General features: G+C 34.5%; 1 protein-coding gene across 1 annotated transcript; it reads right to left on the bottom strand.

The window, feature by feature from the left end:
• Positions 1 to 19,186: 19,186 nt before the first annotated feature.
• Positions 19,187 to 47,658, bottom strand: SLC25A36 (solute carrier family 25 member 36). The gene is made up of 7 exons (XM_015820895.1): positions 47,618 to 47,658; positions 37,437 to 37,598; positions 31,374 to 31,451; positions 28,611 to 28,711; positions 22,671 to 22,737; positions 20,799 to 21,088; positions 19,187 to 19,476 (listed from the first exon to the last, which is right to left on the bottom strand). The coding sequence occupies exons 1-7, from the start codon at positions 47,656 to 47,658 to the stop codon at positions 19,253 to 19,255; spliced, it is 963 nt and encodes a 320-aa protein (XP_015676381.1). The 3' UTR covers positions 19,187 to 19,252.
• Positions 47,659 to 64,482: the final 16,824 nt, after the last annotated feature.

Here is a 64,482-nt window from a genome sequence, read left to right as displayed (position 1 = left end):
ATAATAATAATAATAATAATAATAATAATAATAATAATAATAATAATAATAATAATAATAATAATAATAATAATAATAATAATAATAATAATAATAATAAAAAAGTTGGAAGGGATGTTTGAGGTCATGTAGTCCAATCCTTGCTCAGGCAGGAAACCCTAAACCATTTCAGACAAATGGCTGTCCAATCTCTACTTAAAGACTTCCAGTGTTGGAGCATTCACAGCTTGGTTGTTCCACTAATTAATTGTTCTAACTGTCAGGAAGTTTCTCCTTAGTTCTAGGTTGCTTCTCTCTTTGGTTAGTTTCCATCTATTTTAGAACAGAATAATTCCTAAAAAGAAGTTGCTGCAGCATTTCTTTTTGTTTTGTTTTAGCTTAGAAAAATAGAGAAATAATAGAAACAAAAAGATATGAAAGTGAATGCAATTAGTACAAAGTCAAACAAATTGTATATTATAATGCTTATGATAAGATTACTATAATTGAGAAACTTTCTTTATACTATTACTTAAAAATGTGTGCTTTGCTATTAACTAGCATTTTGGCTTGTTGTTTTTTTGCAGTCAGTATACTGTTATCATTTTTGTAGCATAATTGTAAGCATAAATCTAGAGAAAGAATATTCTCCAAAGAGTACAAAAATCTAACAAATTTGGTTTCATTATACTGCTTTTTTATTTTTATTGTGCTTATTATAGTTTCAATCATTTTTTATTATTTAATAGGCTATTAAGAAGTGCAAAAAGACTCATTCGTAAACTAAATAAAATGCTTTTAGTACTGATAAAAACCAAGACATAATGCCATCTAACTTTTCTCCTCCATATGTTCCATACCTAAATCATAACTGCCCTGCTAAACTCATCCAAGTCTAGTCATCCAGTGCCTAATTCTCTCCTACCTGCCTCCCCTGTCCTAGCTTAACAGGGACAGTTGGGGTGAAAGTCACAGATAACCACAGGCAGCAGACACAGGATGAGCAAATGACAGTGGTGATAAATGCGGCTCCAGCCATGGTGATCAAATTCATTATTCTCCATTGTCACTATGGCACAAAAGTTCTTTGCATAGCATTTCCAATATTTATAGTGCTTCCAGGGCCTTGTTTGTTAGTTTTATTACATGTGTATCACATCTTTTTTTACAGGAGTTTAAGGCATCATAAATAGTTCTCCCTCATCCTATTATTCACAACAGCAGGTTTGGTTAAGAAAAAAACAGAGGGATAGCATCTTGATTACAAGAAGTGGAAGTAACTGCTGTATACTGCACTGCTGGAATATTGCATCCAGTTACGGTCACTATGATACAAAAAAGGTGCTGAGGTCCTAGACAGAGTGCAGACAAGAGTAACCTAGATGATAAGGGGTCTGAAGTCTAAATTATACAACAAATGGTTATGAGAACTAGTAAGTTTAGATTATTGAAGAGAAGGCTCAGGGGAGACATGATAGCAGTCTTCCAATACTTGAAAGGCTGTCACAGGGAAGAAGACATCAATTTATTCTCCATAGCACTGAGGGTAGGACAAGAAACAATGGATGGAAGGTAGTCAGATGGAGATCCAGTCAGGAAGTAAGAAGAAATTTCCTAAAAGTGAGAACAATTAGTCAATGGAACAGCTTGCCTCCTGGAATTGTGGGTGCCCCATCTCTCAAGGTTTTCAAGAAAGGATTGGACAATTATTTGTCTGGGATGGAATAGGCACTCCTGCCCTGGGCAGGGTTGGACTAGACCTCGAAGGTCCCTTCCAGCCCTATGATCCTATGAGAGATTGGTCTCAAATCAAATTTCCATGGCTAGGGATTGAGTAGAAGCTGTGTTTTCCTGTTTCTAGTCCATCACTTTAACCACTATAACACAATGACTGAGGGACACTTCCAGGGGTTTGGGTCCAAATCCTGATGGATATGCTCCTGATACACATGCCAAAAATGAGGGCCAGAAGCCCTGAGGCTGAAGAAGGTAGATTCTAAACCTTTCCAGCAAAGCACTGCAAATAAAAACTCTAGACTATTCATAAGATAACACATTTAATAGAGTTTTATAAATTTTACTCTTTTGTTTTTGTTGCAAATCACTTTTGAAAGAAATATGGAAACACTGTATATAAATATTGCAGAATGCCATGTGCCAAAAGGATAGAAATGATGACCTGAATAAAGAAAGTGGTCATCACTTCAATCAGAGTTACAATCATATTCCATATACTATTCAAATAATCATTGTTATAAATAATTAGCCTACCGCTATTACAATGTTCACAACTCTATCATAGCCCAATTTAGGAATATTATATCAGTGAATTCTAGCTCTCTGTCTCCTTACTATGCATTTGTGTATTATGTAACTGGCATGATTGCACAACTTATATTAGTTGGAAGTAAGTCTAACAGGGCTTAGTGATCTTCAGGTAATAATTTGCTAGTGGAAAAACCTCATGGCACACTAGCAATGAGTCATGCATGGTCCATTAGCATGAAAAGCACCATATCTTATATCACTTGTGAACATATTTGAATATCATATTTGGCTAGCTGGGGCCTGTTAGCATTTTATATTTACTAAATCATTACAGGTAGAGAACCAATGGTAGTAAAACGAATCCATTTCTGTTTGCCTAAGTATGAGACTAATATTTTCCCCTTTTGTCTAGACTAAGAATGTTTTGCTGACTCTGTATTAGAACATTGGATTAAAATAAGTAGTATATTCAAGAATTTTTAAAATACGTTCTTATTAGAAATTCCAGTGAAAGCAATAATATGAAAAGGCTGAATAAAACATAGCTATAGAAATGCATCACAAATTGGTTGGTTTCACAGGATTTTCCAAATCTCAGAATAAATTAATTCAACTTTGATAACAAAGCAAGCTTATCCATAAACTGATTCCTTTTATTTTATAAAATGATAGCTATGATGATTTACTCCAGTGGTGAATATTGTTAAATAGTTTCAGGTACAGAAAAAATGAAACATGCAAGACAACTGTTTTAAACCATTAACTGTTTCACTGTCAATAATTAATTTTTAAAACTCCTCCTCATGGTATTGTGATGATAGGTAATAGATAGATGAAACGCTAGCAAGGGAGATCCACATAGTACACGAATAGACCCTTCTAGCCGAACTCTTCAGCCCTGATTATTGATTATTGATTATATAATACTTTCCCACTGGCATCCTTTATCTGCAGGAAACAAATTAGTTGATCACTTTAATCCCTGCATGTGACAGAGATGAGTGTTTATGGCTTTGACAATTTACAATAAGCTGGGTATAATAATTATTATTAAGGAAGAATTTTGGAGCACCACTTTTGGTTCTAGCAGTTTTGAGGCAGGTGGCCAGAGAACAGCAGATGTATCTCCTTTCTGTCTTATTATAGAACAGAGGTGTCAAACTGCTGGTCTACGGGCCAGATGCCTCATGCCAAAACCGCGCCCACCCCATTGCCGGCAATGGGAAAAAGGTCACTATATTTCACGACACGTCACGTGACGTTGTGAGTTTGACACCCCTGGTATAGAAGAATGAGTTTTATTAAAAGAAAAAAAGTAGAAATGTTTAGATGTTACAAAAACAATAAATGTCCAATATAAAAATCAAAGACAAATCTTAAAATACACATTTTACAAATACTAGAATCCATAAAGCAAATCTGCACATCTCAAAACAAAATCCTTAATTATTTTTACTTTACTTCTGAGAGTTGAAATTTCCCTCCATGTTTCTGGTCTCAACTAATCAATGATTCCTATGTATTACAGTCTTCAATTGAATTTTAAGATAGTTTTCTCTTGCTTCCTGTTGACTTTTAGAGATTTCTGGGTCATGATTTAGCATACTTTATCACCTCCAGCAAACAATGTTCTTAGTTCAGGCCTTAGGCAGTCCATTCCCTTCACCCAGATTCTCTGTCTCCTTTCCATATTTCCATATGGAAGATTTTCTTGACTTCAAGTCAAACCCTCCTTCACATTCTATCCTAGAGAAAATCAGGTTTGTTCCTACTATGGTTCATCCCCTCTGAACATTCATTGTTTCCAGTCTCCATCTTGCTTATATCCTTCAGCAATCTTTCTTTCTTTCTTTCTTTTCTTTTTATTTCCTTACTTCTTTCTTTCTTTCTTTCTTTCTTTCTTTCTTTCTTTCTTTCTTTCTTTCTTTCTTTCTTTCTTTCTTTCTTTCTTTCTTGTTTATGCCATGTAGCATTCAGTGTTGCTGTCCTGGGCCCCTTTAATCCTAGCTTCCTTTTAACCTATGGATGGGATCAAAATAAAGGTTCACTAAGTTAGATGGTGTAAGGTGGAAGNTCTCTCTCTCTCTCTCTCTCTCTCTCTCTCTCTCTCTCTCTCTCTCTCTCCAATCTGTTTTTCTTCCTTTCTTCTTCCAGTGATTTGTCCCAATTTTTTTTCTCCAGTGGGGGTGGGCAAAGAAGAATCAAACTTAGATTTTAAAGTAACTGGAAAACTTATGTAACTTTATGCCCTTAAATCTTACCTTTAATAACCGAATCATCAAAATGAATGGGAATGTTTAAGTTGTCATCTGTAATTTTCTGAAGAAATCCAAATTAAAGAATAGTAACAGAATATCTATAAATGTGCAGTGGAACTCAGTTCATCAGCTTCATTGCAATGGATTTCACATAGAACAAATCAATTCTGTGAAACATATCCTTGCATACTAATTTGCAAATGATGCAAATTAAGTCATTCCTGAACTGACATGATGATAATTGATACAAATAACATACTCTCCAATATAACAGATATTCTTAAGTAAAAGGACATGCCGAAGTAGTTTGTTAAAACAAGATTTCACTTTTGGTGGAAGAAGGGGCTTTTTCCTGCCCAGATGGAATTTAGGTTCTTTGAAATTGTTTTCTGAAAATATAATGTTCAAAAGATTTGAGACTATTGCTGATTATCACTTCAGAGTGGGCTGTAGACTTTACAGATATGAGTAGCATTCAGTCTTGTAGTAGATTTTTTTTCTTTCTTTTTTTGCCTAAGAAATGCAAAGTTCTACATTTTAGAAACCATTATAAATATTGGGCTGATTGTCTCAAGCCCTCAATAACTAGTTGATGTATGATGTAGTTGATGCACGATGCCTTCCATTTGCATTTTAGTTTGTATTATGTTTTCTCTGCTTCAACTTTTACAGGTTCTCATTGAAGAAATATTGGTACAGCCAGAAACGTATACATCATATTATATTTAGTTAATTCACATTCTCTATATAATTCAGGTAATCTGTACCCAACAATAGCAGATATATGTTCTAGCAGCATCTCTTTTCTACCATGTTCCCATGATGAATCTTCATCTCATTCCTACTCTATTCTTGAGGACGATTTAAGTCATCCTTAGCTATTCCAGGATTAAAGTAGTATTTTCTCTTGGAACCACAGTGCACGATCACTTGAGGTTGCTACGTCTTCTCCTTCTTTGGCGCTATCAATTCAAACTCTCCCCATGATTGTCTGCTGGGCCTCCAAGCTATAATCAGTTCTGGTTCTAAAACTGATGAGTAAAACAAGATCTATCAACTGATGGGACCTAACAGGTTTTAATCTTTCTTTGTGGTTCTTTCCATCCTCATATAACTGCTGGCATGATTATGAACTAGAAAGTAACATTTACATTAATAAACACTTTGATACGTTCCTTGCCAACTTAACTTTATTGATGTCATCCATTTGAGATAAATATGATCAGGAAATAAATACCAAAATAATAGAAATCTACTTTACTGATATAGGCTGTAACAACAGAATCTAAATCCTGACAGACTTTTATTTTCCTCCCTCTAATTCCATGATAGTCAAGGTGGACTAATCTTGAGTTCCTTCCTCACACCTTTGTGTTTTTCCAACTGAATTCCTGTTTTTCTAATGCTGCCATGTACCTTCTTCAAGGCTACCTCCATGTTCCTCTATAACTGCTGCTTGTTCTTCTAGGACTGGGTCAGACAGATGGATTTCCAGTCTTAGTAACAAAAATCTCATTCTTTAATTCTGGATAAAACAAAGTAAAACCTTCCATCCTGTCTTCCATACATCAGCAGTTATTTGAGTCCAGTATCTCCATCGTTAGTGAGTCTCCAATAAAATATGAGACTGGTGGTCCCTGGGGCTTCAAATTTTCTTTATTCCTTCTCAGTATAAGGAGGCATGGTAAGATTTATAATAAAAGATAGACTGAAAGTAAAGTGCAAAGTAGTACAAACATTATTTCTGTTTGGCTTCTTGAATTAAGACTAGTGGAAATCTAGCATACTAATCTATTGCTTTGGAACCGTCTATACTGTATTTATGAGTGGGAGGCAAAGTTTTAGTTCTCTGAAAAATATCTAGAAAATAAATCACCTACTAAAAGTTTATGATTTTGCTTTCAATGATATTGCTATGCACAATCTTATTTTCTTTCCCTTAAGTGTATATATCCAGTGTAGGGATTTTAGATTTCCAGAAAACCATAGCCTAAGGCAACTCTGTATATAGGAAGGAAGAGAACTGCAGAAATATGTCTATGTTCCTGAACAATGCTAGAATGGTATCTAAAATTAAAAGCAGTATGTTATCATCTTTATATAGGCCTAAAACCAAAATAATTTGCTTTGTTTATTAGTGGGTTGTATGGGTTGTACCAGCAGATAATGTTTGTAAATTGTGCAAATTTAATTAATTATGGTTTACACAATAAACAATGGTTAAACAATTATTTATGACCACAACTGAAACCAAAATTTCTGTTGTTAAGTGAGACATTTGTTAAATGAGTTTTGCCCCATTTTACAACCTTTCTTGCCACAGTTATTAGGTGAATCACCGCAGTTGATTCTATTGGGGAAAAAAACTGCCTACTGGGATTTGAATCACAAATTGTCTTATTTCCTCCTGCTCTAATGTGCATATTGTAAGCAGAACTGCTAAGTTTATAATTAAGGCAGTCAAGCTAAGAACTCTATCATCAAACGAATTGGGTACCCTATAAGGTTAAGGGAGATGCTGACTCCTTGCATAACCATATGTATTTTATCTCTGTGTTTCCTTTTATCTATTTTATCCTAGAATATGTATTTTATTTTTCTTTCATTTTATTGATAAGGTCATAATACAAATCAATTAATAAACTATTCTATTCCGTACCCATTCCCTATGGCTTCCTAAATGTTCTGTAATACCTCAGCTTCCTTCTGTCATTTCTGAAGGACAAAAATGCACATTGTCAATTTGGGGCTAGTCTGCTGACAAGGCAACCTTTATTCATCTTTTCCTGCCTGGATGAAAAGTAACATTTTTCAACCTTTGATTGTACAAGTAAGGCTGAATGGCTTGTCTCCTCTGTTTCATTTCATTGCAGAGAGATGCCTCTGTTCCAATTAGCTCGCGTGTCTTGTAGAGGACATGCCTCCTCTCTTTTTTTCCAGGGCTATTTCATTCTGTGCTGCTGAGCAGATTCAGCCCTTCTAAAGGGGCCTTCCTTTCTAAAGCCCAAATAAGTGGTCGTTGATCAGAAAGGAATGCTGAAATGCTGAACCATCTCCCAAACACACAAAGTGGTCAAACAGTATGTCTAATTTTTTTTAATACTGGTAGTCCTTATTTAACTATGGTAACTGGGACCAGAATTTCTACAGCATTTCTATACATGTGGTTATAAAGCATGACTTCATTTGGCTGTGCCACTTAGCAATGACAGGTGCAGCAGTCCCCAGTTACTATTAGTAAGCAGCAACCTACGTGATCATGACTTTTGACTTCCTGCTGAATTTCCGCTGTATTTGCTTGTGGGAAGCAGCATAAAGGTTTCCAGTTCACAATCATGTGACTGTTGGATGCTACAATGGTCAGAAATCTGGGTCAGTTGACAAGCACCTGGATTGCTCTAAAGAATACTATGAAGTTCCTCTTATAACTGATGTACTTTCATGTATTATTTTGTAATTTCAGCTCCTACTTATATTCTAGCTCTCTTTCCAATTGTTTCATCACTTCTAGTTTGTTAGAGAAGGATGCCATATGCTAAATAAATAAATGTCAGAAAAGGAAAAGGTTCATCAGGCTCTACATTAAAGAAGGAAATACCTAGGACTAATTGTATCAACTGGATCTCTCAGTAACAGAAATCGGCCAAAACTTTGACAGAAGTAATACTCATGTAAACTGCTTCAGATCATCAGTAAACAATCCATTCACAGCAAGTCACTTTAGCTGGTTCCCATGAACAGTTTGGAAGCTCGTGTAAATTTGTCCCAAACACTGAATTGGGCAGTATATAAATTTAATGATAAAATAAATTTTTTTAAAAAATAATGAACTGAAAATGGGAGAGATTTGAAAACACTTTCTCAGTCCTCACTCAACCTTCTCCAATCTGATCTTAAAATAACTGTTCCATTATCTTACTGGAATAGGAAAACTGAGGTCAGAAGTATTTTAAGGAAATCGGATTGATCAAGGCTTTTAAACTAGGTTGGGAAATATATCAGATCAGAAATTTGAAATAGTACCTGAATTGGGCTTAATCCTACTATGAAACAGTCTCATAGTTGCCATGTATCTATGGGCTTTTCCAATTTCTTCTTATCAGATACCTCCGCTGTGCATCAAATGATGGTCAGCAAGAGAATTAAGTCCTGCCTAGAAACCTAGAGATAAAAATTGGTACTAAACCAGTTGTCAACATAAACCAAATGGCTTTCCCTTTCCATAAATCTGATTAAACATGACCTTGTGAGAATATGCATTTTGTTGTGAAAAGCTTGGCAGTTCTGATTCTCCCAGGATTAAAAGCTACTTAGAATTTATTGTTGGTTCAGAGATTTTTCACAAAAGATAGAAATACCATAACTGCCATAAAAATAACACTCCACATTGTTCACTAATTTTTGTTGATTGTATTTAACACTTATTTTTTTCCCTAGGAGCTTAAGATGATATGAATGGATAGGGAGTTTTATCTAACTTTTCCCACAAGAATAACCCTCTGATGTGTCCTAGGTTGAAAAAAAGGGCCTGTCATTCATATTTTTGTGATATTACAAACCAACTATAGGTAATTTATAATCTCAAATCTAAAAATATAGAATGTATGTATAATATGGATATTAACCACAAAAAAGACTTTATCACATTTCATACTAAACTACAACACATGCACACATAAACACACATACACACTTTTGATTCTGTGAAAAAGTATTTCTTCTGATTATTACAAATTATTACATTGTTATTATAATTGTAAATTATTACATACATTGTGGGTAGTATGCAAAATGCAACATCAATTATCTAAGCACAGCCTAGAAGATGTAGAAAGCTGCCAACAAGAGATGTTCAAACCATTGTTCCATATAATCCAATACAGGTAGCATTTTCTAGGATTTCAGAAAACACTTTTTGCAGGCCATGTACATTTTTTGTAACTATTACTTACTTACTCTTCAAATATTGAAAGTACAGCTTATGTAGAAAACTGGAGAGCAACTATAGGTAGTCCTCAACTTATAGCCACAATTAGAACCAGAATTTCCATTGCTAAGGATTGTTAATTGAATCACACCAGATTTTGTGACCTTTTTTCCATGGTTGGTCAGTGAAGCACTGCTGTTGTTAATTTATTATTTAGCTATAAGATGAATTACATAGTCATGAAGTGATTCTAGCTTGTCCCATTGACCTAGTTTGTTGGATGCCAGCTGGGAAATTTGCAAATGATGATCACATGACCCTGGGACATTGTAACCATTGTAAATACATGCTGGTTGCCAAGCAACTGATTTATGATCCTGTGACCATGGGGATGCTGCAACAGTTGTAAGTGCAATGAAGAGTTGTAAGTCACTTTTTCCAGTGCCATTGTAACTTCAGTTGCTAAATGAATAAGTTATATGTTGAGGACTATCTGCATAGAGAAAACTATTGTCCTTAACAATTTTAAGCTTCCCAGAGCATTTGGGAAACTGGATGTGTATCTTCTAAATGAACAGATAGACAAAAACGCCAGTATTATTTAGATCACCAATCATTGTCTTGTTTTGCTATACTTGAACTTCTATGCAGTTTTTAATGAGTTTTAACATTAAAACATTTATAGCTGCGCTTATTTTATAAACTGTGTAAATAAATTAGATTAATAACTGAGTGGTTCTGTTTAACCAACATAAAACAGCAATGTTTGTCAATGTAGAATTTGATACACTGCCCTTCAGACATACATTGATTTCAGGCCATGAAGCACAGTTGCAAAATTCTAAGACAATTTAATTGGGTATTTAAAGCAAACATGTAAGATGAACCACAGTTAAATAATTCCTGAACAAAATATATCAACAATTTAATTAAAGTAACAATTCAGCTGCTAGAAATTAACATTAGTAAACAATATATACAAATCAGCCAAAATAAAGTACAATAATATCAATAAAAATATTCACTATGAAGACCAGACTAGTAGTTATGCCAAACCTGTTGAATCCAATTATGCATGAAAAGGAAATCATCTCCTTGACTCTTTTAGTTGTATTTGGAAAGTAACCAGGACTGTTGCAGGACATAGCATAGTTTATAACACAGTTCATAGTGACCTTTTTCTAAAGGCACAATTTTTCTGAAAAAAAAATTCAGAAAAAATGTTTTTTTGTTTCTGAAAAAAATATTTATGATCCTACAGTCTTTGCAATAAGGTGCCAAAGACCGACATTGAAATTCACTGAAATTCAGCAAAATTTATAGAGGGAAATTATATATAGTTAACCATTATCCCTGTAACTTCATCATGACAATTCTAGATGTTACACAATGCACTTGTGCCTAACCATAACAGGCTGGCACTCACAATTCCATCAAAAGGAAGGAAGGAAGGAAGGAAGGAAGGAAGGAAGGAAGGAAGGAAGGAAGGAAGGAAGGAAGGAAGGAAGGAATTAATTAATTCCTGGAATCCTCTCACACTTGAATTAGTGGCATAAAGCTTCTGAGAGTAGAAAATAAGAGGAGTTATTTGAACTTTAAAAAGAAAACAAACCAAAATTAGAAAAAAAAACCATCAGGAAAAGCTACAGTTAAGATAAAAGTGATACAAAGTTGTGCATGGCAGCTAGTAAGTATGTTGTATGCAGAAGATCCCCAATTCAATTGACAGCCTGGAGAACATATTGAATTCAGTTGTTAGAAGCTTAGAATGCATAGAAGCCAGTATTTTATACATCTCTACTTTAGGTGACAAATACTTTCCTATACTCAGTCTTCCCATAACCTGTTTGCATCTTGCCAAGAATCATAAAATAGCAATATGGTTCAGTTTTTATACATTTCATATTTATAACTTCAGTATATATTGCAATGTTACTATTTGTCACAGTCTTCTCATTTTCTACAACCTGTTATAGAGAGTAAAAATGCACAAGTCTTACACTCCATTTTTTAAACTTGGCTGATTTTTCCTTATTCAGTTTGTAAGTGATATGATTTTAACTAAACACTGCTTGCATTTCCTTAGCTTTTTGAAAGGAATTACATTGATGGATATTCAAGTACAATATAATAATTTTTATTTTTAACTTTCACTATCTAGATAGGCAGTTGTGTAGGCTTTTTTCCTAGGGAAGTAAATTTTCATGACTATTTTATGCAGCTGTTTTCACAGGTATTGGCTTAAACCACAAATTCATCATTCCCCCAGGTCTCTCTTTTCCAGGCCTATAAAATATGTATAATAATAAAATATTGTAAGGGATTTATTTCCTAGTAGAAATACTTCCAAGCAATTTCAGGGATTGAATTACTCCCAAGTTGCTTAAGGTATTTCTAGTAAGGCAGACACTAGATATGCTTGAAGGTTGGAGAATATGGTTTAAATTATTCCCAACATAAATGATCTATTATGATTACCAAGCAGGCCAAACATGACAGCCATCTAATTATACTGTAGAGGTGGTCTAAAATCATAACTTTCTCCATGGAATGAATTCAAATTTAATTGCCATTTTTGGCAGCACAAAATATGAGACATTTGTAACAAATATTTAATTTTGACATGGGAATGGAAAATAATGATCCAGTGTTCAAGTTTCTAAATTTTATGGAAACAGAATACAGTTTTTTCCTGATTGTGTAATATAAGGTGCTATATAAAAATAATGTAAAATAACGATCCAATTCTATTCTATTCATAGAACACTCCAGATTATCATGTAGAATATCAGACAGTTGGAAGTGAAATGTTCCCAAAACTACCAAATTAATAGTATCTCAGCTAATCTTACAAATGGAAGCTTGCATCTACATCTGCTACCTAGTTTGGTAGATGAAGTATTCTACATGTAGTACTTGATACCTCTTCACGATTAGAAAATTATTTGTATACATTTTAATTAATTTAATTGGATATTCCCAGCAATTATAAAGAAGGAAATGCAAACCATAATGTAGGCTATGATTTCCACACTTAACAAGCATCACTGTAAGAACCTTGTTCATTTTTCTTGCATATGTTCTTGTTTGTTTTTGCTATGACAGAAACAGTTTTAGTACCGTACTCTTGCAACAGTGATTTTCAGCAATTTCTCATCTCACTTGTCAGGAAAAGGATAAAGTGGAGCATGGGAGTCTGCCTTATGCTGAGTCAGACCATTGGCCTTTGTAACTCAACATTGTTTACACTGGCTGGCAGAGCTCTCTGCGATTACAGACTAGAACATCTGCCAGTTTTCTTTATGGAAGGAATTAATCCTGGCATTTTCTGTGCACAAAGGATAAGAACTATCTTGATCTTGGAAAACCTGTTATAAGTTCTTAGTGATTGCCATATATCTAGGAGGCTAGCCCCCATAGGTGTACCTTTTCTGGTGCTTCTGATAGTTGTTACCTATGTGGCTCATAGATATGGCCACCCATCCTTTTTATGCTGGGTAAATCTGAAATCCAGATGTTAGCCTTCGACCTATAGATAAAATCTTGAACTCCTAAAATATTGTTATCAAGCATGGTCTAGATCAACTGCAGTACTTTTAATATGTATGGACTTCAACAAGCTGACAGAGAATTCTGGGAGTTGATGTCCACACATCTTAACATGGCTAAGATTGAGAAATACTGGCTTAGAAGAAACTAAACAAAAGAAACCCACTCTCAAATCAATCAGTTATGACAGAGTTCAAATAGCTACTCACACTGCTGGACCTCTCTTGGTAATACGAGTGCATTTCAGGTGCTTGGCAAATGGTTGGCATTTATACTGGGTTGCAGCATCCTGTGATCATGTGACCCTGATAGAAATGTTTTGCCATTTTCCAGCAAAAAATGACAAAAAGCCCACCCATTGAATATATTGGATTTGCTAAATCACCACATGGTTTACTTAATAATTATGGTGACTTGCTTAGCAATGGTTATAATAACAGTGGGAAATAGAGTCAGGTCACATGGCGACCTGCTTAATAACTGCAACAACTTACAACCAAAATTTCAGACTCAAATGTGGTTATAAGTTGAGAACTACTTGTACCTGTAATTTTGAAGATAGGCCATAGGTTGCTATTTGTCTTGTACTCAGAAACAAGATGTTTCCTAAGGTTGTGCAACTATGTAGTATCACTTAATTTCCCTTGCAGTTAATGAATCTTACTCTCTTAATATACAGTATAAACTGTAGTATCTTCACAATGGAGATTTTCTTTTACAATAAATGAAACTTTATCTCTGAACATCCACTATGCTAAGGTAATATGGTGAGGTCTTCTCAACAATTTTTTGCACAATGGAATTTTGAAAACAAGGCAAATATTTCAGGAGATATTTATTCATAAAGAAACAAGACCTGAAGAAAAATATGTAAAATATACTACCCTAAAAGCATATTATTATTTTTTTATAAAATCTTCTCTTGTCTGTTATGAACTGTATTCAAAAACCAAAGTTTTTTCTCTCACTCTGATAATTTAAATAACCACACCATTTTTTTTACTTGAAACAACCTTTTCTTTGTGTTTTAAAAAAAGCTAATGAAGCCTAATTGGTTTGAATAAACTCTTTTATTTTGAAGTTTTGAGCAGTCCAAACAAAACATTGCCCTGCGGCATAAATACAAAAAGTATTTAAAGCACATATTTGACAGCCAAAAATTAGAAAGAATTAAAACAAAGTTTGTAGGAGTGGTAGAATGTCTGACTTTGTAAACAAGAAGAACTCTAGAAAAACCACTTTCACATATAGAGGGTATGCAAGCTTTCTGTACATAAAATAAAAACAAATCTGAAATTGGACTTCAGGTATTTATCAAAAGATAAACAGTTGAATTCTAAAGTAGCAAACATATATAGGCACACATCATCAGTATTCTGCAGATGGTAGAATTTATAAAACCGGATGAAAACAAAATAATCTCCAGATTACAGGCTGCAGTTATATCATACAGATTTGAAAGAGTTAAAAATGAGATGTCACAATATCTTATATCAGTTCTAAAATTATAGTGTTAGATAGACATAAAACTACATTTCAATGATAAATTAACTTTTAATAAGTGCATTTTATGCTTTTTTGAGAAGAAAGGAAAGCACTGGAAACCTACTAGGTACGAATAAAGCAGATTGCTAAGTACCTCAAATGCAATCCCAAACTTTTTATTGTATGGGGAAATAATAACCTTTTCACATAAAATTTTAGATTGATAACCAGCCCACTGAAAAAAGTCACATTAGCTGTTTTAAGTGTCAAATTTGAGATTTATGTATGCTCAAAGAAAACATTGCTTATAATTCAAAAATAACTTTATGTAAGAAACCTACAAGTTATTCCTTGATTTAATGGTGTTTTACACAGGATAATAAAAATCTGGCAAGTGCAAAATCTACTATGGCTTGTTTCTGTGCTACATAGCAATAGATGTATACAGATACACTTCTGAAACTGGCATTACCATAGCGCCACCTTCTGGTTATATTTGTTTTATTAAGAGAGTTGTATTTATCTATGGCAGCCAAAAATCAGAGGTCTATTAAAACTAGCTCATTTACAGATCACAAAAATGTATGCCTTTTAATGCATTTTGTCAGCTAAAGGTGCTACCAGACATCTTCTGATTTTTTTATTTTACAGTTTGTATCTGTCTTCAGAAGAATATACTTCCAAAGTGTATTGTGCACATTGAAAAATCCTCATTTTTTGAAGTTTTAAATCCATTATTTCATTCCAGAAGATATACAGGAATATAACCACACAATTGAGGATTAAATTATATTCATATTATGTAATTATTTAATCAAATTGTATATGGCTAGAACAAAAGGGGTAATTGTATTAGTTTATCTTATAATTTCAAAGCTGGATACAAAGATCAAAAAGCCATAAAAGACTACATGGAAAATGTATAGTATTTTCTTCAAATTATCAAAAAGATGTTGAGTAATACACTGTTTCTTAATTTTTTGTTTTTTTATTTCAACCCAAGAGTTGACACTGGATATCAACATTCCTTTGGTGGGAGCATAACATCTAGGGAGCTTTTTGCAAGTATTTAATGAGATTTCTGCTTCTTTTTCTTCTTCTTCTAATCCCACCTGAGATCCCTAATCTGAATTCAAGCTGAAGTTAGGATAGTTCATTAAGGCGACTTTGCCCAAAGTCACCACCTTTAATCTTGGAATAAGGGAGTGTTTCTCAATCTCAGCAACTTTTTAAGATGTAAGGACTTCACTGCTCAGAGTTCTCCAACCAGCACGTTGGCGTGGGAATTTTGGGAGTTGAATTTTGACGTATCTTAAAACTGTAGAAGTTGAGAAACACTGGACTAAAATAAACAAGTATTCTACAGATTCATGTTTATTCTACAGATTCATGTACTGTACTAATAAAAAGACTACAAGGAATCGGTATGTAGAAGGAAAAAGTTGCAACTATCAGCACCTTCTTAAATTAAATAGATATTTATTTTCTGGGATTCCATATCTACTGCCTTAAGATGTAAGGAAACAATTGAGTTGTTTAAAGAATTGCTGACAAGCACAATATGCATGCCAATACACATACACTGAATCACGTTTCTCCTTTGAACCTAGATATTCCACAGCTTTATGCCACAGCATATATGAAATGGCAGTGACAGTAAAAATGCTTGGGATGAATTTGTTCATCATATCCCCTAATTCTTAATATAACTATCATAATCAAATGCATCTTTTGAAGACAGATTATAAAATTTTTACCAAAAGAAGTTTATGTAACGTTTCGCATTATACTCAAATAGATACGTTAGTTAAAAGAAACTTTATTCATCTGGCAGTCATGTACCTTAAGCAACTGAAAGTAAACCTTTTAGTGATATTAAGTACAGGATGCTGCATGATCATATACTGAGTATAAAATATACTATTTTATAATGAACAACAGAAATGTGGATTCATAAAGCTGGCATGCTAGAACAGCTTATGATTTTGAAATATTCATTTTAAAAGACCTTGTCAGATGTAGAATTAGTAAGTAATTATGATTTTACCCTACATTTTAAGCTTGACCCAAAGTTCTCTGATTCATTATCTTTGAACAATTGTTGCTGGAATGCTATCACAGGGAGTTAATGGTGATTGCACAATGGGAGGGAGAGGAGCTTAGTTATCTGAATCTACCTTAGTGTAGAAATAGAAAAATATGAAGTTAGTTTTTCTAGAAGTTTTTTCATAACAAAGTAATATTACTCAATTTTATCATTTAAGATAGCAAGCATTTGTAGCCTATTGTTTACTATCAATAAGATCTTTGTCAGTAATATTTATAAGCAAGAAATGTGTTCAAATGAAAAGTTGCTGGGTAATCCGTTGCTTCAAGTAATGATTGTATCCGTTATGTTTACTGAAGTAATACAGGTAATCCTCAACTTATGACCATTCATTTGATGGTTTGAAATTACAATGGTGCTGAAATAATGATTTATAACAGGGGTAGTCAACCTTGGCTCTTTTATGACTCGTGGACTTCAACTCCCAGAATTCCTGAGCCAGCACAGCACAACAAGGTTGACTACCCGATTTATAACATGTCCTTGAAGTTACATCACATCATCCCTGCAGTCATGTGATCATGATCTGAACACCTGATAATAGGCTCACATTTACAACAGATGCAGCATCCTGCAGTCATGTGATGATGATTTGCAACTTCCTAGCAAGCTTCCAACAAGCAAATCAATGGGAGAAACCAGATTTGCTTAATGATTGCATTGGTTAGCAACCAAAATTTCAGCCCCAAATGTAGTCGTAAGCCAAGTACTACATGTATAACAAGATCATTAAATGAAACTGCTTCCTGCTAAAAAGATCCAGCAGATTTATTTGTAACAAGGTACATTTTAATACAATCGTCAAACTAAATATTGCAAGTTTATAGGAAGCATATCTGCTACAGAATATCCAGGGAGAATCCATTTTGACAGTTGGCTATATCCTCACTATCCCTGCATTATCATAAAGTAGCCTGCAATAAGATTAGTTTTGAATAGTTTATAGAAATAAATTTTAAGCTTTCCTCATGCCCCATGTTTCACTTCTTTGCATTATTCAGTAACAAAACATATATAATAACTAACCATGATTTAAGCCAGTTGCCATAAATAAACTTTAAGCTATAATTCTATTAGAAATAACTGACTTAGAAATAAATCTTTCTAAATTCTTTGTAACTTCTGAATAGATAAGAGTAGGATTGCACCATTATAATTATTTAATTTTCTTTAATAATAATAGTAATAATAATAATCAAATGCACTAAAGATACACATTTTTAGAATATTGTCTCTGAACTAAATACCCGCAAATGAATTCACAATTTTCTGGTATCACTAGTTAAATTTCCAAATAAAAAAATATTCAATTAGAAAACAGTAATTCACAGGCAGAAATTTGCTTGGAACAGCAGGGCTGTAGTTAAAAAAATGAATGTAGGATTTTTGTATTAATTATCTAACACTAAAAGAGGTTACTTGTAATACTGTGAATAGTGTTTGCTAAAGACAACATAGTTTCTATGAGTTAGTGAAGAGCAACTCTTAAATTATAGCAAATGATATTGTGTAAATCTTGAAATAAATTTTAAGGACCATACTTTCTGGGGAAAAAAAAACATTCATTTTTCAATTTCTGCAAATGCACCAGAAATTAAGCAAATAATGAAATACAAGGGAATGCCTAAATGCAGAGTATTAAATTATGATTTCGTTAGTTAATTCTATTAGCATTTGATTTTGACATGTTTTTGAAGTCTAGTAAAGTTTGGCATTTAGTTGATGCAGATTTCAGCTCAGGTGAAGTAACTCTTACAAGAATTAAGTTTGCTGAAGTCTGACATAACGCTGAATTACTAACATATTTGTCACTCTACAAGTGTTGGTTGATTCTTGGTTCAAAATAACACAATCTAGAAATACTTTAAGTCCTACTGGGATACATTAGCAGATGTATACAGGAGAACAGAAATAAACCTTTTTCTATTTGTACAGCAAAAAATTCTTCAGGTTATTAAAATATGCACCTGAACCCCAGGGTTAGATGTTAAAATTATTAGAATTTTGTTCTTCCTGCCCTGTCCCCATTTATACAAATGAAGACCACTGTTTTTAGAGGAATGTAGGAATCTACATTTCCTCCTGAGACCCATTGAGGTAGTAAAATGGGAAGCTTAATGTAAATCTTCGCCTTTCATTTTATTTCAATTGCAAAATGGACTTTCAGATACGAGCATGGATCTGTTTTACACTGACATAGCCTTCGAACTGCTGTAGAACATAACTTTACACCTTGCACTAAAAAACCTCCTTGCTCACACCAAGTCCTTGCTGCTTGCTGCATAGAAGTAAAAAAGCTAACATGGTAAGAGGAAATTGCAACTGAAGTATGACATTTTAAAGGCAATCCTTAAGAACAACTTGCAAGAGATACCATATGACAGACATGTCAAACTTGCGATGTAACGTCGCGGAGCTTTTTCCCCATTGCCAGCAATGGGGTGGGTACGGTTTCCTGGCGACGCATCCGACCCGTGGGCCAGCAGTTTGACACCCCTGCCATATGATAAGCCAGCAGAAGTGTGAATGATGCCTATCAACAATCTTCCACTTTGTCCATATCTGCATATAGTTGATATACGGATGATACACCTGGATGATATATATATATATATATATATGTATAGCTGCTGTCTATCATTCAGAATGTCTATGGTCCATTGCAAAACTTTGGTCTTTTCACTTTCCTATCGTCAGATAGTAGTGCTGCTGTCTATTGAGCAAGTAGACTACCACTTCATAGGTAGTCATCATTATAGCTGTGTTCGGTATTTGTCTTATCAAATGTGTGGCTAGGCCACGGTAGAAAGAACTATAGCCTTCTTCTTGCAAAAGCAAGGATAGGGTCTGGAAAAAGGATCGGTACTTTGTTCCTTCTTCTCGTAGTCTTGTTCGTACAACCTCTGCATTAAAGAAAAAGGAGAAAGTCTCATATTTGATAATATATTTTATACAAAAATCTCCAATTCTAAGCAATATTCATAAGCAATCACTATGCAAAGACCAGAAATTTCATTTCTGTTTGATTCAATCCACATTCAACAACGTTTAGCTTCATGGACATTAGTATGCTTTAAATTAGTCAATACTGTTATGTCTCAAGGAGCAAAGCATGTAAGGTAATGACCAACAGATTGTAAATTTGGTCTATCAGGTCCAAAATAATTAAATCTATCTACCACCTTTCTTAGATTGGTTGACAGAAATACAGTACTTCTCTTCTTCATCTAATTACAATACTTTTCTAAGTGATCAGCATAAATACTTTCATCAAATTGTGGGCCAAGTTCCAAATTCTAGTAGTGATGTTAAAAGCCCTGAATAACTTGCAATTAAAATATATCAAGAGTATGTCAAGTAATAGCTTTAGCTATTCTGCCCAGGCTACCTGATCATCCCTTTGAGGTCCTCCTTCAAATGCCTTGTTAAACTTTGATGGATGACTACAAGACAGAGATCATTTTCAGTTTGGCTACCTCTCTTTGAAATGGTCTTCCCAAGAAAAAAAACCTGTTACTTACACTGTCTTCTTCAGAACCAGGTAAAGATATTCTTGTCCTGGCCATATATTTAAATCTATGCACTACACTGGAATAATGACTTTTAACTGTGTTAAGGTATCTTTCTTGGATGATTTATTAATTGTATTTTATTGTTTTGGATTTATAATGTTTTAGAAATGTCAGCGGTGAATATTTTTATTAATAATGTCTGGCTAGCATTTTCATCAGTTTTCTGAAAACTGCATGTTTTTTTTTTCAGGGTTAAACTGGAGAGTCTTTGGTGCTCTCTAAATTTGCTTTATTGCAGACATTTCATCACCCAACCAGCAACATCGCCAGTCTCCCTTCGAGCATTGATGATGCTACCTAGTTGGGCAATGAAATGTCTGCAAAAAACAAACAAGCCTCAGAGAACACCAAATGCCCTACAGTATTTTATTTTATTTAAGTTTTTATTGATTTTTTAATACAATTCAAAAGTACTTATTCAACAAACGTGTTGTCTGAGTATATCATTCATTAATACAAATTGATAAAATAAGTCCAAGTTTGAAAATATTCGGTTTCTTCTTTTTCTTTCAACCTGCATGTTCTTAAAGAAGACGAATGTGGTCATCATTTAACAACCCAAATAACTTTAACGTAATCTATGATTTGTTGCAATATACAGTGATAAATACTATCTTTTTTGTTCACCATCTTTCTAAGCAAATGATCCTTACCATGTGGATAGGCTATAGACGTAGCACAGGTTTTGGAAGTGGCTGCGGCTGCCATCATACTAACAAAATCAGATGCTTTTTTGACAGGCTCATCCTCCTTATCCATCCCAGAAGCAGAATTACATTCCAAGATTTTTTGTTTAATATTCTCATAAATAACAAAATGAATAACAGTCTCTGATATGCCTGCATAAGAGGCAGACATTCCTCGGTAAAAACCTTTAATTCCATCTGACTGATAAACTTTGCGTACACATTCAAACGCATTCATCCGTCTTTCTCCACGATTCCTAAAATGGAAAACAAAACAAAAGTAAAAACTACTTTGAAATCTAAATAGTTTACATTCTACCAAGAATCAGCATGACATACTCCATGCAGCAAAGTGGCCCAAAGCTTTCATAGTTTTCACATTTGCATAGTTTGGTGGAACCATTTATATATTATCAATGATCAAAGAAAAAATACAGCCTTTCACCTACATACAAATAGCCTGACTAAATTAAGCCTGATTAAATTTCAACTAAAACTATAAGCCTCAATTCCTCTCGAGGCCCAGAACTACTGTTTACAGGTAGTCCTTAACTTATGATGTCGTAAAATGAGTTGGTCACATGACAGATCTGATTTTATGACTTTTCTGCAGCGGACATTGAGTGAATGCTATGGTCAATAGCAAACCAAAGATTCACTATTTCAAATTGTTTCAAACCAAAGATTCTCTATGGGTATAATTTTGCAAAACTCTGCAAGTGCCAATTGTCAGCAAAACTTTTGTAAAACTCCATCTTGTGACCACTGGACACTGCAAACGGCTGTAAATGTAGCTATGTTGTCAAGTGCCCAAAGTTCAGTCATGTTTGCATAGATTTTTAACTAATAGAGACATGACATTAATCAAGACTAGCCTTTCAATCTTAGTTCTAGATGTCTGGATGCTCAGACAAATATGTAAGAAAAACTTCTTTTAACTATATTCATTTATTCATGAAATTGTTACAAGCTAAAGCCTTATGACTGATGCATCTGGGATCAAGATTCTTTCATTTAAAAAAGCCTTCTTTAAAGCCAGTTTTTTATTTGTGTGCCTTCAAGTCGGTCTTGGCTCTTAATGATTGTATGGATTAGTTCTTGAAATTGTTGTGACAAGATGTTTGGAACTGGGATATAGAAGGGCTGACCTAAAGTCACTTAGTCAAGACATAAGCAGAAAAGTTGCTATTTCTGCACCTTTTTTGAATTGCAGACTTAAAATTACTGCTCTCAAATGTTTTTTTCTATGCCATTTAAACTGTTAAGAAGGCACTATAACATGTATTATTGATAGGTTCTATGCTCCAAATCATTGCCAATCAACAATTTGCCTTAGGTTTCTTGCTAATTCATGTTCCATAGACCCACAAAATAAAAAATAAGAATTCTGAATTACCTACAACAGCATTTCAATATCTAAAATAAATATGTTTCTCATTAAAAGGATTGAAATATATCTTAAATCATACAGATTATATTTCTAATCCATGGTCTGATGATACCCAGTTACATTTTACAGCTTTAGGTATAAATAGTGTACACTGTACATGCTAGAATCTCTCTGAAATAGAAATCTAAAGTATATACTCAGAACAAATGTTTTTGGGCACATGCAATATATGTATGTATGTGTATGTGTTTTTTTTGAAACACTGAAGTAAAAAACATAGATGTCTCAAGTGTCAGCAAGTTAACAGGCTCATTTAAAAACAGATGTAGGAGGGTAGTTAATGATGGAACTTTATTGGTTCCTTACATTAACTTTTTATAATGTAACTTTTGACCAATTTTATACATACCAATCTACTTATTTTTTCAAGAGATCATTGGAGATTTTACCTTGCATCAAGTTGTAATCGTGTCTTTACTAACCAAATTGGATTAGTTACTGTGATTGCAGTAAAACCTAAACAAACATTTTAAAAAATAAATTACTTTTTCTAACATCATGGCAACAATAGGGTAAACTACAACATATACAGCAAAAAGATTTAAACTGACTTGTACTATGTTAATTGTAAAAATTCAGAAATAAATATCTACAACATTTTATTATTAAAAGTCCATAAGGCCAATAATACTCTTCATGATTTCAAAAATACATTTGTTATTAAAAACTTATTAACCATAGGTACATATAAAACTCAGTTTGTACCATTCTATTCATATAAATTTCATTTGGTACTTTTCCTTCAGTTTGAAACAAGGCCAGCTAACTCTAAATATAATCCATAAAAGTAAATTGCAAATAACATTAAACCATATCAATAAATTATTCTCTGTAAATTTACTTTATACATTGAAAATTCAAGCAGAACATAAAAAGTTGCTAACTAAACAGTCAGTTCTCTTCCTCTATATAAATACTTGACATATTTGATTGAAATAGAAGTTGGATATCATACAATTTATGCCAGCAACTACTATTTAGCATTCAAACTGGGCCATAGAAATTCTCATACATTGAAAAATAAATTATCAGTTACAGGAATGTGAATATATGTATACTGTGACCTATTAAGCGATAACAACTATTCAAAATTCCAGTAAGATGATATTGCTGAGACTACTAGTTAAATGTTTATCTCATCCACTGTAGAATCACAAAACACGGAAAGCAGAAGGCTGAAAGGGCAGTTTTTAATAGCTGTTCAGTTACAAGATTAATATAAAATGCAACTTTTATAAGGTGACACAGAAGGGAGAATAAATTTTACTAGATTCTGACCACCCAGTTGTTGTTATTCTATTGGAAAGAAATGCAAAGCACTATTCTTGCTATCACAAATCCTACTTTCTTCCTAAATTAAAAGGATATATGGATTTTAGAGTCAGTATTTGGGTTATCTTTTTCAAGATTTTCTGCACATTCCAAACCAGAGAATGTAGAAACTTGATTTGCTAATGTCATATGTAAAGCTTCTAGATAATTTCTACAGTTGCTCACAGCATAAAAATTATAAACAGCACAATCCTATATATGTCTATTCAGAAGGAAGTCCTATCCAATCGTGTTAGTATTATTTATAAAATTCCAGTCTTAAAAACTGTAAATAAAATGATCCAATAATTTTGAAATTAATCTATTAAAACAACCATCCAAATTTTTTAATTTCATGGTTGTTTTGAGTGCAAGCATTTAAATTAATTTTATATTTATAAAGCTATCTTAGAATGCTTCAAATAAATCAGTAAAATTCTCTCTCTCCCAGTGTTATAATATTTAAAAAGTTTATTATTCCACCTCTTTCATGAGTCTTTCCTTAAAAAAGTTTGATGCTCTACTGTACTTTCCCCCCCACTTGAGCTCTAAATTAACTTGGATGTTTCTATTCAGCAAACAAAATTATTTTCTTACTATTATGTTTAAACATTAGATTCTAATTTTACAACAATTACTTCTATCTTGGGAAATACACCATAAAACAGCATAATATATTTTAAAGTTAAACTTTATTTCACAATAAAAAGATACTAATTATGTGAAGCTATTCCTATTTAATGTTAAATTTCTCCTAGTCCTTAGTATATTATTCTCTTTTACTGGGTAAAATGGTTGGGTTTCAATATTTTTTTACATAGTCTATTTGTACTCCACACAAAATGCTTTCCTTATGTGCAGAAAATGAATTTAAATCATTTAAAAATAACAAATATATGTAGAATTACAGTTAATTAATTTATGGTTTGAGACTAAAAATCTATAAATCCTAGGAAAAAAGGCTTCCAGATAAAACTTACTTCTGAGCAGATATGCATAGGACTGTACTGTGAACTTATTTAATTCTGAAAACTATTGGCTGAAAACTCTGACTACGGCAAATAGCAAGTACACATCAGAAGATTTTTAGAGGAAAATATACCCCATGTTTCAATTAAAACATCTCAAGATCCCAGGAATTATTTGTGCTGACTTTCTTTGTGAGACAAACTGAATTGATAAATCAATGAATATAAGTAATGCTAAACTCTGTTTTTAAAGGAAAAGAGGCTCTGATCAATGAATTCAATTAACTGCAATGCTATTTAGGTGCAGTTGTGAATAACTACAAAATTTACACAGAAATTTCTGTGTAAATTCTGTATATTATCAAAAAGAGAGCTTACTAAACAAATTAGGTTAATTTTATACCAGTTGACTAAAATGTTTTCCACCTCTCCCCAAACTGAATGAAAGAAACAGCTGAGTGAACATTATATACAACTGGAGTTCAGAAATAAAGGTTCCCCTTACTCTGTTTCTTTAAGTTACAAACCCAAACTCTGGTTCTTACACTACAGGCTGCAAGAGATGCTCAGTTCAGTACTCACGAGATTTAAGTTAGTCCATATTTCTGCAGGAACTGACCTGCGGATGGGGAACATGAGATGACACGATCTCACTCTTTCACGGGAGAAATGTACAGTAAATGCCTAAAATAGACACAGGCTTTTCTGTATCATAACAACAAGCAGTGACCTCATCAGATACATGTGCAAAACTGAATCCCATTGGAAGGGTTTGTAACTTAATAAAAGGTGAGATCTAATTTTTAAAAGTTTAGCAACAGTAAAAAATAAAAAAGAATACAGGCCACAAATATTTTAAAAAAGGGGTTTGTAAAATGCACTGAGTACTGAAATTTTTGCCATCTGCAGCAATTTAACCATTTTATATCATAAAATACTTACCTATAAACTTTAAAGAAACACAAAGTATTGCTTTGGCTTTGTTTTAAAAAAAAATTAAAATGCTAACCTTGTCATCAGAAATAATATAATACTGAGATGTCATTTTGAATATGAAATCATCCCAGAACTTTGCTACTTCAAATCAAGCTAGTTTTAACATTATTAAAAGCGTTAACAAAGAGAAAAAATGAGAAAAATCATAGTCCAACTATTTATCTCCTTTTTCAAAACAGGTGTTTAAACAAATATGAAAGCAGATTTATTGTGAATTTTTTAAATTCAAAACTATAAATTCTGTTGCTGCTATATAAAATACATCAAGAAGATGACTAGTGGGAAAAGCCAATGACTTACAAAACTAGACACATAGTGATATAATATTATAATAATAATTTCTGTTTCATATTAGAATTGGTGTAAGAGAAATATTTTCTCATAAAACAAAAGCTTTAAAGTATACATGTTGTATGTATGGCCAATGCTACCTGGAAAAATCTAAGCCAGCATTTTAAAAATAATTTGCACAGAACTGTATCATACAACAGCTGCAATATCATATTCAACAAATTAGCAAAGGTATTGTATCGATTCAGGAATAGAAAATCTTTTAGTAGAATAGGTATTCACGTGATAATGCTGTTCCTGTTACCCATCCACAGAAAATGTGCATACAGCTGTACTATGGTGGCAGAATGTCATCTGTATTTAGCATATGTCTGTATCTGATAGTGTTATAGTTGGGCTGCTACATAGAAAAGCATATATATGACTAGAGTCATATTTAATAAAATTACAGTGCTTCATCTAGTTTCTGTAATGCGATCAGAATAGATGTTCAAGATTTTTCTGGATTTGTAACATCACATTTGCCTGAACTGAATAGTCAATATACATTTTGCTCACCAAGAATGCACTGATTAATATCCATAACACAATGTCTAACAAAATATTTCTTATTGGATAACCAAATATTAAGACATACTAGCCACTAAACATGTAATTTTTAAGCTTTGATAAATTTATTTAGCTTTTGTAAAAATTACTATCTGTACATTAAACAATATTTCTTTTAAAAAAATACCAAAAAAAGTACACACGATTAAGAAAGTTAAGAAAGAATTCATACTCTGTGAAAGATTTTAAAATATATATTTGTATGCAGAAAGTCTAGTATGGTAATTCTTTCTTCCTTCGTTCCATGCATTCTTATCTGTACTAGTAGCTCTAAGCTAAAATGTATCTTGCAGGCAGAATTGTTAATAGTTTAATTTAATACAATAAGGAAGCATTTTAAAAAGCAAAAATGACAAGGTTAGCATTTTTCTCATATGCTTTTTATATTAGTTATGTGACAATACAGCCAAAATTATATGTCAGTGGTTTTATATGTATTTAAGAATTTTTCATATGCAATCTATGGGATTTCTAACATCCTAAAACTATGCTAGTTCAAAGGGAAAGTAGCTACCTTCAAAGCCAATATGCACAGAACGTTCTTTTTCACCAACAACGTAGTTTAGGTATGTAACTGCAAAGCTGAACGTTATTGCCAGTCAGTTTTTTGTAAGCACATGAACAAGATACTTTCATGTAATAAAACAGAATCACAGAAATTCAAAAGAGGTAGCTTTTTATATTAAAAGTAGAACAAAGCATATTTGTCTCAAAGTGACAGCTATGAAAAACTAAGTAATTAAATAGATTTAAAAGAATTTTCATACAAATAATTCAAATCATAATATCAGAAATACTGCTGGATGGGCAAACTGGATTTGCATGTAGATATGAAATTTGGCAACAAATCAGTTTTCTACATTTTCTATGCATATTTACAACAATCATGACAACCAGGTAATATTTAAGCTAATTGCAAACAACTATTAATGTGTAATAAACAGAAGGTCATTTTCTGTTAAAAATATTACTAATCCATTTTCATCTTCTGCTCTGTTCTTTGTCAAGAGAAATTTAATTTCTTTTTAACTTCTGGGAAAAAAAGAAGACAGGTAACAGTCTCTAAATCAATGTACAGTTTTAAATGAATTCTCAATTGAACTCTTGCCCCTTCCCCATGGATTTCTTTAAAAGAATGTATAACAAAGAGCTACTTAAAATTTAAACTTCTATTCTCCAAAACAATAAGACAGAAGATTAACTATGCTTATTAATCATTTTGTTTCTCCCAAATATGTCAGGACTCTGATATAGATAGAACGTATTTTGTAAGCCATTAATTGAAACACTTATTCTAAAATAATACAATCTTACATTTTCTCATCAGATGCCTCAGAAATCATATGAGGTTTACCACCAGATAACTGTTAGAATTGCAACTCCATGAATTCTATTATTAATTTTGAATAAACATGTAAATAATTATGTTGGAGTATATGTTTTAATCTCCTCCCTTTCCTAAGAAACTTATTCTTATATCCTTCCCCCTGCCACCGCCAAAAGGAAAATTTTTTGCTTGTTTTCTTGCTCCCTTCTTATGAAGGTGTACAAAGAAGATATTGCAAGTGGTTTATCAGAGGAAGAAGTTTCCAACAGAAAGTCTGTCAATGAAGAGGAAAAAAGAGAGGCTCCTTTATTCCATATAAAATTTGCTTAGCTTGATAGAATTATGCACTGATCAAGATTCAAAGGCAAATGGTACACTGGAGCATACTTAAGTGAGCACATGTATCTGTTGGCACCTCTTAAAAAGCATATATATATATATATTCCTGCAATTATGCGGCTACGTTTTTTAAGCCCAGGAAATAATACAACTTTTTTAAAGAGTTAATGGAAATGTGATGCTCCTGCATGCTACGTCACTTTTCCCTTACTCCAAATCACTAAATAGTCCTACAGACTGTGTCTACATGATTCACTAACTTGGAGTTATGAAGAAAATAAAATACTTTCTAACTCAATCTTCTGTTAATGCTTGTAGCAAGCATTCACAAATAATCAGTTGATTTTCATATACAGTATTTTAGTCATTGTATTTTCATTATATTCTGAACTGTCTATTTCCATTACTTCTTTAGGGTTCATTTATTACTGCAGCCATTCCATTAATAGCTTTTCAAGAGATTAAAGCAAGAATTCAAAAATCCTTACCTGCCACTCCAGCTGAGGTCATATGTACTTGAGTAGAATCTGGCTCAAATATGTTATTCATAATTTCTTTGGACTTGGAATAAGTTGCAAAATATAGCGCTCTACAAGTAGAACAAAAACAGTTAACCACAACATAGTTCTGCCAGTGGACCAATATTAATAGTTATGTTACGGTAAGAAACAATGTTCCACAGTAGTGTTTCTTGGGTGTGGAGGTGCAGTTTCTCAGCTAATGTGAGTGAACTGATGAGAATCCACCACCTCAGCTTCACTTCTTCACATGCACTGATAGCTAGTAAATTCTTGCTTTCCACCTCTACTTCTGCCTCCCCAAGTGCTCTCTGCCCATCAGCTGGTTTGTGAGAATTGGTCAGTGTCAGAAAATTGGTTCATCAATGCAGGCAAGTGATAATATAAATGCTCATGAACACTCAATTTCAAGTGACTAAGAGGTGTCCAGTGCAGTTAACATTCTGGAGGTTCACATATGTTCAGCTAAGTGGAACTATGTCTGATTAAAAGCAATTCAAAGAGAAAAGAGTAATAAGAGATTTAAGCAACAAAAAATGAGAAGTTATTAAGCAAGATACCTGTAGACTTAATATTCAGAGATTTCTATTGAATAGTATTCTTTAGTAAATTGTATTAAGATTATTTGTGTGTGTGTGTGTGTGTGTGTGTGTGTGTGTGTGTGTAACTGGATGGTCCTTGCATTTTCTGAATGTTCATTTAAGTTTAAGAACTGCTACTCTAAACTTTCAATATTTAAAAAAGGAAGTATTTGGTCATACCACTGAAGTATTAAAACATGAATGCTAGGGACTAGTATTATACTATGTCCAATAGTTGGGTATATTACTATAACAACATTGAACATTTAATGATATTAGTTTAATTTATATAGACTTTTAAAATGAACTTAATAATCAAGAATAAACCAAATTATTATTTTGCCATAACATCTTTGTACTGGTAGTTTGGGAAATGCTATCAACAGGAGTTATGATCTGAATAAATGAGTTCACACATCAGAACATTAAGTTAATGCCATTAGCTTTGCAAACATGTGGCCTTTCACAAAATGTGATAAAGTGGTTGTTTTACGTGATGTAGTTAGCAACGGAGAATTTGAAATCAGTGGTGTATGCTATATATGTTATAAAACAGGCCTCATTATGTCTTATTCAAATAGGGAAGTGCTGTTAAAGCTACTCAGCAATGTTTAAATGAAACATAAATGTATTTGTACAAGGTTGATGACTTGAAAAGAAAAGGATTAGAATTTATTCATAACCCCAAGAATACATAAGCAAATGGACAAGCATAATACAAAAATTGGGAGAAAGTCCACAATTATCTTTGTACTCGTAGGTGAGAGAAACATACGAACTGGATAATATATTTTTAGGCTAATTTCCATTTCTCTCCAACCTTCTGATTTCTATTTTTAATATTCTATTCAAGTGTTGTTTGTATCTTACTTATGTGTACATTCCAGCTCATATAAAGGATTATTTTTTGCCTACTTTTTGTCAAATGCAGTGTATAATGGATTACATAAACTAACTGCTTATTAGGGAATTTCATTAATAAGTAATCTGCCTTACTTCTGGCTAAGGTTTACATTTCTTTTAAAATTCATTCACAAACAATAACAGCCAAAATCACAACTTTAATCCTCTACTGAAATCTTTATTAAACATATACACCCAGTGAAAGGACATGGTGAACTTAAATCTGTCAAGTGTACATAATTTTTATTAATCTGATGGCAGTTTATGATACTACAAAAGTAGTCCTTTCATAGTATTATGAGAACCTTAAGTACAGCCATATCCATAACAAGACTAAAATATTATTATTTGTCTGCAATGCAAGCATCTAAAAGGAATCATGTTGAATCAACTCTTGGTGTCTAAAAGCTTTGACACAAGTGGATAAATTGCAAATTGGACCTGCCTGGATTATTCAAGTTTCTTCTTTCCTGCAAACAATGACTGAAGTTAACTCAGAGGATAATCCATTTTAGCATGCTGTAGTATGTACTCAAACTGGGCAGGTAGGCATATGACTCTTTCACAGAATAGTTGTTTCTTGGCATGTTTCCTCCTCTGCCATTACAGTTTCTTTTTCATAGTTCATTCCACACATTTATTATCTTCCATAAAGGGATAACGAACCTAACATCTACACAAAATTCTATATTGACTAGCACTCTACAAGTCTGAGCTTATTTGTACAATGTGAATTATAGGGAACTGATATTCTGATTACATGAAACAAAATTTTACTTGAATTATCCTAAATAAAATGGCATGTACCTATTTTATTAAGCATTGTAAAATTAAAATTAACTATATATGTATGTATGTATATATCTCAGTTATATAGTTAAGAATAAATGACGTTTACAGAAAATTTCAATTCTCAAATTAGAAAAAAATACAATAGCAGATATTAGGATACATATTGTTGTTTATATGGCTTCCAATTATAGTGTATTTTAACTTGAGAGTATGACGCAAGTTTACATGGTTGGCATTTTTGCCAGAATTCATAAGATGAATTATAAAGAGTAAAATGAGAGTTTGCATCATACTTCAATTGAAAGTTCCATAATTGTCACTGAATAGTGCTAATAAGGATAGAGAAATAGCTTTCTAAAAAAGGAATATATTGTCCAGTGACTTCAAAATAATGAAAAGCATTACAAATTTCTATTATCAGATGAAATAATCCAAATAAACGTATTTTTCAGTTTACCTGGAAGGAGCCACGCCTACCAAGTTAGGACCTAGTCCTCTGAAAAATGACCGAGGACCCTCATTTTGTAAGATCATCCTGTGAAAGAAGCACATATATGATACCATAAGGTAGATTTAAGATCAGATGGAGAGTTCCAGTGAACAGTTAATACAGTCTACAGAATATGTTATACAAATGTTGTGGTTTCTATATGAAATATAACTCAATACCACTTCAGAATGCCAGTGATCCAGGGAGAAGCTGTGATGTTGCAAAACTAGCAACCTACAGCATTGCATGTCTCTGGCAATTACATTTTTTACCTCAACTTTCTGTATGGTATATAGAACAGTGATGGCGAACCTATGGCACGCATGCCAGAGGCAGCACTCAAAGCCATCTCTGTGGGCACTTGTGCTGTCGCCCCAGACCCGCCTCCCCCTGCAGCCTCGTCAGAGGAGAATCGCCCCGAGCACAGCCCTTGAGGAGCGGTGCAGCCAAGGACTTGGCAGCCGGGCAGCAGGGACAAGACTCCGCCCTCGCGCCCCGTCACACACAGATGATGCTGTGGTGCACAGGCAGAGGGCGTGGCCATGCCGTTGCTGGTTCACCTGAGCGATCTGCGGCAGGCCATGCAGGCAAATGGCCCTGTGGACGGGCGGGGCAAGGCAAGTGGGATGGGGGCAGGATGGGGCGGGGCCAGTTTTTGGGCACTCGGTCTCTAAAAGGTTCGCCAGCACTGCTATAAATCAATCAGTACTATCAACTGTGTGGGATGGTTTTCTGAGGTGTTTGCATGTGCACATGTATGTAAAAGAAAGAGAACACTTCTGGGCTTTGCCCATGAAGCAGAGAAAATATTCATGTTCAGCGCTGTGAAGACAAGATAGGAAATCCCCTGGACCAGCTTCACTTAGCTTTGCAGGAAACAATTGATTAAATGCTTCACTTTGTTTGAACCAGTCAGCTTTGTAAAGAACACCTTTTAATATTTGTCCAGCTTATTACTGGTGACCCATACAATGCCACTGAAGTGTTATTTAGTTTTAATTGTTAAAATACTATGTTTCCTGAATATTTTCAGAGCTAGTTTAGAAAATTAACATTATCTAATATAAACATGCTATACACTGGAGCATATTTATCAATAGTGTTCTGTATTATCAGAATGTCTTTAAAGTATTTCTTGTACAAATAGAAATACAGGTTGATGACATGAAGATTGAGCAAACTGCAAACAATGTTTTTTAAAAAACCACTTCACTTGTAACTGTTTAAATCGAACAGCCCAACAGCATTATGCAACAAATTATAGTAGTTTCAAATGTCAGTATTAATTCTTGGTAACAATATTGGAAGTAAAAGGCCCTCCCAATTTCTCCTCTAATTATACAGTCAAAATATGAAGTTTCCTCTTATAAGAACTGAATATAAACAAACTTGGTTTCCACAATGTTTTTAATCCACATGATCAAAATTCAGAGCTCTGAAATATGTTATGCAACTGCATTCCTGAATGATCATGCACCTTTAATTATTTAGAGAGTTAAGGTATGATTTTGCCATCAGGTGTATCAGCATACAAGACAAGCAAGATCAACAAGAATATTAATTTTCTACTGTTAATTTAACTATAGTTGATACATATATGCTCTTCATGTATTTCTCTCAAATTAAATATAATTCATCTGTAAATTTTGGAAAGTTTTTTCAAACTTCAGAGTTTGAGGAATTCTAGGAAACTTCAAAATGACGCCCAATATAACATTTAATTCCTAGCTTAACTGAACTATCTTTGCTAGTTACAGAAGACTGCCAATCATTTATGGATTGCTGTCTTAATCGCATGAAATGGTAAATCATTATTGGCTTTATTAATAGACTCAACCTACTGAGATAATGACTGACCAGGAACATTGATATACATGCAAACCGAATCCTACTTACCAAAATTCCCACTTATTAAGTCATTGGCTTTTTAAAATTGGGAGAAAATATCTGAAGGAGGCTTTATATTACATGCATTTGAATACAAACAGAAAGAAATCCTTAACTAATTTTACTCACATTCCACCAATGTGAAAGATCCTTTCAAAATACTTTTAAATCTCCTTACTCAGGGTGGAAAATCAGGATTTAAAGAACAGAGATACTTATTTCTGAACACCTTAAAAAGCTATTGTAAATCTCCAGGTTGTAGACATAGAAGAGACATATTGGCTGCAGCTGAAGACGTTTATAAAACCAAATGAGTTTATGAATAAACCAAAATAATTACATGTTTCAGTAACAAAAATAAAACATTTAGTTGAGAAAGGAGAACCTTTTTAGAAATATCACAGATTGTTTCTAGTTATTAAGGTCAGTCATAAAGGACTCAAATGTTTATACACCAACACACCGAGTATGACCAATAAACGGTGAATTAGAAATTCAGCTAAATGTGGGCAGATATGATATTGTTGCCATTTCGGAAACTTGGTGGGATGAAACCCACAAATGGAATACACAGCTAGAAGGATTTAAATTATTTAAAAGAAACAGACCAAATAAAAGAGGAGGTGGAGTTGCTCTCTATATAAGAAATAACTACATCTCTACAGAAATAGAGCACTACAATGATGAAAACTGTCTTGAATACATTTGGGTCAATATAAAAGGGGAAAAAATGATATTGCCATAGGTGTATACTATAGGCCACCCACCCAACCAGAGGAAATAGATGAATGTTTTGCTAGTCAGCTAACTAAGGTACGTAGGAAGCATATCACAATAGTAAAGGGGGACTTTAATTACCCTGAAATCAACTGGGAGACAAAGTCTGCACCAAGCGAAAGATCAAACAGATTCCTGACAAACCTAGCAGACAACTTTGTCTCCCAAAAAGTAGAGAAGGGAACTAGGGGATCAGCCATATTGAACTTAATTCTCACTAACAGAGATGAAACGATAGAAGGTGTTGAAACCACAGGAACCTTGGAAGGGGAGTGATCATGCAATATTGGAATTCAACATTATGTAAGCACAAGCAATAGAACATAGTCAAACTAGAGTCTTGGACTCTAGGAGAGTTAATTTCAATAAACTTAGAGAGAGCTTCGAAAGGATTCCATGGATAAGAATCCTCAAGAGAAAAACAACTCAAGCAGCTTGAAAAATTTTGAAAAGTGAAATTATAAAAGCCCAGTCTAACACAATACCAACAAAGAAGAAAAATAACACTCTCAAAAGAAACCAGCATGGCTGCATAAAGAACTATCTGATAAATTGAAAGATAAGAGACAAGTATAAAAAGTGGAAATAACAAAGGCAGAATATCAGCAAGTAGCCTGAGGCTCCAAGATGAAGTAGGGAAAGCTAAGGCTAAAAATGAACTAAGGCTTGTGACAAAAGTAAAAAAAAAAGCTTCTTTCGACCTGTAAAAGAAAAAGTTAAAAAAATGATTGGACCATTAATGGGAGAAAGTGGCATTAAGGTGACAAGCAACAGGGAGAAAGCAGAACATCTGTCTTCAACTGGCAGATGTGATCTCAGAACCACTGAACTATATCTTTCAAAGATCCTGGAGCACTGGGAAACTACCAGAGGACTGGAAAAGAGCTGATAATAGTTCCCATCTTCAAAAAAGGAACAAAAATGGACCCAGAAAACTACAGACCTCTCAGCCTGACCTCAATACCTCGGAGGATTCTGGAAAAGATAATCAAACAACGAATCAGCGAACACCTAGAGCAGTGATGGCGAACCTTTTAGAGACTGAGTGCCCAAACTGCAACCCAAAACCCACTTATTTATCGCAAAGTGCCAGGGCTGCATCAGCATTGTGGTGCCCTCAGGGGGGCGGGGGGCATGGCTGTATGGTCACGGCAGACTGGGTGAGCATGGCTGGGGCCAGTCCCTCGCCATCTGCGGGGCATCCCTGGGGGGGGGCCAATGCCACTTGCTCGCTTACTTCCTGCCCTGTCGCTTCCAAACACCACGTGCTCGCTATTCTGTCGAACTCTGCTGGGACAATGTGTGAGTGCCCACAGAGAGGGCTTTGAGTGCCGCCTCTGGCATGCGTGCCATAGGTTCGCCACCACTGACCTAGAGGAAAACAAAGTCATTACCAAAAGCCAACATGGGTTTGCCACAAACAGATCATGAAGACAACTCTTATTGCATTTTTTGCCCAGGTGACAATTACTGGACCAGAAGAATGCTGTGGATATAATTTACTTGGATTTCAGTAAGGCATTTGATAAAGTAGATCACAATCTACTACTTGATAAGATAGAAAAATGTGCCTAGACAGCATCACCACCAGATGGATTCATAGCTGGCTGACCAGCCATACTCAGCATGTGGTCCTCAATGGAACTGCATCTACATGGAAGGAAGTGTGTAGTGGGGTGCCCCAGTGCTCTGTTCTGGGCCCAGTGCTCTTCAACATCTTCATCAATGATTTGGATGAGGGGATAGATGGGGAACTCATCAAATTTTCAGATGACACCAAGCTGGCAGGAATAGCCAACACTCCAAAAGATAGGCTTAAGATACAGGAAGATCTTGACAAACTTGAACATTGGGCGCTATCTAACAAAATGAAATTCAATGGTGAAAAAGGTAAGGTTCTACATTTAGGCAAGAAAAACCAAATGCACAGATACAGTATATGTGGTACCTGGCTCAGTAGTAGTAACTGTGAGAGGGATCTCGGAGTCCTAATTGACAATCATTTAAATATGAGCCAGCAGTGTGCTGCAGCCGCCAAAAAAAGCCAACACAGTGCTAGGCTGCATTAACAGAGGGATAGAATCAAGAACACATGAAGTGTTAATACCACTTTATAACCCGTTGATAAAGTCACACTTGGAATATGCATCCAGTTTTGATTACCACGATGTAAAAAAGATGCTGAGACTCTAGAAAGAGTACAGAGAAAAGCAACAAAGATGATTAGGGGACTAGAGGCTAAAACATATAAAGAACAGTTGCTGGAATTGGGTATGTCTAGTTTAATGAAGAGAAGGATAAGGAGTGACATGATAGCAGTGTTCCAATATCTCAGGATTTGCCACAAAAAAGAGGGAGTCAAGCTATTGTCCAAAGCACCTGAAGGCAAGACAAGAAGCAATGAATGGAAACTAATCAAAGAGAGAAGCAACCTAGAACTAAGGAGAAATTTCCTGACAGTTAGAACAATTAATCAGTGGAACAACCTGACTCCAGAAGTTGTAAATGCTCCAACACTGGAAGTTTTTAAGAAGAGACTGGACAACCATTTGTCTGAAATGATATAGGGTTTCCTGCCTGAACAGGGGGTTGGACTAGAAGACCTCCAAGGTCCCTTCCAACTCTACAACTACTACTACTACAACAATAATTGTTGTTATTATTATTTTAAAACTAATTGCTGAAATCCACAAAAGCCAAGATATCTAGCACATGCCACTCTTAATATTCAAAATAGCAACGTGAAGGAAATTAAGGTGGCAACTTCTGATTTATCCATAAATACATTATAACACAGTAATCAGACAGCTTTCCTTTTAATTCAGCAACATTAAGATGGATGGTTTTTGGCTGGTTCAGTTGGATCACGTATCCTAAATAAAGGATTTAAATAAAGGATAATGCTGGCTAGTTTTCCAAGGTCTTTAGTTCCTGGACTTGACATATACCATGTAAATAAATAAAACAGAAATAATTCTTATGACTGAAGAAATCATTTTCCACAAGATTTCAAAAGTGAATATCAACCACAATATCAAAAATTTGTGAAACACTACTTTGCAAACTAAAGGAGTAGGTATCAAGATAAAGATGATAATATGGACAGCTGAACTTCACTTGAGAGTACATTTGTTAATTTTGCCCTTTAGAATTTGTTCTTGTAAGATACTTAAAATTAATTTCTGGACTGGTAATAGGTAATTTGATACTATTCAAAGTTAGATTCCATGTCCATAATCTTTAGCCATTTTACTAAATGGCTTGAGTTGATGGGAGGTACAAAATATCTATAAAACACCTAAACTTGTTCTCTACCAAGTCTTCCTTATTTAAGAGAAAAAGAAATAGGAAGAAATAGGTGCTCACTTAAAGCAATGGAAAGCCCGTGGGGAAACTCGATTAACACTTGCACCATTCACAGTATTTAACTGAACTTCAGAAATGTAGAGAGTAATAGAAGATGATTGCAATCGTGTTTTCAGAACTTCTAGAGGACATGTCAGGATTGCAGCTACCGTGCCTCCACACCTGCAAAGAAAAATATTGAGATTAGCTCATTGAGAAATGTATTCCTTTCATAAAAATTCAATTTTATATCTCTCAATTTTATATCTCTCCTTAATTTTTATATCTCTCAATTTTATATCTCTCCTTAATAGTCTAATTTTCACTAAAAAGACTAGTAATATTCATTACTACTAAAAAGACTAGTAATATTCACTAATCTCTCCTTAATAGTCTAATTTTCACTAAAAAGACTAGTAATATTCATTAGGAGATCTAGCTCAAGCTGAAACATACATTTTCTCAGCCTCAGCTAAAGAAAATTATTAATTTAGATGCTATAATTATAAAATGTTACTTCTTTATTTACACCATTTCTATGCTATCAACTTCCAAAACTTTATAGAAATTTATAGAATACATAAAACCATATGAACAATTCTATTATCCTTAATGCAAGCTTGAATTCCACACCAACCTCTCACCCATCAAAACCTCTGAAACAGTTTTCTTCAGGGGGGATGCTGTTCAGATTTCTGGAAGCAAGCTACTCCATGGAAGCAGTTTATAAATGGATAAAAATATTCCTAAACCTAATTTATCCAGTTACAATTTAAAACAAAAAATAGAATCAGTCATTCAATATTTCAGCAATGGTATTTTTAACTGGCATTTACTTGCATTTTATTTTTCTTACTTTTTATAATAGGAAGGAACTGAACAATTATAATAGAATTGAACTGAACAATTAAATTCTGCACTTTAGAATATCATATTACTGTTAATTTTTCAAAAAGCTTAATGTAATTCATACCTCTGATATTGAAACCTGTTGAAAGAACAATGATATAATATCTGTTATCAACTATTATAATCTGCCCTGCAAGAGTTGTGGCGCATCACTACATTTTTATTTTGAATTTCTAAAAGTGAATAGGGATCATTTTAGCTATTTGAGCAACAATTTCCACCATTTTCTCAGATTCAACTCTGGAAAGGAGGATGGAAATTGTTGGCAACCACATAATCAATACATCAAGAATTCTCTGAAGAACTCCTCCACCAGCAAAATTCCACTACTGATACATGGGGCATTTGAATTAACTTCACTAAACAGCATTCAGCTCCGTTATTCTTTTTGCAAGAATCTTGGCTTACTTTAGTCAAAACAATGATTTCCGTTTTGTTCTTCCCTTAAAGAAGAGTTAAGGAGATCCTTCTAGTTTGGTGAAATATTCCTAGTAGATCCACAATATTTATCAACATTAGAAATCATACACCCTTTGTAAATTACAAAATATTACCAACTACAATTATTTTGGTACTATATTTTCTTTTCTCTTGCAAATTAGTTTCAGTAGAAAGTCAACATTGAGATTTATGAATATTATTCTAGAAAAATTAGGTTTTGATCATGTCTAATATGAAAAAGCCAAACATGGTAAACAAGGGATAAAAATTATAATGTTAGTGGCTTAGAAAATTACAATGTTAGTGGATTAGAAAAATCCTCCTATTGCTCCTTAAACTTTTCCAATCTTTCCTGAAGTTTTTAAGCAGAAGTAAAATACCTCTTGGTACATTTCCAATTACTGTGAGCACTCCCAGATTTATTTTCTTTGTATGAGTTTCTATATTTATACAAAATGTCCAGTATATATACAAACTGTAATGTCCAATATAGAACTGAATTGGCCATTTGTTTGTTCCTTCTAAATAAATTCTAAATAAAGTTCAGTCTAGGTGACTAAATAGTATATCAACAGAGTTCTTAAGGAAAATAAGACATGTTATTTTAGTGAAGCTGCCAGGTACAAAAATTGACAAATGTGGGTTTTGAAATGTGAGACTTCATGTTCAATAGGCTTTTAAAAAAAAAATAAAAATCTTAAGTTTATTTACTAAACTATTTCTAGAAACATGGCAAAAGAAACAGGAATATGCTTAACTTAATTTTCTTATTAATGGAAACTGGTGATTTCAATACATACCCTCATGTGTTTATCACAAGTTCTGTATGACTGGGTTTCTTTTACAAATATGACTTGTTAAACAAAGATGATATACTAAATTTATATAATAACTCTTTCATTACAAAAAGGATTCATACTTTTTCTACATTTACAAACAATTATTTCCACTAGCAAAATATCACTTCTTCTAAATGAGCAAATATTACCAAGGAGGAAAAAAAAATAATGAGTTATCTTTTTCAATATTGCATAACTACTCAGACATCTACAATTATATGTAGATTTATTGTATTAGAATCTTTGAAAATAGAGAGCAAAAATTACTATCAATAAATTTAAAGAAGCCCAATTTCCCAATTGGTTTCTAAAACTGGCAAATAAAGATCCCAGTGAAAATATATTGAAGAACATACACCTTTTCTCAAAAAGGAATCACTTAGGCCTTTGTTTCTGAAGTACCTCTACATTTGAATCAATAGCACTGGTAATAGTAGTATATATTTATATATATTATCAAAAAACTTACAAAATGCATTACATTATTTGATGCAATGGCATTGGTACAGCACTAACTAAATAATCTTAGTACTCTAAGGTTAAATAACTTAAACCATTAAAGATACAAAAAATAAGGTATAATATCAGTATTAACTATCATGTCAGTGTAAATAGGCATGAGATTATTTAGCTTCGCATCCAGGACTAAATATAACATTTAAAAAACTGCTACAAATTTAATCAAAATATTTGTTGTACCAAATGGTTTCTGCCTTAAACCGATTACTTAGTATTAAAGTTTTCATTGTAATGTTACGTATTTGTCTATGTTGAAAAACTTAGCAAATCTGACACTAACTAAAAATAAAAAAAGAATAAAATAGACAAAAGATTAAAGGGAGAAGCTAATTGTTTTCTAACTTCCCATTTTCAACTTCTGAATAACTTACTATATTTATAAAGATTTATGTCCCTTTATAAGGCAAAGTGTAAATGTATATACATTTGCGATACTGCATATATGGGAATCATTCTTGCTTACATTTGATTAACTTCTGCTGTAAATATATACTGTTAATTTTCCCACTGCTATTTATTCTACTGTTTTTATTTTGGTAACTCCATCCTCTTTTTAAAACATGCTATTTTAATTTTTTTTGTTAAGGTATTTTTGTAAAGCAGTAAAAGTGGCATATTTTGACTTCTTTATCCTACAGCCAACATAAAACTAGAGGAAAGCAAAAGAGCTAGTTGCTAGTAATAAAAATACTTAGGACTGATAACTCTAAACTACTTTCACCCTGCTCTGCACATGATCACAAACATATTTTTTGTGTTTTGCTGACTGAGAGATTAGGCAGAAGCCTTCTACTACTCTAATAACAAGCCAGTCAAGGTCTGTAACATACCTTCTACACAGTATGAACTTTGACCAACTTTCTGAGAATTGGAAGCAGAAAAAAAATCCTACCATAGGAAACAACCCAGAAGAAAAAGGAAAATTACAAGTTTGAGAAATCATATGCCTGAGTGATATATGGTTATGGTCTTTGTCCACAAGAAAAACTCTACTGAATTAAGAGGGATAGGAATCCTGGAGAAAATAGTGTAACTATGGGAGTCTATATGGTGTCAAAATGAGTGCTGTGTTATAACAACACAAGCTCTGTTTTATACTTGCATTATGATATTATGCATAAGTATCTTAAGGGTTAAATTTGCATTGTCATGTTGCAATACATGCTTCATCACTTGCCTGTCCTTGCCCACAACAGCCATCCAGAATGAAACAATCACATTCCTAAAAGAATTGTTGACTGGCCATGTAGACCAGTTCCAAAATATGCAAATTCAAAAACTAAAGACCATTCAAAAATGAAAAACTAATCGGTAAACCTGGGTGAAAGGAGAAGAGATAAATTTAACATGTAGGTTTGTGATTTTACATTAGAGTAATTTTAAACAAAACCTTGAAATTCAAAGGCATGTATTAAATAGCATTTGGATTTTGATAATTTAGAAACTAGCAGCACATTTCAAATTTTTGAATTAATTCCTCAAAAAAAATTCTGCTTCGAAGCTTTGCCACAATATTATCCTCTAAACAAAAACACTCTACAGCAGGGGTCCCCGACCCCCGGTCCATGGACCAGCACTGGGCCACGGCATGCCAGCAAACAAGTGAAGGGATGCAGGCAGCAGGCAAAACCATGCCCCCTCCGGTCTGCACAAAAACATTTCTCCAGGAAATCAGTCCCCTGGTGCCCAAAAGGTTGGGGCCTCTGCCCTACAGGCATTCTAAACCAAGTAGTCTAGAAAGGTTCCCATGCCAGCAACAACTATGGCAGAGAACAATTATTTATATTCAGTTACCCTATTTATAGCCCTAATCTGATTCAGATACAGCATTATCTTTTGCAATGTTTGCTTCCAAGCTCTGTTCTTCACCTCAAAACATGCATCTACATTAATGTAGATGCATGTTTCAAAACATGCATCTACATTAATTAGTTGCACCAAAGAATATTTTTATGTTCTAACACTTTGCTGGTAACACTACAAAATCAGAACTTTAAAAATCCATTCAATCACTAAATAGCAGGAGAGAAACCTAATTTTTCCCAATTTTGATTTTTTTTTGCAACACAGTAAATTAGCCAGCTATATATTAGCTTTGTCAGTTGTGTATAAATTTACCAGGCATGTTCTAAGTTTATAGATCAGTTCATTCTTCAAATCTGGAAAAAATGGTTAAATAAACCAGGGTTTAGAAAATCAACTTGAGTTGCATGAATGTGTCATGCAACACAGACCTGAAAATGTTCAGAAAGTTGCAGAAGAATGGGGAAATTTAATCTCTTGAATGGAACATCATCAGTGAATCTGTAGTTCCACTGAAGTCAGTGGAACTTATTTCTCAATATGTTAACAATGTCATTATTTGAGAGTTTCCTTGAAATGGTCAGTACTGCTCCAAATTTGCAAAGCCCATTCTTTGAAAAATAAAAGCAAGTGTATATGGTCAGAATTCTTCATTCCATGGGCTTATTTTTACATATATATATATATATATCAAATTACCCTCTAGTACTTGATCTTCCACCTAGATTGAAAGGGCTGTATATCTGATAAATGCATGTAAGATTACAAACAAAATTGTTGGAGTATATAATCTATTATTTATACAAAGTCTATACACAAGAGTGGTGTTTAGAACCAGTTATTTATCAGCTTGATAGATAATTACCAGACTGCAGTAGATTATCTGAACAACTGTATATTTCAAGAAATCGATGTTATCCAAAAGAAGTAATTTTTGCACATTCAAATGATTTCCTAACATGCATATGTTTGCAAGTTAGATTAACATAATCCAGCCAACAATAATTGATACAGATAAATAAAAATAGGGAGACAACCAGCTAATTCAAGATCAGAACCTCTGCAGACTGAAGTTTTAACTTTCTTTCCTGCAGCACACAAAACGAATGTTACAGATGTATCGCACCATTTTATTATAAATCTACCCATGAAATACTAAAATCTGCATTACCTAATGTGCATTAATGCACGGTGACTTAAAAATGGTCCAGTCAGTCAGAAATCTTTTAGTCTTAATTCAAATCATTCCCACAATTTCCATTCTATTTTGAGAAAAAAATTCTATCTTACGCATACACCCTTCCACTTGCTCCACCAATTAAATATCATAGGCCACATATTACACAGAAGTTTTGTATGTAGAGCAGATAGTCAATACATGTTAAGGCAGAAAGGAAGGGAGGTTATTATAATATTTCACCTACCCTCCAGCAAACAGATGTACGCAAATATCTCTCTGGCTCATATTCTCATTCTTATGCCGATTAAGATACAAGGATGACCGAACGGGAGACTTCTCCCACTCCGCTTTCTTGCTAATCTGAACAGCGATGAGCACAAACTAGGAAACCCTAACGCCGCTTCCTCAGAGACGACTTACAGAAACTCCGGTCCCAGCAAGAGGCAAGAGCAACCCAAGCAAGCAGACAAAAGCGCAGCCACCTGGCCTCTCGCTTCCAAGGCAAAGCGAAGCCCAATATAAACAGACGCGCCATTGGCTCACGAGGGACCATGACGTCACTGGTTAAATTGGGCTGGCTTAGTGCACGTGACTACGTACTGAGCTGTATACCGACGCAAAGCAAAAGTATCTCCCCAAATAAAAAAAAAACAAAACTCAAAGTCAATTAGGCCGGGATGGCGAGGTTAGCAAGAGACGCTGCACCATCTAGTTTGCCTGGGAAGCGCACGCTTTCGCGTTTCTCCTTCCCTTCTTGGGACCAAGCCCCCCTGAAGTTGGGTTTCACTTCCGAGTAAATACGAATTACAGTGGGCTAGAGATGCACCTGCTGCACGCAGCAGAGAAGTCTAGAGACTTTCTTTTCTCTCTTTAGGTTTGTTTCTCTCGGGTGGGAACTCACAGACGCGGCTCCCTCTCCCCCCTTTTCGGTCAGAGGGAAAAAGGACATGCGAGCTATTCATTTCCCTTTGCCTCGTGAGAGTGAGATTCATACTAGTTGCTCCAATTAAAAAGTTATGAAGTATCGTAGGCAGAAGCTGAGTTTTGCACAATCTGTTTTCCCACAATTAACAGAACCACGGTGTTTAGTTCGCCTAATTTTCTGAGTCTGGTAGGTAAAGATCGTTGGATATATTATATAGATTGTTCAAACATAGGTAGTGATGGGCTCAAACAATATCCAATGATATAGCTCAGTGTTTCTCAACCTTGACAATTTTAAGGCATGTGGACTTCAACTCCCAGAATTCCACAGCCAGCAATGCTGGCTGTGGAATTCTGGGAGTTGAAGTCCACATGCCTTAAAATTGTCAAGGTTGAGAAACACTGAATAGCTAAATGAGGACTTGATCTGTGTTACTTCAGTCTTTAAAGAGTTTAGTACAGAAAATGGAATCAATATCTCTCACTTGTTCACAATTCTAGCCCCTGTTGTACTCCAATCAATTTTACTAATTTTGGAAGAATACAAGAAGAGATAATTAGCTTTACAAATATTTCCTTTCTACACTGTTTACCCTTACTCAGCCCTATGGGACTCAGCATCTCAGACTGCAACTATTTCTTATCAGCTTGTTTATTTTAACTCCAGGGACTTTTCTATACTTTCCTTAGAATAGTTCTATGATATATTTCTAGTTCTCTACCTCTATCCCACATTTTTCAAACTTCAACCAGTATAACATTTTTAAAAATTGCATGGCCATCAGCTTTGGGAAAATTTTATCATCCCCTTATCCCAACTATCAAGAGAATTAAACATTCTTTAGAACCAATTGTATAAGCACTAAGAAACACAAGGGACTTAATAGATCTGACCTGAGGGCCTATTCTGCTAACAGCCAATTTTTGTGAACTGTTGGGAGTGAACAGAATAAACCTAATGGGATCTTACTTCTGTGTAAAGTAGCCTTCTCCAACTTAGCACTTTCAGATGTACTGGATGACAACTACTTACCTAATATTGTTGGATGTTAAGGAGTTAAAATCTAACACAGTATTATGTTGTTGTTTTTTTAAAAAAAAGTCTTACCTTATATAAAAAAGCTTGATTTGATGATACTGTTTGCTACTTTCTGCATCTTAGTCATCTTTTTAATAAAATTTTATTGATTTTCTAATTTTTACAAATCATAAGTGCTTAATAAACAACAAATTTGACAATTTGCTGAACTGCATTACTACTAATACCTTTCAAAGTTTATGCTATTTTGAGAATTTAAAAGGACTGTATCTGTCACTTTTTAAAGAAAGAAACTTTGAATACTATTTCAGTATAAGATACAAATGGAATAGTGTTAAAACATTATCTAACTCTCCATGAATCAGTAGAACTTTGCATTCCTAGCACACTTAGATAAGGCTGCAATTGAAAATATCTGAAAAGCTTTCTCTTTCCTGTATTGCAGCAACAACTACCTCTCCTGAACATATTTTTGTGACTTTACTCTTTTTCTTGCTTATTTGAAGTTCATTTCTCTAAATATGGAAAAAGTCCAACTTGGTTTAAAAGGAACAAATACAGGTCAGGTTATTCTGCAACAAGATTACATTTTCTCATCTCCAAATTTATTATAAAAGACTGAGGCATATTTGTATTATATTGATAGCAACATATTTGTAAATATATATAATCATCCAATGGCTATTAAATCATTTAGGCACAGATGGATTATCTGGTGTTCCTAAAATGCTAGGATCAATATTTTCCATATTGAGTGAAAACATCTCAAGCCCTGATCATACAAAATGGACATGTGTAATTAATACATACTAAGGAGCACCTGAATTCATATAAGATCATTTGATCTTAAAGAGCTTGAAAACAATGTTGCAAAATTCAGTGCTTAATTTATCTTGATTTCAAACCTTTCACAATATATTAAGATGTTGGCTGTTTATTGCTTTAAGCCAGGGATGTCAAACTGCCGGCCCACGGGCCGGACGTGTCACATGGAAGACGTGCCCACCCCATTGCCAGAAATGGCAAAACCGGCCCAATACATTGCGCGACATCATGTGACATTGCGAGTTTGACATGCCTGCTTTAAGCCTTAGCAGCCCATGATCCTCCAATGTAGATGAACAAAAAGTTATTTTCAGCAGCACAGTGTAACTGGTAAACCATATTTTGGCAACATTTGGGTTAAGTGAACCAAGATGAATACACTAATATATAACCAAATATGCCTCTTACACATTTGCATGCAATGTCACAATACAAGTACAAAAATGTGGACATGTATAAGTGTTCAATTAATAAAAAGTGATAAGCTGTTTTGATAGTTTGTCTAAACATATTTGTTTCAATTAAGAATCAAACTTCATAAAAGTCTATTAAATCTGTAGTGTTAGGATTACTGTATCCTGCTAAGCCACAGAATGGATGAACTCAAACAATATTGTTTTTTGAGTCAATCCATTTATTCCCACGTAACTATTTATCTGACTGATTTATAACCTGCCTTTCATTCAGGAACTCAAGGCAACATAAATAATTTATTCAATAATTCATGGCTTAGTGCAGAGGTCTTCAAACTTGGCCCTTTTATGACTTTCAACTCCCAGAATTCCTCAGCCAGGCATGCTGGCTGAGGAAGTCTGGGAGTTGAAGTCCACAAGTCATACAAGGGCCAAGTTTGAAGACCCCTGGGCCTTAGTGCATGTGTCAACCCCACCCAAAATTGTTGTGCTATGCTATGTATATATTATTCAGTTTGAATTTGTTCATGAATAAGCAGTGATATGACAAATAGAATCTTCCTATAATGTCCAGGGTATAGCATTAAATTTTCTCTTGATGAAACTTGGATCTTGCATTTTTAGTTTGAAATCACACAAAATTCCTTTAGATCACACAAAATTCCTTTAGTTCAACTGAATAATTATTCACCTGAATATTATTAAATAAGAATTCCTCTTTTATTTATGGTTTAAGGAACATAGCAAATATTGAACCACATGCAACTTCAAAAAGAGATTCTGCCTTCCAATTAAAAGAAACAGAAAAAAGAAACATCTTCCCCAAAAAATCCAAATCTCGCAGCAGGGCCAATTTCGTTAGTCAGAGCCAGAAGACAATTCCTTATAGCCTTATTTTTCTGGCCTTAAATCCTACCATCCAATGCGCAAACTACCCCTTTCTAGCTTTACATCAGAGTCATCTTGCTTAGGCCTCCTGCGTTCATCTGGGCTGTCTCGACGCGCAGGCCCCACACTCACCGCTCTGGCCAGCAGCAGATGCTTCTAACTCTTGGGAAGCCGTTTCTATGGGAGCTGCAGCAGGAGGCCTGCTTCAACCCAAGGTCTTTCTGCAAAGGTCTTTCTGCAGGCCTACAGCTTCAGCAGGAGTGTTCCATATTGCCCCCTTTAACCGTTGGCTAGCCTGGGCGAACCAGGGAAGCCTTCACTTTTCTCTCCAGCATCACAGCCGGCCAGAACGCTTAGGTGCCCGCACGTTTTCCCCTCTGTCGCCCCACCCCAGGGCCCAAACCTGCCTCAATTCTACCTACCCTCCAGCAAATAAATGGATCGCGGTATCTTTCCAGCTCATTCTCTCTCATTCTTTTCTCCGGCGGTCGGGAGGGAGGGGGGAGAGGAAGGGCAGGAGATGGTGTTGGGCACTTCCTTCCTCTGTGATTGCTTAAAGGTGCAGCAGCGCCTGGCGAACCGCTGTGAGCGCCATCTTCTGAGCAAGGAACTAATTGTCATTTAGAAAACCGATAAATAAGAGGCCCATTCAGAGAGAGGAAGAGCCCGCTTGTGTTAATGTTGAATTGAGCTTTATACGGAGTGGTAGAGGCTTCAAAGAGGGAAGCTTGCTTTAGTTGGGAGAGCACTTAATGGATCTCAGTATAAGTTAACTATTTTATTTATTTAAACTCGCTTGCTGTCCAAATCCACTCGGTTGTTAAATACGGTCGAACCAGGTTATAACTCGGACGCGTGAGCGTGGGGAAATCCACAACTATCACTAAGGAAGAAAATTCTGAAAAATGGCAGTGGCAAAAGCCAACACTTATGTTACCAACATAAGTAGATATGCCCAGGCAGTCACCAGAAGTAGAAATCGATTTCTCGAATGCTTAAGAAGGGACTGCTACGCAACGCTGTTCTAAGTTGTTCACTTTAGCAGGGTTAACGTTTCTGTTCCCGACCTTGAGCAATGCTATAGCAATGCAATTGAGAAATGAGAAATCAGAATTCTCTTCCACACGTGGCCTCTAGGTGTCCGGATTTTCCATTTGTTGATTGCTGTCTAACACCAGTTATAGGACGGAGACTCAGTAATATGTGATCTGCCGCCGTCTGCACGGCAACTGTCGCAAAAATACATGTATTTTACATATTATTTCGTTCAGTAACATCTCCCTGGCTTGGCATTTAAGGAGCATTTTCTGTGGAAACTTCAACTTCCCAAAACTGGGAGGCAGCACACCGTCTAACTTGGAAAAGGGACGCCGTAAAACAGTCTCCTCGCTTGTCCCGCCCCTTCCTTTAAAGCAGTGTTTCTCAACCTTGACAATTTTAAGGCATGTGGACTTCAACTCCCAGAATTCCACAGCCAGCATTGCTGGCTGTGGAATTCTGGGAGTTGAAGTCCACATGCCTTAAAATTGTCAAGGTTGAGAAACACTGCTTAAACCAAAGGCGGCTCTGACAGTAGGCACGCAGCCAGCGGATTGTAGCGCAGGCTCTTGACATGTACTAAGGGGAAGCTGGAAAATTGCGAAAACTTTAACATTTGGGGCTAAGAATTATCCTCCATGTGTTATAAGTACAGGCGGTCGTAGAAAAAAGTGCACTTTTCCTGATCAATTTAACAGAACAACAATAACGAATTGGAGGTCTTCTAATCCAATCCTTGCTCAAGCAGGAGACCATGTATATTCCAAATGGCTGTCCAATCTCTTAAAAACCTCTAGTGATGGAGCACCACAACGTCTGGAGCCTTCACACGGTCAGGAAACTTCTCCTTAGCTCTAGGTTGGATCTTTCTTAAATAAGTTTCTGTTACTTCTTCTGCCCTCAAGTGCTTTGGAGAATAGGTTGACCCCCTTTTTTTGTGATAGCCCCTTGGATATAGGAAGACTGCTGTCTTGTCACCCGGGTCTTTCTTTTCGTTAGACTAAACATGCCCAGTTCCTCAAGAATTCTTCATATGTTTTAGCCTCCAGTCCCCTGATCATCTTTGTTGTTCTACTCTGCATTCTTTCTACATCCTTTTTTGTATCATGATGACCAAAATTGGATGCAGTATTCCAAGTGACATCTTCCAAAGGATTATACAGCAGTACTACTGCTGTATCTTGCACTAGCACTGCTTACAGTGAAATATTATCCTTTCTGGGATGTTTAGGAGGGTAGTTTCACACTAAATAACACAGCACATCAATAACTCCCAAGCATCTTTTGTTAGTGGTTACAATAAAGCAAACTTTGATTCAATACCAAATAACCAAACAGCTAGAACAGGACAGTTCCATAGCACTTGGGAAATCATCCAAATATATGCTATCCCATATTTGATGTATAGAACACAGTAGCATTCATGTTCCTCACTATAGGTAGTCCTTGATTTATTGCCACAATTGCAAACAGAACTTCCATCACTAAGCAAGAGAGTCATTACGAGATCACACCCAATCTTATGGCCTTCTTGCCACAATTGTTTGGTGAATCCCTGCAGTCATTAAATGAATCAAATGGTCATTAGTGAATCTGGCTTCTGGACTGACTTGTTTGTAGGAAGCCAGCAGGGAAGGTCGCAAATGATGATTGCATAATACTGCAACCATCATAAATACATCAAAACTAATTTTTATCATGTGATTGCAGGGATGCTGCAACAATCATAAGTGCAAGGACTAGCTGTAAGTATTTTATGCTACAATTGAATAAAAATCATAATGCCAAGAATGGGGAAACAGGATTCATGGAAAGGAAGGAAAAATGTTTGTAGCTCTAACGCATCAGGATGGCCAAATCTGAATTAAATGTTCTATAATTTACAATTCAACTACATGTCTGAATGGTTCTGAGTTGAAAAAGAAACATGAGGAATCAAAAGCACGGAAGAAGAAAGTTTCTATATTTGTGAAAATCAATAGGAAATACTCAATCACTGAAAATGGGAGAAAATGTTGCAAGACATTATGTTAAGGTATTCCCTTTCTTTTTCTAATACCGTTTGAATGTTTCTGAGATGCCTTTCTGTAATTTTTTAAATGAAGCATTGGAACATATAATATGTAGTGTCTTAATCATTTTAAAAAGAAATTTTTTAACAATTTCAAATAAAAATTACCTTTCATACCCTCTAAATAGAACATTCAGTTCCTATTTAGATACTAAATTAGTGGGTTTTTTTCTCCTTATGAGCATAAGCAGAAACCAATTACAGGATTTTTAAACATGTAATTGTATAAATTAGATGTGCCTCAAGTATCTATAAATGAGTTTTGAATGCTTCAAAGGTTGAACAAAGTAAAACTTTGTGCAGTAAAATATAAGTATCATGTGATACTCTGTTTCTCGTGAACAGTATTTCCTTTTAATTAGATGAAGCAGACTGATCAGTGCATGCTGTTCTTATTCCAATTTTAAGAACATCCTTCAAGCCAGGATCTCATATAATAGGGATCTCTATAATCCAACCATAACATGTACATAGCTTTTTTATTTCACTTCCCTGTGTCCTTCTTGGCCCTTCCAAAAATTTCTAAAGAAACACAAATAGTTTAACAAAACTAAACTGAGCCAATATAGACCTCATCCAACCTGCTGTTTTAATGTCCTGTTCTTCCATTCTTATGTCAGCAAAACAGTATCAGGATATAACTGTTTATTCTCTTGCCATGTTTTTTTTAAAAAGCTTGGCAAAACACTCTGTAAGAGAAGGATGTGAGTTGGAATGTTTCAGGGAATCCTTTTTAAATAGCTCAAGCTATGAATATTGTTCTCTCTAGATAGCAAGAAGATCAAGAGATCAATTTCCCCACATATGTAAAGAAAAGTTGATAGCTTGGGGGCAATGGATATTCTTTGTAGAAAATAAGATAATATAACCTTTATTGTCACTTTTTTCTGTGAACACACTGTCACAGATTAAAAAATGAAATTCTGATGCCTGCTCTCAAAAGAAGTATTTTGTGATAAATCTATAAGTGTATGTGTGGTGGAGAACCCAATAACATCCTTTCTCCTCTTCTCATTGGCTTGCTATATAGGCAAATGGGGGAATAAAAGCTATAGGCCTGGAGATGATGAGGCAGGTATGGGAGGCTGGTATTGGGAGCCATCTTCTAGCTCAGGGGTGTCAAACTGCCGACCCGTGGGCCGGATGTGTCACAAAGAAATTGTGCCCACCCCATTGCCGGCAATGGGGAAAAAGTTCCATACATCACACAATATCACATGACATTGCGAGTATGACATCTCTGTTCTAGCTGCTAGTCAATAGTCAATAGCTTCAAGGTTGAAAAGCAGAAGTCAAACAATATATTAAACAAATGCCAGCAAGGATAAGAGTGGAAAATTCACACTTGCTTTGACAAAGGACAAACAACTGTTTATAGTGGTTTTTAAAATAGTATGCAATAAAGTTTTATTTAATCTTGCTTGGTCAAGTTTCTGGCAAACATTTGCTGATTTCACACCAGGAAGCCTGAGAGGTAAAAGAAACAGTTATATGTAACTGGCTTTACTTAGCTGTAAAATGCACAGTATTTATTTTTTTAGTTAAAGGCTACATTTGCTGTTTGACTCTGTATCAGGAATTCCTGAGTGTATTGGAGATAGGTTGTGGTTGGTTTATAGATAATCTGTTTTTCTGGTCAGTTCTGTTCTTTCTTCTATTTTTTGTGTTGTTTTTATACAAAGCAACAGAAACCAACCAAACAAAATTGTTTCTGTTTGTAAGTCATCCAGAGTTAGGTAACTTCAACATTTGAATAATTAAATATGTTGGGTTTAATTTTATTTAACTTCAATTAATGTTAAATTAAATATCAATTAATGAAAGATTACCCTTGTATTTAATAATGTTTTGACATAAAGCTTTAAATGGCACCTTTTGGCACCCAGAAGGCTGCTTCAAAACTTTTGAAGATACGGGTTGCACTCTTCAGTCTTACAGCAACTTCATTCACAATAATTCCTCAGTCATACTTTCCAGGTTTCACACTCTGCTTGGTTATAAGGTCCAAGATATTTAGTTTTTGTTTCAGTTCTCTGTAAGACTTGGCAAAGCACTCTCAATTCAGAAATGGCTAATCTTTCTTATAGACAAGATCAAAGCCTAAACTGAACATCTCATAATCCAGTGAAGTGAAATAAGGCAAAGACATCATCTGTTTATGCTCTACAGTATAACCTTTAGGCCCTTCTAAAATAATAGATACTTGCCTTTTGGCTTTGTTGGTTTCATAGCAGCACTCTACCATGGTTTTCTGCTGTCCTGTTTCACACCAAGCACATATACTGAACTGATTTGTCAGAGCTTATTTGTCAATGGTTCTAGGTAGTGAGCTGGGTTAGAACACAAGAAAATATAATCCAAAGTAGTCCATAGCATCAGGCATCATGGACCATCAGTTGGTCCAGCTCAAAGACTCAAAGTTCAAACAAGGTTCAAGAATATAAAAATGTGGAGCTGAGGTTTGCTGCAGTTATTTCCAATGAAGAAATTGGTCACCAATGGTTGGTCTAATATTCGCTTGCCATAAATGTGTCTGAATTATGGTGTTGTTTCTTGAGGAGCTCAGCAGACCATTTCTAATTAGCTGTTTGAAGTGCTTGGCATATTTTTGAGCTGGGTGGCCTTTTGGTATCAGGATCTCTATCAGCTGACTCATTCTTCAACTGCTGCTGATGAATGCTGGTGGAATTGCCTGAGACAGCTGATTGCTTCTTGAATCCTGAGGCTGATATTTTGCCAGTAGAGCTTCTCCACCTGTGAGTCCTCCAGATCAGAGGAGACAATGACACCTTCTTTACCAGCATCAGCCCTTACAGCTTTAGCTTTTACAATAAAAGTCTTAACATAAACATTCAGAACTAAAAATACAAGTCCCTGAACATGGCAGATGATGTTCTTTCTCTACACTAATATATTTAAGAGCTTCAAATCTCTTTGGTGTTGCAATGCTCATCTTGCTTTTGAGAAGAGATTGCATTTGAAAAATAAATGGCTGCTTCTTCAACAACAAAATGATTGCAGCCCTCCCCCCCAAGCTTTCGGCACACAAGCTGAATTTGATTGAATTTATACTAGGACTGATGTTATATTAGCTTAATTGAACAGAGGGATGGTGGAAAAAATGGGTATTAATCTATATGTTTGTAATTATTATTTAATATGTGCATTCATTACTGATGTACCATGTATCATGCATATTTGCAAACAAGACCTCAAGTGAACCTCTAGCACAGTGTTTCTCAACCGTGACAATTTTAAGGCATGTGGACTTCAACTCCCAGAATTCCACAGCCAGCATTGCTGGCTGTGGAATTCTGGGAGTTGAAGTCCACATGCCTTAAAATTGTCAAGGTTGAGAAACACTGCTCTAGCAAATGAAACTACAGGAAAAACTAGGTGTGGCAGATTGAGAGAGTTGTAACTTGTTGGGATAATTGGCCTTGAATTTACTCTTCATTTTTTTTTCTTCCCAAAAGAATTTCTCACACCATAGAACAGAGGATTGCATAGCTTGAAGCATGCTAGGCAATATTATACCATTATTTTCTAACCCTATTGTGTAGTTGTTGTTGTGTTCTTTGCTTCCATAAAGATCAGTTCCTACTTTCCCAAGCAAGCACCTTTCATAAGGAAATCTAGGTGACAGTTCACTACAAGCCCAAAATAGGTCTCTTTCATAAGAATGCAAATAAATCAAAATAAGGTTTCCATGACAACAAAATGTGAATTAAGTGCTCCTGTTTCACATAAAGGAGGGGATTGTTGAAAGTTTTATATCAAAATATGTTTTATTCCTTATACTGTCTCTATCTTCTCTTAAACATTCATCTACAATGGACTGAGAATCAGTATCTCTGCTAGACAATTGACAGTCAAGCTAAGTCAATAAGTAAAAATAGAAAATGGGGGGAAATCTTTAACTCAAACTTCGTTAAACCTCAAAATAAGTTACCCACACATCAAAGAAGGTCTTTAAACACAAACAGAGTTAATTAAAACTGTCTCCCAATGGAACTGCATGTTCACAAGAATAACTATCCTAGATGACTTGTACTTACATATGTTCATGCCCTTCAAGTGTCATTCTAGAACCAGCACATACACATATGCACATCCCTCAAGATCCACATCAAGGAAAAGCTACCCTATGAAACAGCCCTTTTGTACTTCAAACCTTTTATTTAATCCCACAGCTTTTCTCATGACTATGTGGACTTCATTTTGATTTGTTCTTGCACAACTCTGGCTCAGGTTGGAACCCCAAATTATTCTTCTGACAGACGTTATAGCTATGTGCATGGGATTCTACAAATAATAAGCTTGATAGATCCTTATCTAAAATGGGTGTCAGGACCAAACTCAGAGATAACATTGCAAATTCCAATTGAGTTCAGTCCTTTATTTGTTTACACTTATTATACAGATTCTTGTCAAACTTAAGTTATAACCTTTTAACCTACTAGATATCTCTTGAAGGATTCTAGGGTTAGAATCCTAGGAGTCCAGGATTTGATTATCCTCAACATTCCCCCCTCCTTTCTTCATCCAGCTCAAGACTGCACAGTCTCTGAATCTGTGCCTCTCTCTGGAAAAGCTCTGTGTTGCCAAAACCGGAACATTTAGGGAAAACAGTCTTTTACACCATAACACATATCAGAATCTAGCTCATTTTGGCTGATCTTCAAAGATTGAACAGTACTGGACCCAGTTAGTACTTCAACCTCTTAAGCCTGAATGCTAAACTATTTTGTAAAAAAAACCTTTGTATTATTGCTAAGATAACTGAAATGATGTTCTCCTTGATAAAGGCTACTCTTTTTCCCTTACCAGTTTTATTTAGTTACTCTTATAATTAATCTTGATGAGGAATCTGCTGTATAGGAAAAATGCCACAACTGAGAAGGCACATGTCTTCAGCTCCACATAATGAAACTATAAAAAGGGCAATGATTAAACAAGAAGAAGAAATCTTTTTTCCCACATTTTTATTAAATAAAATGGAAAATAGTTTGTTTTGGCCTCAGCCTTTTATTTATTTGGCTTTGTCTATTACTTGGAATGTTGTCCCCAGTATAGGACTCAAGGCTAAGTGCTCTCCTCAGCCCCAAGTATACACCTTCCTTGGATATTATATAGACATTAAAACAAAAACAAACTGCCCTCTTGCAGCTGAAGGCAAACTTTAATTTATTTTGTTTTCCAGTGGTTGACAGGCAAAGGGTAAGATTAGAGATATAATGATGCCATTGGAGGAAGTGATGGAGTTGGCAATTTTGTCATATTTTTCTTAATTTGTTTTGCTTTGCTTTGCTTTAAAGTAAGCAATTATTCAGTAATTTGCCACTGGATTTTGTGGGATGAATTTGGAGAGCTCTAGAAGTCATAAAAGTGTGGCTTAACAGCCATAGTTTATCCACCCTGAATACATAAAAGCATACACACAGATTTATGGTTCAATTTTCATTAAACATGTGCATTTAAATGTATCTCTTTAGGAGAGAATGTTTAATTCCCACTTGACTAAACAATGCCACCATATTTTTAATGTATCAACAAAAAACATCACTAAGTATGCCAAAAGGATTTTATTTTTAGAGTATACTTATGTCACTAAAAAAAATGCTGAAAGATTTGTTCCATTTAGTTCTGAACTAGTTGTTCTAAGGCACTAAAATATGCTTTTGGTCATGAGAAAACCAAATAGTTATTATTATATTCCAAACTTCTTTATGGAAGCCACTTATATAATATCAGTTCTCACTTAAGTCAAGGGTGCTAAATAAGTAATTTGGGAGCCATTCATGGCTTTACCAGTATCTATTTTGTGATCCCTTAGAATTCACAAAGGAAAATAGGTGAGCTAAACCATATCAATCAATTAATCAATAATCAATAACTTCCCAAAAAGATTACATTTTTGTTTTTGGAATGTTACAAATTTATAGGATTTTATCTGATTATTAACCTTTTTGAGGCCTAACACCCATTTCAATTCCTAAAGTCTGAATCCTTGTACCCACTTTTGAATATTGCACTTTTAATTATTTTAAAAAAATAATGGATATTTCAACACAATAAAAAACAGAGCATGTTTTAATGGACATGATTGTCTGAAGAAACTAGTCCTTCTTAAGCTTTAAGAAGGATAATTTTGTTCTGTTTAAAATATTTTAAATTGATCAAGCAGTTGAAGTCTGCCCTCTGGTGATTCAAAAGCATTTATACACTACAGAATTATATACTGTATTTCTTTGAACTGACATGATGAATATCTCCTTCTCGTACATTTTTTTAGTGCAATGTGTTTCATGTATAAAAGGCTTAACCTTATAAAAGAAACTTATTTTTTTCTTCAAACTTCTATAGGGTTCTACCTGTAACTGTAGCATGTCTTCAATCTTAGGATTAGTTTGTATAGACTGATTGCTATTTTGTAAGTCCAAGACATTGATCATTTCTGAGGGCAGGAACACACAACAACATCCTCTTTCCAGCCCTCGGTGAAGGCAGTTTCTGCTGCTCTTTTCTGTTTTTGTCATCACAAATGATACTGTCCACTTCATCTATTATTCTTAATGCCATGATATACAATCATCTCCATTCCAATTGTCTATTGTGCATTGTGCCTTATGAGCACTGCCCTCTATGGTAATTACTTTTTTGTTTTGCAAATTGTAAATACTCCTCCTCCTCCTCCTCCTCCTCTTTCTTTCTCTAGCCTTGAAAATGATAAAAATGTCACTTGCTATTTTCCTTCCTTCCATCCTTCCCTCTCTCCATCCCTCCCTCCCTCCCTCCCTCCTTCCATCCATTCATATAAATATACAGTTAAGGATTGATTATCATGGGGACAGGATAGTAAGTAGTTGAAATCTTGAAAATCATCCCTTTAATTTCTCACCAGTTTACACATGGGAACTGAGGAGTTTAAGGCTGCAGTGTGAAAAAGTCCATAATTAATATTTCAAATTAAAATTAAAATTTGACCTCTTAAGTGCTATCAATTTCTGAGAAGCTGATGTGATAGAAGCTACAATGGTAAACTTTATTTATTTAGCATATTATATAACAAAAGACAAGTAAACATATGCACACAAGCCATATAATTATATACAAACCTTCTATGGACTAGGGCAGTGGCTTCATAACTGGAGGGCCAATTCAGCTATCCAGATTATAGCCTCTGACATTGCTTCATGCAGATCTTCTAGAAAACCAGAGAATGCACATTGTGGGCAATCTTGCACAATATGTTTAATAGTTTGCATATTAGCACCACAATAAGGGGAATCTTTCCATTCCCACTGATACAGGGCAGAATCACTTCTTCCAGTATCACACTTAATTCTGTTCAATTTTGTCCACAAGGAGTGAGTCAGGTTAAAACCAGGTGGTTTGATAGATGGATCACTAATGGTCAGGCCACAAAAAGGTACCTTGTCAATTCCTCTCTCCAGGCATTCTGGGGGTTAAAATGGGTAGCTGTTAAGTGAAAAGCTGTTTTTCATTCTGGCCTACAGGATTTCAATCTTGGCAATTTGAAAGAGAGTTTCTTGTTTGGAAATAAGTGAGCATTCTTTCTCAATAAAAAGTTCATGAAATCTTCATATTTTCCAGTCCATCAATGGATTTTCAGTATTTCTTTTAGTGCTTTTTTAGATCCTTATAGCATTAATTTCTTCTTGGAAATGCAATCTCGGTCAGTACTATATATTGCTGCCAGAGGGAGCTTGTGTTCCTTTACTAAATGCATGATACAATGTTGCATATCTAAGCTGTTAATATTTCTACTTTGAAATTGTACTAAATCTAAACAGCTGTTGTTGCAATACAACGTAGTTTATTTCAGTTTCTGGTTTGTTTGTTTTAAACAAGAAGAGAAACAAAGAAAAGTAAGATAAATAGGAAGAAACATATAAAAGGAAAAAGATTTCAGAGCAAATTTAAAATGTTGTCTTGAAGTTGGTTTTTTTCTTCAGAAAATAATTTCAGTCTCTGGGTAGAGAATATGAAGATGGTCAGTATAAGAATGAATGTACTAAAGTAAAATTTTCAGAATTCCTGGTCTGCATGCCTTTTTAGCTAGGAACTTTTGGAATTTTCATGATACAATTGTGCCATATTGGGCTAAACCACCAGTTATATCTGTAAATCTCAAAGATGCTTTTTCAAAAGGTAACCAGTCTTTGTTTTTTCTTGAAGACATTTTGCTTCTCATCCAAGAAGCTTCTTCAGTCAGAGTGAAGAGGTTCTTGGATGAGAAGCGAAACGTCTTCAAGGGAAAAAAAAGTCCAGCTGCCTTCTGAAAAAGCACCTTTGAGACAACCACGACCTGGATGACTGAGAATCTCCACAGACATATATCTGTAAACCAATAAGCAGAGCTATTGTTGAGTATTTAATCAATTGTTTAGCAATGGATTGGATGAGGCAAGAATTCCTGCTAATAAGAGCAACACAGATTTGCAGAATAACAAGAACAAATTATATTGGGAGAAGTTGGTAGCCTTTCTGTGATCAACCTGGATTCCAATGCAATAAAAGAAAAGAAAAACTCATTTCTTTTTTAGCATGCTAGCAACTTGTTGTTAGCCATAACTGCTTGGTAAAGTTGATGCAGCAAGTTGATAAGAACTTGATTTCCTTGCTGTGGGGATAAGTGCCCCTTTGCCAAAAGTCTGCATCTATTACCAGTAACATACTATAACTAGAAACTCTAAAGTAAGGAAAGCCTTGACCTTAGGTTGTGTTGGTGTTATTTGCAAATACTTGATTTGGGAAAGCCGCATGTGGTCTCCCGTTACCAAAGCAGTGTATATGTAACACTGGGCATACAATTTACTGAAAGGAGAATACCTCCTTGTCCTACCAGCTGGCTTTTTTGGATGATAGATGGGTTTTATAGAAATTCTAGAGAGTTTATGAAACATATAGTTACCAGACTGTAAATCAACTGTTATTATTTAGGTCTTCTCCTAATAGATAGCTACTGAATTGAAAATATACATTTTCAAGAATGTTCACTTTTACACAAAAAAACCCATGTTTCCATGATTGCTATCTCTGTAGTTTGCTGTTATAAAGTTTAACAAACAGGTGATTTTCTATGTTGGAGTGTCCTTTAAATAACCCTGTCCTATATATTTAGAAGCTTTTCTTTCTTTTAGGTCTGGTTCTTAATTATATATCTCCCCAACTTTATTTGCCTGCTGACACCAAACTAGAGTGCTGAGTAGCAGTTCTGTTTGAATTATGAACTTCTGCTTTTTTTGAACACCTTAGAGAACATTGTGCAGATTTCTAATGTGAACCATCTTTTATTTATTATGATGCTAAATGTTATTGAAAGATATGTTTAATTATTCCCTGCTGAAAACAGTGGTGGTTCTGAACACATGTTTTGCATTTTGTGATGTCCTGCTGCTGGCATAGTTAATAATGCATGTAATAATAGTAATAAATTAGAAATTATAACTGCATAAATAATACAGATAATTATAGTTCAATTCAAATGGCCAATTCTATAATTCAAAATGCATTATATTTAAATAATTCAGATAGATAGAAATTAATGGAAAACATGGAGATGAAACTTCAGTGTTTGTGTGAGCCTGAAAAGAAAAACTGTTTATCTTGATGCTATTGTATGTGTTCAAGTACCATTTTTCTAGCATACTGAAAACTATTATACTTCCATTCCAATAAATATGCCTACCTATAGAAAAAAAAGCTTATCATGGGTAGCCACTTTTATATTACCCAAAGAAAGAAATGTTCATTATATAAAAAAGAAAGCCTACATTTGCACTATATTATCAAATGCCAGTGATATGTACAAGTATATAACTGGAAATAAGTACTATATTTTAAATAGAGATATATCTCCTGATAGTCAGCTAGTGAGGACTATCTGAATGAGTGTCTTCTTTTTGTCAGAAATCTGATGTCTTTGATTCATTAGGAGAAGCTGTTCTTCATCTGCCTTGTCATGATACTTACATCTAGAGCAGGGGTGTTAAACTGCCGGCCCACAGGCCAGTTGCAGCATGCAAAAGCTGCACCCACCCCAGTTCCGCTAATGCAAAAAAAGTCATGATACATTGACGAGTTTGACACCCGTGTTCTAGAGAATCTTTCCTTAGGAATATGACTATTATTGATTGTCTGGGCATTTCAGTTGGCTACTATAATTGATTTGTTTATTTCATTTGCTGCTTTTGGGGTGGAGAGGGGCTTAGATGCAGGTTTTTAATGATTTTTTTAAATTCACATTTCATGATTACTTTGATCATGGCAATGCACATAATCATTATATGCATTTGCAAGGGCTGAAGAATAACTGGAAATATTTTATAATAAAATAAAATGTATGAAGACTGAGGAAGGTAAAATAGATGTCTGTTTATATAGTGAACAGTTTGTCTGGCCAATTCAGAATCCAATTATAACAAGTTAATTTCAAGTGTTTTACTCTCTTCTCATAAGTGTAACTATGTATGTATGTATTTTATCAATTACCCAAGCTTTCATTGGGATAAACACTCAAGGACTCTTAAAATAATTTAAAAATAAGAAATTCATTTAGCCACTTTGGAAAGTATTAGGAGAATGAGGACCTAATATCCTCCCTTGGGATGTACATTCCATAGTCTGGGAATCCTATAGGAAAAGTCTGCCTCCCAGCTGCCAGTAGGTGAGCTTCTATAGTAGGGTCAACATTATAGGGATCTCTTCTGCTGCCCTAAGTAACTGGTAGGTTCATAGTGGGAAAAGTAAACTCTCAGACATGACCTAGGTTTTGAGGTCTTTAAAGGTCACTATCACCCCCTTATTTTGAGAACCCCTTTCCCTACAGAAATGTTTTTAGAGGAATATCTGATTTCAGATGTATGCCTTGAAACAAGAATGGGAACTAGCCATATGTGGAAAGCATAAAAGACATTAAACTAGATCCGGTATGTATTTGGATTATATACTTTCCAATTTCATATTGAACTCCACATTAGATGAAATGAAACAACATGGAATGAATAATTAAGTAAGTCTATTTTGCAAGCAGTGTTATCTTCCTGGAGTATACTACATTTATTAAGATAATTGATTATTTTAAATATAATCCAGGAATGGGCAGCTAGTGACCCTAGGACTGCATGCCTATTTTTTTAAAAAGAAAAACCCTATGCAAGAAATCAGTTTAGGCTTCTATTAAGATAGACTGATATTCTTTTCAATAGCAGGTTAGATAGGAAAGAAAATTATATAGGAGAATACCAAAACCTCTCTCTGTAAACTGTCCTTCTGTCCTACTACTGTCAGCATGCATGCTGCAAAGCAAAGTATCCCTGACAGGAATTACACATTGCTAGTATAATTAATTTAAGAAAGATAAAAGTGGGCTTCCATATCACACTTGAATAATTATTCAAAGGCAGGAGTCAATAACAGAATAACAAAGTTGGAAGGGACTTTGGAAGTCTTCTAGTCCAACTCCCTGCTCAGGTAGGAAACCCTATACCATTTCAGAGAAATGGTTGTCCAATCTCTTTTTTAAAACTTCTAGTATTGGAGCATTCACAACTTCTGGAAGCAAGTTGTTCCACTGATTAATTGTTCTAACTGGCAGGAAATTTCTCCTTAGTTCTAGATTGCTTCCCTCCTTGATTAGTTTCCATCCATTGCTTCTTGTCCTGCCTTCAGGTGTTTTGGAGAATAGCTTGACTCCCTCTTCTTTGTGGCAACCCCTGAGAATCCCAGTCTCACAGTTTGCCAATTGCAGTATCTGGGAGCACAATCAGGTATTGAGAAGGAAAGCAGATTTGGCCTTGGGAATGGGGAAAATACAATGAATCTTTCATGAATACAGTTGTTTTAATTCATATAGCTTTTTATGGTGCCAAAAAAGGTAATATGAAGAATAATGCAGAGCCTGCAGTGTAAGAGACACTTTTTAGAATACTATTATTCTCCATAGTGTCATTACATATCTTGTTATGTTAAAAGGAGACACAAATCTCTAATACATCTTTTAAAATTCCCCATTGAAATAAAGGAATAATTAGATGCAGTAGTTAAATTATATACTGCACAATCGGGATTTTACGATTCAGTGACTGTTTGCAACTTCTCTGTATTTAACGTTTCTCTTTTTTATTTAGCAAAGCAAACATGAAATTAAAGAAGAGATACCTAATATTTTTGTCTTAATTGTTCTTAAATAATATACTTAAATTGAATCATTTTTAAAACTATTTTATTGTTATTCTTTGGTAAGCACTGATTGATACAAATGGGAGAGGATAAAAAATATGCTGAAAGAGGATAAAAATATGCTGAAAATAGAAAACAAGACCTTTTTGTTTTTTGTTTTCAGAGTTTTGTTTATTTAAATAAAAGAAAATGAAATAAGGATTCTGTTGTGGTGGTTTTCATACTTCAAATGTGTGAATGTTTCAAAGATCCCACCTAGAAATGTACTGAGATGTGGCTGATTTTATCAGAAATGTAACTCTAAGTAGGTTGGTTTCTTAAAAAAAAAAAAAGAATTTAGCTTACAAACTAATGTAAATAAAGCTTATTCTCAGGTCCCAAGATGGAAGCAATTTTCTTCTATTATAATGTGAAGTAATTAATTCTTTTTGTGTCTGCACAAAATGTTGACTTTGGGCTGAACATTAGCATGTAGCTGATGTACCCTGTGGGCTACTAACTTAACAGGAACTGGGCTATGTTTCAGTAATTCAGTTTTTCACAATAATTTTGTCTGAAGATTTTAAAAGATCTGATGTTATTGCTGCCATTGTAATGTTTGTAAGTGAATATATTTCCCAGAACAAAGAGATTAGACAGCGTATAGAGGCTTACTTCACTTTAGATAAAAATTCTATGGCTTAGTTTCTGTAGAATTTGAATTTAATATATAACTTCTTAAACCTGTTCTTGTTTTGTATATAAACAAGAATAAATACATGTTTCTGCAATATTCATTTATTCTTACATTTACTTCCTCTAATGGCCAGTCATGCCTCCTGCTTTCAATCTTTTAAAAAATCCATTGTTTCAATTACTAAGATAATTTATATCAGTTGAAATTCTTATGTTAAGACAGTTTTTTTAAAAAAAATGCACTGCTTTTTTTTTTTTTTTTTTTTTTTTTTTTTTTTTTTTTTTTTTTTTTTTTTTTTTGCTGTTGTAGCACTTAAAGAACCATGTTATAGAAATGGATGACATTTGCAAAAAAACCCCCAAAATCAATATTAGGGCTTACATTTTTTTCTTTTATGCCTCAGTTTATTCAGGTAACTTATCAACATTCAAGGCTGTAATTGAGTTCATTGAGCCCAGTGTAACTTATTTTTCAGGAAACAAACCTAAAATAATTTCTCAGCCATTGAAGGACAGACGCTCTACTTTTTCAATTAGGTCTGTGCAATGCAAGGAACTGCTCATCAATTCTTCTAAAACAGAGGAGCTATTTTTGGTTTACTTCACATAGCTACAAGCCCTCATTCTGCTGGAAATTGTCAAAGCAGGTCTAGAAAGGAAAATCTTTATGAGGACAATCATGTGGCCTCTGCAAGGGAAAGGACTTTGTTGTTATTCTGGTGAGAGAGAAATTCCCCGAGGATGAGTTCCAGCCTGAGTCCAAAAGCTCAGAAGATTAAACTCTGGGCGCAGTGACTGACCCAAATTGAATGCCCCCATCTATCTGCCTAAAGATTTGCCCAGGGGGCAGCCTCCATGAGGAAGTCTTGTTAATGAGAAATCCTGGGCATCGTACTCTAATCAACTACTGTACCTGCTTAACTCATCGTTCCATCCTACTTAACGCTGGAATCCTTAACTTGCCTGCCTTGTTGTACAACAAAAGTGTGGCTTTTGTTGTACAACAGAAAATACTTTTTCCCTTTGTTTAACATTTATCTCACTTTGGGATTCTTGGTGCTCTCTGAGCTTCAATATTTTCTTGCAGATGTTTTATTACCAAACTAGGTGACATCATCAGCACTAGCACTGATGATGCTACTAATTTGGTCATGAAAGATCTGCAAGAAAACAACTAAGTTGCTAAAACACAGTTCAACCCTGAGCTACAAATATTTTCTTCTATTGGTATTTATCCCATCTCCCCAAATCTTGTTCACTTTTCATTTTTCTGCCCCTCAACCTCAATAGTGTACT

This window comes from Protobothrops mucrosquamatus, unplaced genomic scaffold (assembly GCF_001527695.2).
Source record: "Protobothrops mucrosquamatus isolate PMUCROS unplaced genomic scaffold, P.Mucros_1.0 scaffold1203, whole genome shotgun sequence".
Classification (NCBI taxonomy): Eukaryota; Metazoa; Chordata; class Lepidosauria; order Squamata; family Viperidae; genus Protobothrops; species Protobothrops mucrosquamatus.
Note: the sequence above shows the minus strand (reverse complement) of the source record. Positions and strands in the feature narration are given on the sequence as shown.

Bases quoted from the DNA above. Each gene is read 5' to 3' on its own strand.
- SLC25A36 (XM_015820895.1), bottom strand. From the start codon at position 47,658: ATGAGCTGGAAAGATACCGCGATCCATTTATTTGCTGGAGG. The intron at 31,452-37,436 runs GTGAGCACCTAT...CTTCTTTCACAG, and splicing joins CGGGCTTTCCATTGCTTTAA to GATGATCTTACAAAATGAGG. The intron at 19,477-20,798 runs GTAAGGATCATT...TCTTTAATGCAG, and splicing joins GTCTATAGCCTATCCACATG to AGGTTGTACGAACAAGACTA.